The sequence below is a fragment of the Prionailurus bengalensis genome, chromosome B2, assembly GCF_016509475.1.
Source record: "Prionailurus bengalensis isolate Pbe53 chromosome B2, Fcat_Pben_1.1_paternal_pri, whole genome shotgun sequence".
NCBI lineage: Eukaryota > Metazoa > Chordata > Mammalia > Carnivora > Felidae > Prionailurus > Prionailurus bengalensis.
Genome location: NC_057349.1, coordinates 30,301,391 through 30,362,338, shown reverse-complemented (window position 1 = coordinate 30,362,338; position 60,948 = coordinate 30,301,391). Strand labels below are relative to the sequence as shown.

The window sequence follows — 60,948 nt, the reverse complement described above, 5'->3', positions numbered from 1 at the left end:
ACTTCTTACCCAACACATCTCCAAGGCAAGGGAAACAAAAGCAAAAATGAACTACTGGGACCTCTTCAAAATAAAAGCTTCTGCACAGCAAAGGAAACAATCAGCAAAACTAAAAGGCAACCGACAGAATGGGAAAAGATATTTGCAAGTGACATATCAGATAAAGGGTTAGTATTTAAAATCTACAAAGAGCTTATCAAACTCAACACCCAAAAAACAAATAATCCAGTGAAGAAATGGGCAAAAGACATGAATAGACACTTCTCCAAAGAAAATATCCGGATGGCCAACCGATGCATGAAAAAAATGCTCAACATCACTCATCATCAGGCAAATACAAATCAAAACCACCATGAGATACCACCTGACACCTGTCAGAAGGGCTCACATTAACAACTCAGGCAACAACAGATATGTTGGCGAGGATGCAGAGACAGAGGATCTCTTTTGCATTGTTGGTAGCAATGCAAGCTGGTGCAGCTACTCAGCAGCTTGGGGGTTCCTCAAAAAACTAAAAATAGGGGCGCCTGGGTGGCTCAGTCGATTGAGACCCCGAGTTCGGCTCAGGTCATGATCTCGCAGTTTGTGAGTTTGAGCCCCGCGTCAGGCTCTGTGCAGACAGCTCAGAGCCTGCAGCCTGCTTCTGATTCTGTGTCTCCCTCTCTCTCTGCCCCTCCCCCGCTCATGCTCTGTCTCAGAAATAAATAAACATTAAAAAAAATTTTTTTAAACCAAAACTAAACTAAAAACTACCCGACGACCCAGCAATTGCACTACTAGGCATTTAGCCAAGGGTTACAGGTGTGCTGTTTTGAAGGGGCACATGCACCCCAATGTTTATAGCAGCAATAGTGCTATAGCAATAGCCAAAATATGGAAGAGCCCAAATTTCCATCAATGGAAGAATGGGTAAAGACGACATGGTATATATATACAATGGAGTATTACTTGGCAATGAAAAAAGAATGAAATCTTGCCATTTGCAACTCCGTGGATGGAACTGGAGGGTATTATGCTAAGTGAAATTAGTCAGAGAAGGACAAAAATCATATGACTTCACTCATATGAGGACTTTAAGAGAAAAAAAAGATGAACATAAGGGAAGAAAAGCAAAAAATAATAGAAAAAAACAGGGAGAGGGACCAAAGATAAGAGACAAATAAAGAGATCAAACAGAGGGTTGCTGGAGGGGTTGTGGGAGGGGGAATGGGCTAAATGGGTAAGAGACATTAAGGAATCTACCTCTGAAACCATTGTTGCACTATATGCTAACTAAATTGGATGTAAATTTAAAACAATAAAAATAGTATTATTATTAGTTTATATCTTTTGACCCCTTTTACCTACTTTGCCTACTTCTTGCCCCTCACCTTGGCAATCATCTATATCTTCTCTGTATTTATGAGTTTGGGTTATTATGTTGGGGGGGTGGTATTTTGTTTTCTTGTTTTTTGTTTCAGATTCCACATATATGTGAGATAATTTGGTATATGTCTTTCTCTTTCTGATTTATTTCACTTAGCATAATGCCCTCCTGGCTATTATAAATAATGCGGCAATAATACAGGTGTGGAGGTATCTTTATGAGTTTAGTAATTTCACTTACTTTGATTAATACCTAGGAGGGAAATTGCTGGGTGATGATGGTTGCTCTATTTGAGTTTTTTGAGAAAACTTTATATTGTTTTCCATAGTCACTGCACCAATTTACAATCACACCAACAGAGCACATTGTTGCCCTTTCCTCCCCATTTTGGCCAACCTTGTTATTTCTTGTCTTTTTTATTACAGCCATTCTGACAGGTGATAGGTGATATCTCTTTGGGTTTTGATTTGCATTTCTCTAGCGATGAGTGATCTTGAACATCTCTTCCTGTATTTCTTGGCCATCTGTATATCTCCTTTGGAAAAATATCTATTCAGAACTCTGCCCATTTTGTAATTGCTATTTGCTTTTGTGTTATTGAGTTGTATGAGTTCTTTATATATTTTGGATATTAACCCCTCACCGGATATGTAGCTTGCAGATGTTTTCTCCCATTCAGTATGTTGCCTTTTCATTCTGTTGATGATTTCCTTTGGTTGTGCAGACGCTTTTTGGTTTGATGTAGTCCTACTTGTTTGTTTTTGCTTTGTAGCTTTTACTTCTGGTGTCAAATCCAAAAACTCAGTGTCAAGACGGAGATCAAAAACGTTCTGCCCCCAGTTTCATCCAGGAGTTTTATGGTTTTAGCTCTTATGTTTAAGTCTGGAATACATCTTGACTTAGTTTTTGTGTATGGTGTTAGATAGGTGTCCGGTTGCATTCCTTTGCTTGTGGCTGCCCAGTGTTTCCAACACCACCTATTGAGGACACTGCTTTTTGCCCATGTTACATCCTTGGCTCTTTTGTTGTAAATTAACTGGCTACATATGTGTGGGTTTCTTTTTGGGCTTTCTGTTTCTGTTCCATTGATCTAGGTGTCTACTTTTAGACCAATGCCATACTGTTTTGATTACTATAGCTTTGTGATAGAGTTTGAAAGCAGAAAACATGATGTCTCCAGCTTTGTTCTTCCTTCTCAAGATGGCTTTGGCTATTCAGGGCCATTTGTGGTTCTATTCACATTTAAGGAATATTATTTTCACATTCTATTTTTGGACATGTTCTTAAATTTTGATAGGGATTGCACTGAATGTGCACACTGCTTTAAGCACTGTGGGCATTTTGACAATATTAATTCTTGGGATCCATTAGCACAGAACGTCTTTCCACTTATTTCTGCTTCTTGTAATTCGTTCACCAATGAGTTATGGTTTTCGGTGTACAGGTCTTCCATCTTCTTGTTTAAATTTATTCCTAAGTATTTTATTCTTTTTGAGAGACTGTACATTATTTTCTTGATTTCTCTCTCTGCTAGTTTGTTATTCATGTATAGAAATTCAACACATTTTTATGTATTGAATTTCTGTTCTTAAACTTTGCTGAATTCACTTATTAGTTCTAAGAGCATTTTTGTGGGGTTATTTAGGTTTCTATATGGCATATCATGCACTCCTAATAAGTGAAAAGGTAACTGGGAATACAGATGATGTCATCTAACTTGGATGAGAGTACACAGACATATGCAGTGATAGTTTTCAAATTTTCTAAAATCTTTTGTTGTTAATATAATCAAATGAGTCCATAAATATGGTTTGTTTTGATATACTGTTTTCTTTAAACCAGACATATAGAGCTGTGACATAGACCGGTTCTTCCCAACACTTTCCCACCACACACTCTGTGCGTCTTGAGAGATAGCCATCTTGTCTCTTTTTTCTGTCCTGGAACCCAGTGCCTGACTCAACTCTTCAATGAATACTTCTCGAAATAATGCACTTGGGAAGAGGCTTATTTTTTCATAGGTTTCCTGCAAGGCACCCCCCCCCAAAAAAAACACTGAATTTTACAGAAGTGTTTCTGATCTACCTGGAATCCTGTGAGGATGTCTTAATTTTGCATGTGGCTTCCTTTGCAGATAGATCAGACAGCCCAGCAGTATTCCGGCAATGTCTCTTGTGACCACCAGAGGGCAGTGTTTGGCTGCTCTTGACAAGAACACTGCTCCACTTCAACAGAAGATCCAAATTAATCTCCTTCAGGACTTAGTTCACAGTCTTCGCCAGTTGCTTTAAGGACTACTTATTCGCTTTTATGCACTAGTCTCCTTGGGATCTATTGAAAATGCTATGCAAGTAACAACTTAAAGTAATACGCTGACTAGAAGATGTCCCTTCTTACACATACAGACACATAAAATTATGAACGACTGAATGAAGGTGGACATTCACCTAACATAATATAGAAAATGAACCCACAGTGATCAAAGACCTAAATTTAAGAGATAAAACTAAAACTCTGAGAAGAAAGCATAAGAACAAGTCTTTCTGACCTTATTTTGGCATCTGTTTCTTAAGGATGATACCAAAATCAACAAGAGGAAAAACACATATGTGGATAAATGGTCACCAACATGATTGCCTTTCCACTTGGCTCTTCATGTGCTCCAGGCACCAGGCAAGAATCGTACAAATCATTTCTCAAGTGATTCGTCTGACAATCCACTTAGCAACATCAGTTCTTTCTCCATTTCAGAGATGGGGCCATGAGGCTCATAGGAACCCCTGGGGTCACTCAACTACAAAGAGGCTGAGCAGGGGCTAGAACTGCTGTCTCTCTGCCTTTGGAACTTGTGCTCCATCCACACTGCTCCACCCAGGAACCCAGAGGTCTGCAAATCTTCCATATCCAATCTCTAGGCCTGAAGACCTCACTGAACTGAGGGGGCAGTGTTGCCTGCCCTTATGACTGGGGCTTGGCTTGTTGGCCAGGAATGGCAGCCAGCCTTTATCTGAGAAAGAGGAGGTTTCTCCCTGAGCACCAGGAACAAAGGTTCATGTAGCTTCAGGGCTGAGATGTCTCTTCTGCAGCATCTGATTGCAGCCTTCTTGTCAGGTAGGCCCCACAGGGGTGACAAGCACCGAATTCGAATCCTGCCTTCGCCTCTCTGTGGGGCATAGAAGGGGAGAGTTCCCTCAGTCAAAGAGGGACAGCATTTCTACCTTCCTCATGGAATTGTTATGGTGATTTAGTGACATGATTCATGTCCCAAAAAGACACTCAGTAATCCTTAGCTGTACCTGTACATGTTACTCCACTGTGAGCCCACTGCTGCCATGGACTCAACCTCTGCATCCTCTGTCCCCTCTGCCTGGCACGCCCTGCTCCCTCTGAATCAACTGTCCCTCCAGAAAGCCTTTTATCACCTCCAGTGTGGGTGGAGTGTCCCTCAATTGGGCTTCCACAGCACTGTTGCTCACCCATCACACCCAGGCCAGCCCTAGGACTGGACATCACCCACAGCTTGTGTCTCTGGACATAGACAGTCCCAAGTGTTGAGATCTGTGCTCTGGAGTTCCCTGAACTGTCAGCTCCTCTTTGGGCCAAATGTTGTAGTGCTCACTGAAGGAGCTCTTTCCCTCCAAAGCAGCCAAAGCAAGCTGCCCTCAGCCCCATGGCACCTGCCTTCCCCACCCCTTCTGTGCAATCAGTGGTGCACAGCATCTTGGGCCTCATTGGATGCCAGGATCCCAGTGCCTTTTGGTGCTTAGTATTGAAAATATTTTCCGGAGGTGAATTTGGGTTTTGATGGAAACATCAGTAGGATGAAGCCTGGCCACTTCCAACAAACCACCACAGAGCCTGTGCCCCTGACCAATATGGCAGTAACCCAGCTCATGGCAGCCTTTCCACCTTAGTCCTCATGACTCTCCTCTCTTACCTGCTCCCCATTCATTGCTGTTTCTCTCTCTTCCTGCAGGGAGAGCCCCAAGTTTCCTCCTTCTGAGGATCTATCTTCTCTGTCTGGGGAGCCCCATCTTGTGGCAGAGAAGACATAGGTTGCTGCCCATGGCCTCTCTTACTGCTTCAGATCAAGTGGACTCTCCCTGAGTTGACTTTATGGGAGGAGAGGAACCCCCCCTTCTCCTCACATGGTATCTTAAACAGGAAGCACAGCCCCCTCTCTCACAAAAATTGAACTTGAGGGATACCAAGGTTGGGGCTAACAGGTGCAGGGGGTCACTGCCGGAGGAGCCTTAGAGGTGTTAGGGGTATACCCAGTGCCAAAACCCCTGGCTGAGGCTCTGTCTATCCTGCAGCTTCCATGAGCACTGAATGTGATTTGTATAGGTCTCCCTTGCTCACAAAAGTTCAAGTGGTTCTTGCTGTTGCCAATAAAACGACATCTGGATGAATACATTCAACTACATTTCCTACTGATGGTCTATAACTCACTGACCTGACCTGCACTTACAGGTTCTTTCCTGAGAGGAACAGGCCCAGCCAGGGTGGAGGGCCAGCAAACAGACAGCCCTGGCCCAGCTCTACAGACCTGAAAGCAGGGCCCAGCTGCTCCATCCTCCACTGGCCTGAAAGCAGGGCCCAGGTGCTCTACTTAGAAGCTGAGTTATGAAAAAGGAGGGAAGAAGTGGCTGGGGTGCATCACAGGACGGGTCCTGGATGAGGTGTGTTCCAGGGTATAGGACAGGGATGCTGTCAGGGTGGTCACATGAGGGGGATTTGGGCTCTTCCCTGCTCTATGGGTCACTCCTAGGTACTCTCATGGGCTCAATCCTGGCTTGTCCTCCTAATTCTTCAGGTATCCACTCAATCTCTGGGGTCCCTCCTTTCCCAAATAAGGCCCCAACTTAATAAAGAGACTGTAGCAATTGGAAACTGTAACCAATACCTCAAGAAAGTATATAAATTATGTTCCAGGAATTGTGCTTATAGGGATCAGTCCTAAAGAAAGAGAGATTTAGGGGTGCCTGGGTGGCGCAGTCGGTTAAGCGTCCGACTTCAGCCAGGTCACGATCTCGCGGTCCGGGAGTTCGAGCCCCGCGTCGGGCTCTGGGCTGATGGCTCAGAGCCTGGAGCCTGTTTCCGATTCTGTGTCTCCCTCTCTCTCTGCCCCTCCCCCGTTCATGCTGTCTCTCTCTGTCCCAAAAATAAACGTTGAAAAAGAAAAAAAGAGAGATTTATGGCACAGATATACCATTCACTACAATTATGCCAGTCAAAAAACTGGAATTGGCCCAATTATTCAACAGCTGGAGACACTGAATAAATGATGATGTGTGGCCACTGAGAATGCACAAGGGGACAGGAATGACTGTGCCTGTTCACTGTGGAGACATTAGGTAGTATAAGAGCATAGTCCTGGAACCCTCCACGCCCCAACCCAACACACACTCACAGGCACACACACACACACACACACACACGTTACAAAGAGAAAGGTCTGGAAAGAGGGAAACCATTTGTTATGGGCAATTATTTGTTGTTAGGAGTGTGTCTTTTTTCTTCATATTCATTTATTTGTTATATTTTAATGTTTATTTTGAGAGAAAGAGAGAAAGAAAAAGAGTAAACACCAGTGGGGAAAGGGCAGAAAGAGGGAGAGAGAATCCTGTGCAGAGCTCCAAACTGTCAGCACAGACCCTGACTGGGGGCTCAGTCCCATGAACTGTGAGATCATGACCTGAGCCGAAATCGAGAATTGGACACTCAACTGAGTCACCCTGCACCTATCTTCATTACTTAAATTATTATTTTACTAAATAAACAACTCATCTAAAACCTTCAATAATATACTTTATTACCTAAAATATTGGTGATAAATGGGAAGATTTAATATTTTATTGTGGTATTTTTATACTATGTCCAATAGCCTAATTTAAACGTGGCCTGTCCGGGAAAATAAAAGGTTTTACAGGTATTTTACTGGTCCAGACATTTCTCTTGTGGTTTGTGGCTCTCGAGTCAAACTTACTTACAAAAGGTGTCCCTATGCCACATAATGAAGATAGTTCATTTTGGGGCTTCACATAATCTATGTTCTTTGGGGGATATTCCTTTGTAATAAAAATGTTATTTTCATTAAATTTCAAGAATTATTAATCACCGTCATTATATGTAGCCAGACACAAAAGGCCATGTTGAATGATTCCATGCACATGAAAATCCCAGAAGAGGTAAAGCAACAGAAACAGAGAGACCAGTGGTTCCAGGGATTAGGGTGAGGAAATGAGCAGTGACCGATCAGTAGCACAGGTGTCTCTGTGATGGAAGTGTTCTAGCAATACCTAGTGGTCATGGTTGTATAACATTGTCAAACTACCTAATGACACTTCAACATCCAATTTAAAAGGATCAGAGTCAAACTTTACTTGAAGTCAATTTATACTTTACTTATAAAACAAAATACACTAAGCCATTCCATATCTGAATAAAAAAAACAAAAATTTCAAAAAAAAAAAAAAGTAACGACAGGGGAGGGGAAGCCATCCTTTGGGGCTGCAGCCGACACGAGCCACTGCTTGGGAGCTGAGGCTGGTTATTCAGCTGTAGCAAGTGGTTGTTCTAGTCCTTCCGTAACCCCAGTAGCTGGGGCTGGGGCCTGCTCATGCTCCAGGGCTGCCAAAGATGCAGGTGGTTCTTCCAGCTCCTGACAGTGAATCAGAGCTATAACTACCACCTGCACTGGCTCTGACACTGCAGGGAGGGTCACTGCTTTTCCTAATTGCTGAGCTCCAGCAGGAGTGATGGCTTCAGCCACCTCGGGCTCTGAAGCTGCAGCAGGCACCACAGTGGGAGCTGGGGCTAGCTCTTGAGTTGGTTCTGGATCCTGCTCCGGAACGGGTGCTATAGCTTCAAGAAGAGAAAGTATCATCACCATGATTGCCTTTCCATGTCTCTTCCAAATAAAGGAAACCTCTCCCACCAGTCAATGTCTTCTGAGTCCAAGAACCCACCCCCAGGAAGTCTCCCCAGATGGCAGACCATGGGGACAGTTATCTGAGACTACTCACGGCTCCTGATCCAAACACAGCTTAAGGATACTTGTTCTGTGTGGCCTACCCTGTCCCCTCCACATGCTCACATCGCCCACCCTGAGTTCTCCTCACCCTCAACCTCTGGCTCATTGGGCTCCATGTGTCCCAGCTATGAGAGGAAAACAGACGTATGGTGCTCCAGGTGTGAGCCCAGCATGCTAAGCCCCATGTATGCCAGCAGCATCTTCAGGCAGGGAAATTCTGCAGGTTGGAAAAAATCCTCAGGGGAGTGGGCCATCCAGGTGCCCAGAATGGAGAAGATGGCCCTGGAGATACAGAAGTGGGCAGAAGAATCAAGACTGATGTCTCAGGGCACCCAGTGGGAACCTGGGCTCCTATGCCTCCAGCTGTCCAGAGGCTGGTCCTACTCCTTGTCCACCTCTGATTTGGCACTCCTGCTAAGATAGCCCTGGTCACTGAGGAGAGTCTGGCAAAAAGCCATTTTGAATGGGAGCCCTTAACCAATGATGGGGCCATCTCTGTCCTTCTGGGAGAAGGACTCTTTGCTCTGTCTCCCTGCCTACTTCCTGCTGGAATTCAACTCCATGTGGGCAGGGAGGGGTGGTGTCTGGTCGGTTCATTGTCCTCACTGCATACACCAGTGCTCCATGAATATCGGAACAAATAGGAAACAAAGGAACCCGTCTCTCAGCAGGGCTTCTCAGGACCCTCCTAATACCTCAAACTTTACCTCCTCCGCCTACATGTTGCTTTATTCACTTCGCATCCATGTGGGTGTCCCCCCACTGACCCTAATCTCCCACAAGGTGGGGGACATCTGGTCCCTGAGCCCTTACTGGGTCTCCAAAGCACTTGCTGAGCACCCACCGTTGAAGTGCCACCAGATTGGTGAGTGTGATGCTCCCCACACCTTTTTTTCTGGGTCCCAGGATGGGGGTGGAGGCAGGACTGGGAGTGGGAAGGGATGGGGTTGGAATCTCTTAGGAGGTGACTCTGTCCTCTGGCCTCCTCTGCTGTCCCACTGTGCCCACACCTCATCTACGGCTCTCTAGAACCCCTTTCTCCTCTTCCAGGAGAAGCCCTCAGACCTTTGCCCGCTCAGAGGAATCGCAGATGTGTCGGATGCAGGGTCCAGAGCCCTTCCAACTCGCTGCCCCCCCCCCCCTGCTGCCCTCTTGGAGGGGGAAGACCCTCCTGCATTGTCTAAAGCCCACTCACATTTTCTGCTGCTCCAGGGGTCTGCCATCTTCATCCCATTTCAGGAAGGATGCATCCATACCTAGAGGAGGCCAGGAGGGCATCATATGACCTGTCCTGTGTATGCTACCTCTTGTCATACCTAGTGTCACTGACCCCTGTGTAGAATGGAGCCCTAGAGGGCAGGGTGTTGTCTGCTCTGTGCCTTGGATGACAGTCAGCTCCTAAAGAAGTGTCTGCATCTGGTGGAGCTTCCTGTATGTTTGATGAATGAATGGGCCTCAACTAGCACCATCACAGATATCTGAGTGGGCCTGGGGCCACCTGCTCACCCCCAGGGATCCCTGCTCTGGTCTCAGCCAGGATTCAGACCCCCAGATGGAGCCTCAAATCTCCTTTTCAAATGGGAAAATGGCCCAGCTCAAGACCTGGTGACAGTGACAGATGAGGCAGAAACGTCATCATGGGGAAGAGGACAGTAATAACCCAGCACAGCCACAGCCCTGCCAGCAGACCGTTCCACAATGCCAGGTGCACTTTCCCTGCAGGGCCCCACTGGGTCCCTATAATAACTCTGCCCCCATCTGAGGAACAGACTGAGACTTGGGGAGGTTTGGTGACATTCCCAAGACTCAAAGCTTGTAAGTGACCAAATTCAGTGGGGCTGTGGCGAGGCAGGGTGCTCACCTTGGAATCAACAAATCCAGCACCTTTTCAGTAGTGGAAAAGTTCTGTACATGTCCAGGAACATGGAGACATGGGGGTGGGGGGGGGCAGCGGTCTCTGCCCAGGAAGACAGGCACAGGATGCTACACTTGCTTATCCAGCAAGCCTGCCTGGATGGTCCACATCACACTGGTCTCATTCTTATTCACGGTTGAGGCATTTTTACCCTGAGGTGGAACAGAGGAGGGACACAGAGTCAGGCAGCACACTGGCCACCAGGAGGGTTAGGGGACAGAATGCAGAACAAATCCCCAAGCCTTCAGTGGCTTGTGGCAAGACTGAAACATAGGTACCCACAGTAGGAAAAAGGATTTTGGCGTTAAAACTAGAATTTGAGGTGGATAGTGACTGAACATGTGAGTATTTCAGGTCAGATTGTTAGCTGAGTATTGACAGCACCTCCCTGCATCAACAGCCTCATCCGTGTGATTTCTGACAACACAGCCCATTCTAGAGAAGAGAAGGCAGAGGCATTTCCTGGGGCTAGAGGGATTAGGGTAATAGGTCATGTAGGATGTCCAGTGAGCACTGTAACATGGCAACAAAAGGGAATCATGTCAAAGTCCCACATCAGTGAAGAGCTAAATGGGTGTGGTAACCCATCTCCCTTCTGGAATGTTGTATAGCCCAGAGAGGCCCCTACTCCTGACCTGGAGGAGCCTCAGGGATGTGTTCCTTGGCAACCAAACTGCAGAGCAGCAGACAAAATACCATGAGCCCCATGTCCCTTCTGGCAAAAATCTCCCTCCTCATGATGATCATGTGCCAGATTTGGAGAAGGTGTGCAAGGATGGTCAGGCCAACAGGGACACCTGGGAACAGGAGTTAGGAAAATACTTACAACAGTGAAAAAATACTCTAGACCAGATGGGATGTGAAATGACTTCAGGTCTCTTTTCTGATATTCCTACAAATAAGTGGACAGTGACTTTGCATCTGGCCATGGCAGGGGCTGGGCCGTGAAGGCAAACTTGAGGAGGATTTGGGGATCCAGATTCATCTGGGAGCAGAAGTCTACAAGGGGGCTCAGGGGAGTAGCAGTGTGGCTTCTGGGCCCTGGGATCTTTTTGCTACATCTGGGCCCTGGCTGTTGGGTCTCCCTGGTACCTGCACTCCCCCTGAGCCGCTTCGGTCCTGCATCCTGTTGGTGGTGTGGGGCATATTCCTGTCCTTCACGGAAGTTGAGCAGAGGATGTCATCACTCAACTCCTGCCCCATCTCTGGTGTGCAGTTCTGTAAAGACAGTGCAGCAGATAGGCAGGAGGCCTCAGAGTCCTGACTGGCTGCCTTTACTGGCCCTCAGACCCATGTGACTCCATTCCAGACACACTACACCACAGTGTGCACAGACTTCCACCAAGGAGGAAAAAGATACATGCACAAGGACCTTGGATTAACCCTTGCACAGGAAAGAAGCACCTCAGGAATCCCTTTTCCACCCTACCCACCATGACATTGGTGTGGACATGATGGGGCCACCAGGTTATCCACTGCCCTCCAACCTTCCCTAGCCCCAGGCAGGACCTCCTCACATGTCCCTCTTTCCCTGAAACTGAAGAGGAGGGAATGGGGCTGCCCAGGGATGGCTCGAACAGGTGGCCTGAACTGAACTGGCCTTCCCTAGGCTGCTCTGTATTACTTTACGGGGCCTTCAGAAAAACAGCCTGAGGCATTGGGAGCGACATTTGAGCCAACATCCACAGCATCTGAAACATCTTCCCCACTGGGGTCTCTGGAAGCCAGAGCTCCAGAAAGAAAGAACAGCAAGCAAACATTTTTTACTATCAAGTGTCTCCAGCCAAGTGAGCCTGGTGTGGGACTATACTAGAATATGGGCGCCTGGTTATGGGGATTCCAAGTTCTCTTGGGGTCTGTTGTCAAGGCAGTAACTTCACTGCCTAGGATCACCTACCCGAGTCCCCTCCAGGATAACACCTATGCAAATAGAGCCCTGGGCTGCTGGCTTCTCACCCCCTTTCTTCATGAAATGTCTCATCTGCACACAGTTACACCAATGCACTAGTCTCTACAGTCCCCTGGGAAGGTCTGGGTGCATCCGGGTCCTACCTTTGAGACACATCTAGGTTCAGACACAAGTCTTCATTCTTACCTGATTTTGACCCTGGATAAGCCATTGTGCCTCTCAGGGATGGTCTGTGTCCTTCCTGTGCAATGGAGATTATTCTAGCATGTACTTCCTCGGGATGTCCTCAGGCATATTTGGGATGATACCTATGAAATTGGAGGAGTAGTGTCACACATAGGAAATGCTTCCAACCATATTTTCGTCGTCTCTTCACCACCTCTGAACCTGCAGCTCCTCAGATCCCCACCCCCCACCGTCCTTACTGGTGTGTGTGTGTTTGTGTGTGTGTGTGTGTGTGTGTGTGTGTACCAGTGTTCACATTCTGGAGGCCCAGAAGATGGGAAGGATGGGCAAAAGCTTCCCAAGATCTTACGCTAATTTCCAAAGCAAACCAGACAGAATGGATTGGAGCTTTGGCCTAGAAGGTCAGAACCCACCCTTACCTCTAGGCTCTGCCATTCTCTCCCTCTCCACTGGGTGCAATGTGGACAGGGGTGCACTCAGTGGGTTGCCCTGACCTGGGGTCCTCCTCAGACAAGAATGTGCTGGAATGCCCCCTGTCACCCTCCTGTTCACCCTCACCCCCACACCATCTCCATGTCTGTACAGGTACAATAACACAACCTTTTCCAGAGCCCCCTCAGAAAGCCTGGGTGCAGCCAGAACCCCAACTTTAAGGACATGGAGCTAGATTCATGCTTGGTTCTGCCTTTTGACCAGTCCCTGTGATTCTGGAAAAGGCACTGACCCTGTCAGGGTCCTCATCTTTTCCCCTCAGTGGCTCCTTGAGATCCCCACCTCCTGTATACATGTCCTTGTGTAACTCCCTCCTCTGGAGTGTGGCCTAGACTTAGTGATTCACTTCTATTCTACAGAAGATGGCAACAGGACCCAAAGCCCCTTCCAAGGTTTGGTTATAAACTCTCAGTGCCCAGCCACGTGCTCACTCTGACCTGTGTTCTCTCTCAGATCCTCACACTGGGGAACAGGCCTCTATGTTGAGTCATGACACAGACACATGCATGTGGTCTAGCACTGAGAGACAGCAACAGAAGAGAAGAACTCAGGCCTTTGATGTGGACTGAACCCTGCTAACACCCCTAAGTGAGCTCAGGGGTTCTGAGTGAAGCAAGGCCTGCCTCGGTGTTGACAAAAGCCCCAAACTCCTGAGAGACTCTGGTAGGAGCCCCCAGCTGAGTGCTGCTGGATTCCTGGTTCCTGGGACTGTGAGACAGTAAGTGTTTGTGGGTCAAGCCACTAAGTGTTGGGAAATACGGTCATACAGCACTAGTAGCAGAATGCTGAAAATGTCATCCTGTCCCAGGCCCTGGCCCTCCTCCTTCTCCCTCTCTGCTCTCCTCCCCAACTCTCTCCAGCCTTCCTAGCCTCCTTTCTAACCTCCACTCTGACAACACCAACTTCTGCCTCCCAGCATCTGCACTCCTGTGCCCTTTGCCAGGCTGCATATGCTCAGATTTGTGCAGGACTGACTCCTTCCTGTCCTGCTGAAGAAAATATTAATGTCAGCTCAGCACAACCTCATTGGACCCTCACCTGGTGGAGCTCGGGACCCAGTTTAATTAAAAAAAAAAAAAGAAAGAAAGAAAGAAAAGAAAAAGAAAAAAAAGGAATGAAATAAAGCTGAATCTCAAGGGTAGTCAACAAATAATAAAAATACTATAATTAATAGAGAAATCAAGAAACATGATCTAGATATTATTAAAGCCAACAGAGGAGAAAATGGCATAAGTAAAAATAATTAAAACAAAAAGCAGAAAGGGGGAATGAAGCTGCAAAGAGCAGAATGGTGAAGTACAACGGCAAGGTTTCAACATAAGTATACCTGGTTTGTGGCTTCCAGGTGCTGACTGAGAACTAGTTGCATTGAAGGCAAAACAGCTGGCAATATGGTGGGCAGGTCAGATGAGGCTAAGCACTGAGCAGGTCATATTGCCTGGAGACCTGTCACTCACCACCAGGCAGCCTCCTCACTGAACAGCCCTTTAGCATCTTGGGCATGGGTCTCTGAGAATGCCAGGAACTTCTCCCTACTGAGGGACCTCCACTGCACGTGGGGCTTTGGGAGCCACTCCAAGGCTGTGCACTGAAACCCTGTCCCTCTCTGGCCTGGTGAGGTGTACTTTGGGGACAGAGCCCACGCCTGCAAGAGAGAAGTTGGAGAGCACAGGGAGGCCTTCCAGAACCCGGGGATGCCATCAGAGTCTTCCTGTGCATAACTCCAGGGGCAGCATGCATTCTGGGGGCTCCCTAGGGAGCAAAGCAGTGGCCCTGCCATAGAGAACAGAAGGAAGGAGCATGGGGTCCTGCATTGGGCACAGAGGGCAGGGCTCTTCTCTCCAACCATGAGAGTGGCATGTCCATTACCCCTAGTGACAGAAAGAGGAATTTGGTCCCAGGTTACATCCTTCTCTGCTCTTCTCACCTCACACATGCTCCGGGGCATCTGCTACCACCATGGAAAACCCTACCTTCTTCCTGAGCTATCTCCCTAATATCCACATCCCTGGGGGTTAGCTCTGCCAGAATTCCTCACAGATGTTTCAAACTCAAATCCTGAACAAATTCATATTTGGCCCCATCTGTGATAGTCTGATGATGAACATATCCCTAATCCTTCAGCCTCCTTTACATCTATCTCAGCTTCTGCCACATATTTTTAGTGCCTTCACACTCTGCCTCTGGGTTCCATCATGCACCTTGACTCAGCCACTGAGAGTTCAGGGAATGTGACTCTAGCAGAGGCTAGAAACTGCTTGTGCCTTTGCCTTGGCCTCTGACACAGGAAGGACATGCTCAGTCTTGCAAAGCCTTTCCAGATAAAACTCTCCTAGATCAATCAGCCAACAGCCAGCTGAACAACACCCATGGGACGAAACACAACCAAAGTCCACTGTAAGGACAAAAAAAAGGTAAGAAGTTTATTGTCCCTGTTGAAAATAGAGGAAGAAAGTTCCTTCCCATCCTATTACTTACAGCATTTACTTTAGGAAATTTGTGATTTCAGAGGCTTTCTCCCCTCTTTGAAATGTATATAAGTCCTTTGTGAAAACTAGATAGGTCTTTTGCCAGCTTTGAGGTCCAAGAATGTCTTTCTTAAGAACCAGGGAGCCCTCTCTCTGAACTGTTAACATCAAGAAGGACAGCACCCCTCTGTCCCCATTCCTGAGACCCAAATCTCAGTGGGTACCATGATTCCAGTGTAACACCATCTCCTGTCATTAAGATAGGAAACTTGGGGTGGGGGGTTTCTGGATGAAGCCAAGAGTTGGTCACCCCAATTACCAAGCAAACTAGGAATGAACTGTGACAAATATTGCTGTCACATCCACTTACTTGAGGGTTAATACCTGTTTATCCAGAGAACATGTATGTAATGAGTTGTGTCTGCATGGCTATGTAAAAGGGTGAGATTTCTTCTGTCTTTGCAATCCCTTGGTAGATTCTCTGTGATGCACAACACAATCTGGTTAATGCTAATGCAATGATAAAAATGTTTCCTTTCCCTACTATCTTTCTGAAAAGGATTTCCAGGTTGAGAGATTTTGTGTTTAATCATATTTCCCCTACATGACCGAAGATGTATGAGTAAGCCCAGTTAAGATTAGCCAAACACAGGGGCGCCAGGGTGGCTCAGTCGGTTGCGCGTCTGACTTCAGCTCAGTCATGGTCTTGCAGTTTGTGAGTTCAAGTCCCGCGTTGGGCTCTGTGCTAACAAACAGCTCAGAGCCTGGAGGCTGCTTCAGATTCTGTATCTCTCTCTTCCCCCTCCCCTGCTCATGCTCTGCCTCTCTCTGTCTCTCAAAAATAAATAAATGTTAAAAAAAATTAAAAAGAAAAAAGCATCAGCCAAACACAGCCCAGATGAGGTGAACTGCTTTAATGCACAGATTAATTAAATGGTTGTTGCTATATGCCCCTGAGCTTTCTGCGTCAGCTTTCTGAGACAACACACTCACAATAGGCAACTAACACATTGTCACAATAGGCAACTAACACACAGTTATCAATATTTCTACTGCTAAACAACAAACTGCCAAAGAGAAACCTTGGGAGTCTCTGCAGTCCCCTCTTCCCCCTCCAAACTCCTGTCTCCAAAGCTACTCATTCAGTTGGGTCTACTTTCCCAACTTCTCTGACGCTGGAAACCCCTCTTCTATCTCATTGCCCCTACGTGAATTCAGACACCTCCCCACCCCATAACTACATGTTTGTTCCAGGTTTGCTCACCTTGCATATACCCTCCCTTAGAGCAGTCAAAGCAAAACTCCTACCCAAAACACCTCCTTCCACTGCTCTGTTGAAAATTTCCTCAGCTCTGCATCCAAACTCCATGAGACAGAACACAAAGCCTTGGGAGGTCTGCCATTGCCCTCGCAAACCATCTTCTTTAATATTTAGTTACAACTAGCAGTTGGGGGATCACCAGACCTTTCCTACAGCCAGGGCCTCCACCAATAACCATCTGTCCTGATGGAGACACAGCAGGGCTCCCAGAGGCTCTCGCCCACCCAAGGGAGATGCAGGAAGGGGGATGGGGACACACTTACCTGCAGACCCCCCAAAAGGCAACTGGAAGAAGAGAAGCAGGGAGGTGAGACAGGAGAGCAAAGAGCCTCTGCAGCAATCCTCCATTTCCTCAGGGCTGGGGAGACACAGGGCAGGAGGCAGGAGAACACCTACAGAGATGAGGAGGGCCAGCCCACAGCTCTGGGCCTCAGAACAGACAGAAGGGCTCAGGGCTGATAATAATCCCCAGAACAAGAAGAGTTTTTGTTACTAGTCATTATGCTGATGGGGCTGGAGGCCCCCACAACCCTGGTACCGAGAAAGCCCTCCCAGTCCCTCGGAAAGCTTTCGCAGACTGCTCTGCCCATGGGACCAGAACCCTCCTGCCTTAGCACAGGGCCTCCCCCAAGTCTGTATGAGTCACAGACCACCAGAGATGCCCAGGGACACAGGCCCAGACTCAGGCCCCTGCCCATGAAGGACCTGCCAGGTCCTGTGTGCTGTTCTTCTACTGCCCCCTAATAATGACCAGGGAACCACTAAGAAGCATGAGAGTCAGACGACATCCTCCTCAAGGACATTGTGGTTCCCACCACACGCATGCTGTATTGAGGCCCTTTGCTTATTGAGTTCACCCAAATTTCAGCTCCCACCTCCCCCAGCTGTTGCTGCTCAGGACAAAGGATCTGGCCTTACTCCCAACAGAGGGCTCCATCAATTCCCCATGAAAAGTTGATCCTCATCCTCTATATCTCTGAGGAGTTTCTGCCTCAGGACAAAGGAATCCAGGAGGGGGCTGCCTGGGTAGCTTAGTCGGTTAAATATCTGACCCTTAATTCCAGCTCAGGTCTTGATCTCAAGTCATGAGTTCAAGCCCCACGTTGGCACAGGGTGTGAAGCCTACTTAAAAAAAAAAAAAAAAAAGAGGATCCCAGGAGAGAGAGAGCACAGAAACCATAAAATGTGTCCTGGTCAGACAAAAAGGGGCTTCAAACCACCTACTGCTGGGTGGAGTGGGGGTCCGGCAGCAAATAGTACTGAGAAGAACAGATTCTGGAGGTGACTGCTGACTTTCTAGTGGCCAGATTCAGCCACTCTCTAGGCAACCGCCTTTGGCTAGTTTCTTGACCTGTTCTGCCCCAGTTTCCTCAATGTCAAATGGGGATAGTAACGGGATCTCACCCCAACATGCAAGGATGTAGTGCTACACAAATGTCAATAAGTGAATGAAGTGCAGGCATCACTGTATTTGTCCTGGGTCTTCTCAGAGCCTCATTATTACCCAGCACCAACACCCTCACCACAATCTCAGCCACTTCCTCAAAGCCAGCTGCTCCCACCTTTCCTTTTATTGGCCAAAAGCATCCTCAGACCCAACTTACCTGCTTAGAAAGCTGAGACTTCTGGAATGTCTCTAACTCAGTAGTGTGAGATCTCAGCAGACCCCAGATCTGCTCTCAGAGATTGCACCTGCAGTTAGCTGCTCTGAGCCCCAAACCCTGCTTCCAAATCCAACGTTGGGTGCCATAGGGTCTTTTTGCCTGAGAGGCAGGTGGTTCCCAGATGAGTGGGGAAGCAGAACCTGAACAGGTTACAGGGGTCTGAGCCAAAACAGGGTCCTGGGCCCCCACTAAGCACTCCCAGACAGGAGAATCCACCCTTCTCTGGCTCCTGCACCATTTGAAAGTGAAAGCTTACAAAAAACAATCCCAGCAGACTCTGCCCTATCTTCTGGATATGCACCCCCATTATCAGGAATGAAACAGCATGACCAGAACCAGAAATACAGGACAAACCCACCCTGCATGAGGACAAACAGAGGCCCAGATTCAGCAATCCTTTGTTGAAGCACTGCTACTCTCCACTTTGGCTAACTTCTAGACCAAAGCAGGGAGTGTGTGTGGCAGAGCCAAGATTAATACCTATCCCTGTGCATGGGGCTCTCTGTACTGGCTCTTTACTACCCAGATGATTACATGTCTATTTGTGAATCACATGTGGCCAGAGCCATTGAGGAGTCCCAGTGTAGTTGCTATGTGTTTTTTTCACCAGGAGACCACCAAGGTGCTCTCCACAACTTGGCAGCAGAGAGGTTAAGACTGAGCAACAGGAGCTTCCAGAATCAACTCCAGGACCCTGGCCCTGACCAAATGAATGGACATTGACCTATTGCTTCTTAGTATTTTGTTCTCACACATGGCTTTGGTACAACAATTCAGCCCTCTCCCTGCCAGGCCACAGTGTGCACAAAGAAAGGCAGATTCTATGGTCTCTGAAAGAAAACCAGGGAGCACCGGGGCTTCCTCACCAGCCCCTCCCTACCTGCAGGTTCCCATCTCAGTAAAGGATAACTGGGTGAACCCAGTTATCTCTGCCAGAAACTGGAGGGACATTCCACTACACACTCCATTTTCCCACCCAGTCTACCTCCAATGTACCAGAATGTTCAAGACTTTTCTCAAATCCGTATCCATGGCCATTACCTGGCTCCTGACCACCCTCATTCCCCCCTGGCCCAAGAAGGGTGTTCCTGCTTTCCCATGAGTGTCCCCTGCTCACCTCCAGCCTGACCTCCTCAAGTTCATTTTCCTTCCAAGGTCATGATCCTTTCAAATCAGCTTGTGTCAGATCTGCCTCATCTGTTCAAGGAATCCCCCTATCGCCCCTTGTCTATGACCCCCAATCCCAGGCTTCCTCTCTGACCTCTTTCCACACTCTCCCAGTTGCTCCCTCACTGGCTTGGGTGACTCCCTCCAGTTCATGGAGCTTTGCCATCCTCAGGCCTTCTCTCAAGCCACTGGTTGATCCTGCTTGCTCTCTTGTCCCCCAAACCCCTCAACATTCCAGTCTCACCTAAAGTGACCTTCCTCAGAGGGGCCCTCGCCAACCTATTCATCCCCATACATGCCCCATACACACGCTTGTTGGAGTTTAATGACACCCTGCTTTTCACAATAGCCCTGACAAGCATTCTTCTGGGGCATTTCTATGACATTCACAAAGGGAGGCACTGTGTGCCCTGCTCACATGTCCAGCACATAGTAAACACTCAATAAACTTTGTTGAGCTCATTTGCAGAGGACTCACTGCAGCAGCCCATTGGCTACTCAGCCTTATCTAAATTGGGCAAACATTTCTGTCCATTGAGAAACACGAAGACTGTTAAAACGCTGACCTAAACAAGTCAGCCCCTTGGTGGATACAACAACTCCACCATCTTTCCCACTTTTCTTCTTACCCCAAACATAAGTTAGTTCATCACTGAAATGTCCCCAGGATAGAATCGTCAGATTCAACAACCAAACACCTTTGTTTGCTCACTTAAGTCTGCCCAGTTCTCAGGTGTTCACATGTTAAGTGATTGGTGTTAAGACAATAGCTTGGCCTAGAGCCTCCCTGGTCACACTTCTGCCATGTTGTTGTCATTACTGTCTTCATTCTGCACGTGAGGAAACCAAATCTGTCTGAGTTCCACAACCACATACTTGGCAAAGACTCTCTCATCCTGTGTTCACTCTTGATTGTCCTGAATGATCTGCTATATTTGTTTTCATGAAACAAGGACTGCCTGATCCACTGATACACGAGAGTGATTGGCTTCTGCTCAGGGGTCTGGTCTGAGATACTAAAACTCTAAGCACACCTAGGACATCTGGAGAGATCTGAAATATCTGATTTTTTATCCCCAAATGTCCATTTCTTCCAATATCCACTTAGACTTGCGAATGTTGGCAAAATGCAACTTAATGCAAAGTAAACTAATGAGATAAGGACCTATATTAGCCTCCAGATCCATCCACCATGGCCCCCACCAATCCCTGCCCTCAAGTCTGCTTGAGGGAGACTCCTCAAGACCTAAGAGACATTAGGGGAGTTTGATGAAAAGACTGAGGGAAGGAAAACAAATTTGACTGCGCTCCTCCTAAGTGCCAGGAACTGGGCTACACAAGTTGTATTTATGACACTTCATTTTCACACATGCACACAGAGATGAAGGAAGACATGAGCCCTGCCATCTATTAGCCTTTAATCCAGGAACTTCCTAGAGGAGGGAAGGCTGGACCTGCAAGGACACTCCCCCCACCTCCCAGTCCTCAAGCCCAGCCCAGCCCCCAGCTCTACACAACTCTAGGTGAAAAAGGAGCAGGAAGAGGACCTTGGACTCAGCAATGGCTCAGAATGACATGGCCAGAAAGCTTATCTCCTCTGAATTCCAGTCCTTGGATCCCATGTTGGGAGGGAGAAACATGAAGGAATGACAAAGCACAGGGAAGATGTTCCCTAAGGACCCTGGAAGGACACCTGGAGGTACTGCAGGAAGGACACCAAACAGCAAACTTCCCTGCTCTCCCCCAGCTCATCAGGCTCATGTCTCAGCTGCTTTATCAGCAAACATTGCTCATGGCCATTAATGAGTTTTCTTGCTCAGAATATAAATTATTCTGATGCTAATGCGGTTAATATTATACTTTCTTCTTTAGCAGCCATATAATATCTCTTATCTTTCTTCATGTGTGTTTCAAACAGTTTCAGAGAAATACCTAAGCCATGAAAGAAGGGCTAAGGTAAAATGAATTGTGTTTTTATAATGTGCCAGTTGGTGGAAACGATTAAACACGCTTTTTAAAAACCCGTAATAAAGTAAAGCTTAACTTATGTTATTTTAATTTTTTATTAATTTTTTTATTTGAGTATAGTAGACACACTATGTTACATGAGTTTCAGATGTACAACCTAGTGACTCAACAAGTTTAAACATTATGCTAGTTGTGCTCTGTGTTTACAGGTCTGATTCTGCTTTTTTGCTCGCTTGTTTATTCATTTCTCTCTCTCTTTTTTTTTTTTTTTAGATTCCACATAGGAGTTAACTCATATGGCATTTGTCTTTCTCAGTCTGACTTATTTCACTTAGCATAATACCCTCTAGGTCCATTCATATTGTCACAAATAGCACAATCTCATCCTTTTTTATGTCTGGGTAATATTCGATGATGTATATAAACCAACTTTTCCTTATCCATTCCTCAATCAGTGAACTCTGAAGTTGCTTCCATACTTGGCTTTTGTAAATAATGCTACAACAAACATAGGGATGCATACATCACTTCAAATTAGTGTTTTCATTTTCTTTGTGTAAATAACTAATAGTGATATTAATCAATCATTCATTTATTACTATTACTATTTTGCAATACTATTTTTAATTTTTTGAGGAAACTCTATACTGTTTTCCACAGTGGCTGCAACAGGTTGCATTCCTACCAGCAGTGCAAGAAGGTTCCCCTTTCTCCACATCCTCACCAACACTTCTTATTTCTTGTCTTTTTGATTTTAGCCATTCTGACAGGGGTCAAGTAATATCTCATTGTGGTTTTGATTTGCATTTCCCTGATGATGAGTGAGGTCGAGCATCTTTTCATGTGTCTATTGGTGATCTGTATGTCTTCTTTGGAAAAATATCTATTAGGTCCTCTTCCCCTCCCCCATTTTTTTAATGTCTATTTACATTTGAGAGAGAAAGAGACAGAGCATGAGCAGGGAGGGGCAGAGAGAGGGAGACAGAATCTGAAGCAGGCTCCAGGCTCTGAGCTGTCAGCACAGAGCCTGATGTGTGGCTTGAACCCACGAACTGTGAGATCATGACCTGAGCTGAAGTTGGACGCTTAACCCACTGAGCCACTCAGGCACTCCACCTTTGGACTTGGAAGTAATGAGAGGCACTACACAGATTCTGGAAACCATGCTCATAGTCAAAGCTTCTTGAAATTCACCCAGCATCTGAAAATTCTCTTCCTCATTCATATCTTTATTCTGGTAGAAGTTCTCTTCTTTCCAACTGGAGTTGACACACAGGAAGAACCAGATCCTTCTTCTTAATTCCTGAATTAACACAGCACTGGTATTTCACGAATAACAGATATTTCCTAAGGTTGGTAAGATAAGTGTGCTTCCACCATCCCAGAATAGGAGGTATATACAGTAGAATATTAGACTGCTTTCCTCTTGAACATCAATCAGCCATTCATTTCTCCAGAAATTTTTGGATGGCCAATGTCTCTGGTCAGAGTGCACATTTCCCAAAATAGAACTGGTGACCTACTCATAGCCTCTGGGTTCATCTGCACAACTCAAATTGGATAAAATATACACCATTTAATTCTGCAGAGTCATTCAGCCCTCATCTCCTTCATATCCAAGCAGAATAAAGACTGTATGAAATAATTTTCATTACCAAAAGAAGCACTACTTCCAATAGTTAAATTCAGCCTACCCTAAACCAGCTCAGTCAACTATTATCTTCTGTTGCCTTAGCATAAGGCATGAACTGAGTGTTCTCATAGCCATACCCCAGGAGACTGCATCCAGAGCAAGAGTGCAAGACACCAGGTCATCCAGGACTGACCTCAGAGGCTTTTGTCTCAAGGAATGTGAAGCTCCAGAAAGAGCCACCATAAGGAGTCTGGGACAGTGTTGGGGTCCTATGGTCACATAGCCTCAGGGCCATAGGGGAGTAATGGAGAGTCGGCCCCTGGGAGAGCACCATCAACAGCAGAGCCTGAGCTGAACCCATCCCCTGAGAGGCTTACAGGTTCCTCCAAAGAAGAAGGAGGATTGTTAAGGGGCACAGGGGTCTCTGTAGGCACACCCACCACAGAGCAGATGGTCAGGGACACATCTCCTGACTGAATCATGAAGTATGGAAACAGAGTCCCAGTGGAGGAAGTTAGAGGGAAGGAGAAAAGGTGAGATCCATCAGTCATGTTATAGAAGGAGACATCCCCTTCTTTGAGGTCTAAGAAAACACCCACCCTGTGGGGAACTTCATCACAGATTTCCTGACTCTCAGGGAGGACAAGGGCATATAATTTACCTCCGTACCACCTCAGAACCCAGAACCCCACTTCTGGCAACTCTCTGTACCAGCCTTTCCTCACCACATCTCCCCTACAGACCCCCAGACCCCACTCGCCACTGTTTCCATTCTTGATCTCCACCTCCCAGTAGCAGCGCCCTGATGTGATGGCCTCCTGGCCCAAGATGCTACAGGGTCCTCCTGGGTCCTCAGTTGTGTCCTCCAAGGTCACACTAGTCTGTCCACCAGAGACAGCAAGGTGCCGATCTGCAGACGCTGGATCCAGAGTGACAGACACTGCAGAGAGAGTTGCCAATCATGCAAGACCTTCCCCTGCCCCATAACAAGGGCACACAACCACCACCACCACCCTCAGACACCTAGTTGCATATGGGAAGGGCTAAGCCTCCTGAGATGAGAGTCTTGTGACTCAAGTACACAGCTCTCCAAGCAGGAGAAGTAAGCATAAGACTGATCTGAGGGTTAGATGGGTCACAGGGAACTTGAGGACTAGTCTGGACTCAAGGACTTAAGGATATCTATTTGGAATCCAATATCAGCCACATTCACTAAGCTCAGCTATGTGACTTTCACTGCCCCATCCCACTGCACAACCATTGATGGTGCCAGCATTTGTATCACCACAGCAAGCTAAAGGAGACATCAGAGGCCATGGGGCAGCAGTAGGAGTACCCAGAAAGAATGAGAAGTAACTCACAGGCCTGGAACTTCTCCTTCCGCCAGTCTACAAGAGAACCATATTTCACAAATGTGACAACAAATCAGAGATTTGAGGAGACTGTACATATCAGTGTTGATATCTTTTGGAAAAATCGCTGGGAAACATTCAACTGAAGCATTTATTTCTTTTACACACACACACACACACACACACACAGCCATCATGCTACAGCCTTCCCATGAAAGCCCAGCTATAAAACTTAACCACTGAGAGGCTGGATAACAACCTGAAAAGAAAGCTCTAGACCCAGATTTCACCATCATATTATGCTTTCTCAAGAATCCTTAGCCACACATCTATCCTGAAAGCTAGGTTTTTTTGAGAAGAATTGGGGAGATAAAAAATTCTGAGGCCTCCATTTATTTCTAAAGAATTGATTAAACTGAACTTGGAGGTTGAATCTAAGCCATGGTAGAGACCATACAACCTGGCAGAGCTGAACTTGGAAGACAACTACAAGCCCTGGGCGAGGAGAATTCAGGACACAGCATCAGAGAAATTGTCCCTAGTCAGAAGGCAATGGAGAGGTTTCAAGGAAGGGAGAGACAGAAGTTCAAGCAGGAAAGACATACATCTAGGGAAAGGACAGACACTATGAACTTGTTTCCCCTTTTCATGGGTTATTGGGAGGAAAATATCCCTATATGTAAGGGGAAATCAAAAATATCAGGTCTAGTCATCTGCTTCCCCCCTTAACTGCTCAGAGAGATCGAAATCACCAGGAGAAACCCCATGTAGTAGGTACCCAAATATGGTCATGTCCTAGGCCCCCTTATTCATGGCATTGAAAAATTATTTTTCAATTTTTAAATACGATGAGATCAGATATTACTTCACCTCACGCTATGAGCTGACCAATATGCAAATATTGATTCTACTGTAATGGTATCTGTCCTTACAAAATAAAAAGGTATACAAGGTATACATTAAAACACATGCACTTCAATCCATCAGAGAAGGGGGAATGCTAAAAGAAGACTATTTGATCCTTATTTTTAATAAATAAATCCCAGGAATCAGGGAGACTCTCTAAGGGGGTTTCCTCACACATCTAGCCCCAGGTCTCCTGCATCCCTGGCTCCCCCTTCTCTGCTCTCATAGTCCATGTTCATGATCATGAACAAAACAGCTGGGACAAACACCCGCGCGTGCACACACACACATACACACCTCACACAGGTTCAAAGGACCCAGATTCTTAACTCACACCGGTGCTAAGTGGTGTTCTGGATAACTTTCACTGCTTTAGGATCCCCCTCACCACACTCTTGCCCCAACTGCTACTGGAAGGTTGAGATGGTCTCAGATCAGAAGCAAACTCAGTCAGAAAGTACTTCAAAACTGCTCAAAATACTGTAAGTCTTTTCAGAAATCTCTCAAAGAGGTATCAGGGAGTTTATTACTTCTTGTGCACCCAAAAACTTTGCACACCCTCTGTGTACTTTACACTCAAACCACCGTGATTATGATTTGTGGTCTCTCTTCCACCACTCTGAGCTACCCAAAATCTCTCCAAGAGGAATCACAGGATTTCTACTCCCTTCTCATCTCCTCTCTTCCTCACTGCTTTTCTTTCCCTGATTTGTTCCCAACTTTTCTGATAAACAATTTTCACTCCTCTAACTTTCTCCTACCGTATCTTCACACATTGCCCTGATAAATCAAACCAGTAACAAGCCCATCAGGTAAACATGCAATTGTCCTAAAGGAGAGATAATGGTTGTGAACAATTATACGTTACAGTTCTTTCAAAAAAAAATTTTTTTTAACTTCTTCCTCTGTTACACAAACATACACATAAGATTTTGTATATAATTGCAGGTAGCTCTCAGACCCACCACCAGGAGTCCATAAATATCCTGGAAGCTCTGGATCTCAGATTCAGAACAGGCAATTTAAAGCAATTACTTTCACAGCAAGCAGGGAAGTTTAGAGGAAGAAACCCAACTTGGACAAGGAGCATGAGGAAACAAATGATGACCACCATTCCAGGGGACCAAGACAAAAACAGGAAAATCAAAAGTAGATCCGCAAGATGTAGGAATTTCAGGGTAAAATGGATTCAGAACCAAGGATCCCCTTAGGAATACCTGAATCGTAAGCAAGCAAGAATGATATCTGAAATCTTCTAGAGACAGCAATTTCTGGTCTACAAAGCCATTACTGTGTTACAACTGTCCTTATAAATGAGCACTCTTTCGTCACTGCTTCAGCAAAAGCATCAGTTGAACAAGGTGTGTTCAGATGAAGTTGCTAATCCTAAGAGTGACCTACAGTAGAGGACTGGTCAGAATAGAGGCAGATCTGTGTTTCCCAGAAGAGTCCCTGAAGTCTTCACAAGGAAATGACAAACATGACAAGGAGAACAGGGACACCCACCCTGTCCTGGTATGGGGTCCACTGACAGAGAAGGGGGAAGAGTTGAGGCTGAAGGGGTAAGGGCACAGAAAACTGAGTTACTCACCTGCATACAACTGCGCCTTCCTCCAGCCTGAAAAGGGACACACTCTAGTGAAATATGAGCCAGAACAAGAATGCTTAGCATTGATCTACTGGCCTTGCCTCCTCTCTGTACTACAGGTGACACTCCCAACAGAGTAGGGAGGCTGGAGAGGAGATATCCTCCTGTGATGTGCAGACAGCAGGGTATTGGGGGAAATTCCCTGGATCACAGGTCAGAAAGCCTGAATTGCAGGCTGAGTTCCACCCCAGCCTGCTGCAGCTGTGTGACCTTTTGCAAAGCCATTTAGTATCCTGTGCCTTAAAAACCTCAAATATATTTATTCTATCTCCACTCAGTTTTGCTTCTATGAAAATATTTTAGGGAATAAAATATAAATTATTCCATAATTATAAACAGAAATCATTATTACATCCAATGTTTTCCAGCAAAGAGATATTTGGGAAAGAACACAAAAGGGGACATGAATTAAGGACAGGGATTAGGTGGGATCTGGGGTAAAAAGGGCCAAACTTTCTCAGAAAACACATCACAGTTCTGGAGCATTGACAGCTAACCCCACCACATTCCCACCCATGGTCTGCCCAGTCCTCTACCCATACTTTGTGACCAGCACCTCCAGGCACTGGAGAGAAAAGACTCTCCCTGGGTGGTGTTATATGGAGGGGACACACTCCTAAACTTAATGACCCCATTTATTTACATAGCTTCTTTACCAAAATCTCAGAGCATCCAGTTTGAATGAGAACTAGTTGCACTGAAGGCTAAAAAGTTAGCAAGATGGTGGGAAGATGAGCACTGGAATAAACCCAAGATGCGTGACAGACTCCAGGGACCACCATCACCCCAGGTTCCCAAGCACTGGGTGGGAAACAGCACCCCAGATAGGGAAAGTCCATGGAGCAGGGTCCTGCCCCCCACCAACTTCCACTTCTGCCCCAGGGAAGGGTCCGTATGTCTGTGCCTGAAACAAGGAGAAGGGACACCTTAGCTTAGGTAGGACAGGAGACCCAAAGACAACTGGAGAGTCACTCACCACCCAGGTAAATGGATTTCCTCCTGCCTGAAAGACAACACAGGAAACTGGTGAGCTAATAACCAGAGTGTCTCCTACACAGGGGACTCAGAAACTGCTGGGGAAAGAACAGAATTTACCGAGATCTTCTTGGAGTTCATCTGAAAGAGAGTGAAAAATAAGTATGAACTCCCATCCTTAAGAAAGGATGAACCTAGAGAACCCATAAAAGGACTTCTCTGTATCCTAGAAGATCTAACTCCAGACCCGCCTCCACAGCTCCAGCTGTCCTCTCTGGACCTGTTCAGCCACCTGCTTCCAGCCAAGCCCCTTGCTGTCAGCTTGTCCTCTGCACCACCTTCCACACTTGCCTGTCTTGGCTCCTGAGCTGCCTTACCTCTGGCCTTCAACGCCTCCTCCTTTGTCCGCCGGGCCTCCTCCTTGTCCCTGCGCAGTCTCTCCCATTCCTGCATCTCCTGCCTCTTTACAGTATGTTCTGTCTTGATGTAATAGGCAGCCCCAAGGAGTGAGAGCATCAGCACCACGAGGCTCACTATGAAAGCTGGCTTCCAGGGAGAGGCCTGGGGGAAGAAGGGCTCTGTGGCCAGCCAGAGACCCCATCAGCGGCACAGACCAGGGCAGCCCAGCCCAACACTCACAGAAACCCTAGGCCACTCCCTCTGGCCCTGCTGGGAATGGGAAGTAGTGCTGACCTGGGATGAAAATGGCCATCGCCTTCTTCTGGTCCAGGACGGGGTTGAGGACTGAGCAGGTCATGTTCCCTGAAGAGCTGTCCCTCACCACCAGAGCAGACTCCACGCTGAACAGCCCTTCAGTGTCTTGGGCATGGGTCTCAGAGAATGTCAGGAACTTTTCCCCATTAGCAGCTCTCCACTGTATCTGGGGCTTTGGGAACCATCCCGAGGCCGTGCACACCACTCGGACCCCGTCCTCCTCTGGCCCTGTGATGTGCACTTGAGGGACAGAGCCCACACCTGTGAGAGAGAAGCTGGAGAGCACAAGGAGGCCTTCCAGAATCCAGGGATGCCAGCAGAGCCTTCCTCTGCACAACTCTGGTGTAGCATTGCATTCCAGGGCTCCCTGGGGAGTGGTCCCTGCAAGGATTAGAGCAGGGGTCCTGCCACAGGGAACAGAAGGAAGGAGCATGGGGACCTGCAGAGGGCAGGGCTCTTCTCCCATCCATAAAGCTGGGAAGTCCATCACCCAGAGTAACACAAAGGAATTTCATCCCAAGTTCTATCCTTCTCTGCTCTTCTCACCTCACACACTCTCCAGGGCATTGGCTAGCACACTCACTGCCCTGTGGTAAATCATTTCCATCCTTGACAACCCTACCTACTTCCTGAGCTCCCCCCGCTAATATCCACATGTTAGCTCTGCCAGGATTCCTCACAGATGCTTCAAACTCAAACCCTGAACTGATTCATATTTGGCTTCTCTGTGATAGGCTGATGATGAAAATATTCCCAATCCTTAAGCCTGTTTCACATCCAGCTCACCTTCTGCCACATATTTTTAATGCCTTCACACTCTGCTTCCGGGTTCCATCATGGGACTTATCTGGGCCACTGAGAGTTCAGGGAATGTGACTCCAGCAGAGTTGGAAAGTACTTGTGCCATTGCCTTGCCCTCTGCCACAGGACGGACATGCTTGGGCTAGAGCAGTCCTTCCAGCCAAAGCTGTCCTAGATCAGCCAACAGCCCAATGAACTTCACCCATGTGAGTAAACCTAGTCAAGGTCGACTGTCAGGACAAAATATATTAAAAGGCAGAGGCTTCTTGTCCCTGTTGAAGTAAGGTCCCTTCCCATCCTTTTTCTTATGCCATTTACTTGAGGAAATTTGTGATTGTGGGGGCTTTCTCTCCTCTTTGAAATGTATACATGTCCTTTGCGAAAACTACATAGGCCTTTTGTCAGGGTTGTGATCCAGGAATGTGTTTCTAAAGACCATGGGAGCCCTCTTTCTGAACTGTTAACACCAAGGTGGACAGCACCCCTCTCTCCCAGTTACTGGGGGAGTGTAGGAGCCTAACCTCATTGGGGACCAGGGCCCAAGTGCAAAACCACTTCCTGTCATAAAGATGGGAGAAGTTGTAAAAACAAACTATTTTAACTTTTATTTGTCTGGAAAACTCTTCATCTTTCCTTCCATTCTGAATGACAGCCTTGCTGCATGTTTTTTCCTTTCAGTACTCTGAATATATCATGCCACTCCCTCCTGGCCTGACAAGTTTCTGTTGAAATCTCTACTGAGTAACAGGAGGAAGTGTTGAACCACTATATTGCACTATATTGAGCCACTATATAAAACTACATGTTAACTACACTGGAATTTAAAAGCTTTTTTTTAACTTTTAAGATTGGAGAATTTGTTTTCCTTGGGATAAAGCCAATCAGCTAACATAGATGGTCACCACAATTACCAAGTACATTTAGGGTGCACTGCCCATGACAAATGATACTGTCAAGTCCATTTACTTGAGGGCTAGTAACTGTCTATCCAGAGAACATGTATGTAACAAGTTGCGTCTGCATGGCTATGTAAAAAGGTGAGATTACTTCTGTCTTTGAAACCCCTTGGTAGATTCTCTGGGATGCACATCACTTACTGGTTAATGCTAATGCCATAATAAAAATGTTTTCTCTCCCTACTACCTTTGTGAAGACGATTTCTGGATTCGGAGACTTTGTCTTTAATTATATTTCCCCTACACTTAAGATGTATGAGTAAGCACCATTAAGATTTGTCAAACACAGCTCAGGTGAGCTGAACTCCCCTAATGCTCAACAGTAATAAATGGTTGTTACTATGCGCAGCTGAGATTTCTGTCTATGTTGCACAGCATTATGACAGCAATCAACAACTAACACAAAATAGCAATACTTCTAAATACTACTACTAAACAACAAATTGCCAAAAAACACGCAAACAAATAACAATTAAAACAAACAAAAAAAAAAAAACCTTGGGAGTCTCCAGTCCCTTCTCTCCAACCCCCAAACTCTTTGTGTCCCCAAATCCACCCACTCAGTTGGGTCTACTTTCCAAACATCTCTGACACTGAAACCCCTTCTCTTCTCCCACCCCACTGCTCTGACATCAATTCAGGGAACCATCCTCCCCACCCTGTAACTACATGTCTTTCTCCAGTCTTGCTCACCTTCTATGTACCCTCTCTCACAGTGTCAAAGCAAACCTCCTCCCAAAAACACCTCCCTTCACTGCTCTGTTTAAAATTTCTTCAGCTCTTCTTCCCAACTCCGTAATACACCACACAAAGCCTTCTATGGTCTGGCATCGCCCCTAACCTCAAAACCCCTCAACACTTCTTCCCAAGTTCTCCCACCCGGGCCACTCCAGCCCCAGGACTATTTGGTTAACTGTTGAACTGCTCATAACCACAATCACCATGCTCTCTGTGCCCTTCATCAACCACCAGGGCTCTTTGGAACACTTTCTGGATTCACTCAAGTACCTGCACAAGTGTGTACTCCTCATGCACTGTTCAAGATCAATCCCTTCTCTCTGCCCGTGGACCAGGATTGTCACTTCTCAGCAACCTCCCATCCACCTGTCTCACCAACCACATGGCTTCCTTGTCTGCCCAGACACACCAGCCACACTCCAACCTTGGTTGTTTCACATGAGTATTCCTCTGCTTGGAACTCTCACCCCCAGATACCCACTTAGCTAAGTCTCTACTCACCACCATCCAACATCCTCTATAACCCATCTGTCTGTCTATTTACTGTCTTTAACATAAACTCTGCAGGACAGGGATCTCTATTTGGTTCACTGATGTATTCAGGTGCCCAGAAGGGGACCTGGCACTTAGTAGGGATTCTATATATCTTAAAAGGGTATAAAGAATTAAGTGGGTTGGGAATGCAAGCTGGTGCAGCCACTCTGGAAAATACTATGAAGGTTCCTCAAAAAAACTACAAATAGAAGTACCCTATGACCCAGCAATTGAACTACTAGGCATTTATCCAAGGGATACAGTGTGCTGTTTCAAAGGGACACATGCACCCCCATGGTTATAGCAGCACTATCAACAATAGCCAAAGTATGGAAAGAGCCCAACTGTCCATCGATGGATGAATGGATAAAGAAGAGGTGGTATATATATACAATGGAGTATTACTCGGCAATCAAAAAGAATGAAATCTTGCCATCTGCAAGTACGTGGATGGAACTAGAGGGTATTATGCTAAGTGAAATTAGTCAGTCAGAGAAAGACAAAAATCATATGACTTCACTCATATGAGGATTTTAAGAGACAAAACAGATGAACATAAAGGAAGGGAAACAAAAATAATATAAAAACAGGGAGGGGGACAAAACAGAAGAGACTCATAAATATGGACAACAAACTGAGGGTTACTGGAAGGGTGGAGGGAAGGGGATGGGCTAAATGGGTAAGGGGCACTAAAGAATCTACTCCTGAAATCATTGTTGTACTATATGCTAACTAATTTGGATGTAAATTTTTAAAAATTAAAAAAATAATTAATAAATAAATAAATAAATAAATAAAGTACAGGTGTGGGGAAAAAAAGATACTGGTATAGTATATTGTTAGGACAGACAAATTAATGCAAAAATGGGGGTAAGGGGTGTTGAGTAACAGATAATTAGCCAGTCCTTAGAGGAAAAATTTTAAAAGAATGTACTCATGAACTTGCATGCATTGATGACAGAGTTGTAAATCAAAAGAAATATTTCTGATTTACTTTTCATCAATTTAACAAAAATGTGATTTTATACTCGAGTCGTAATACTTTCTTTTATGAAAGAAAACTTAAAAATAAACTGATGTTTGGGGCACCTGGGTGGTTCACTCGGTTGAGCGTCTGACTTCAGCTCACGTCATGATCTCGCAGCTCGTGAGTTCGAGCCCCGTGTCAGGGCTCTTTGCTGACAGCTCAGAGCCTGGAGCCTGCTTCAGATTCTGTGTCTCCCACTCTCTCTGCCCCAACCCACTCGCATTCTGTCTCTGTCTCTCTCAAAAATAAATAAACATTTAAAAAAAGAAATAAACTGATGATTTTTCTAACAACAAAAAAAAGAATTAAGTGAGTGATGGGCATTGAGGAGGTCACCTGTTGGGATGAGCACTGGGTGTTGTATGGAAACGAATTAGACAATAAATTATATAATAAATAAATAAATGAACATTAAAAATAAAAAAAGAATTATAAGGATTCCTATTGAACTAATCAATAAGTGAAAATCACTCCTTTCCTCATCTCTAAAATGAGGGGACTGATTCACTTGGCCCCTGAGGTCGCTCCCAACTCCAACACTCAGGACACTAAATATAGATCAACCACTCACCTGCCACCTTCAGCTCCAAACTGGCCTCTTCATAGAAACTTCCCTTTCTGAAGAAGCAGGTATACAGCCCGTTGTCGGAAGCCTGGACCTTGTGGATACGCACAGTGGCCTCCCCCTGGCTGAGGAAGTCCTTCACCAGCGAGGTCCGCCCTGTGTACTGAGCCAGCTGCTCTTCTTTCTGTTCCTGCTGGTTTTCATAGATGAACACTGCTTCTGAGAACTTGGAGCGGAACCACCGCAGCTCCATGTTTTCCACATCCATGGCTGGGGACACATGACAGGGCAGCGTGACGTTCCCACCCAGCACTGCCACAATGGGGTCCGAGGGGCCAATCACCACAAACTCCTCTGTGGACACAGACACAGGAGTGAGAAAGTGGAGAGACACAGGTAGGGAGGCATGGAACACATACTGTCAGGTGGGGGGCCCAGGCAGGCAGGGGTGAGTAGCAGGTGGGAGGCTCTGACCTGACAGACTGAGCTGTGACCACTCTGAATTGGGACAAGATCATCTTACCACACCTTTGAAACCTGGAAATGATATCAAAGAGACTCCCTCAGCAGCCTGTGTTCCTGGTTTCCAGCCCTCCATGAAGGACTCTCTAACTCAGGGGTTCTAACCTTCCACAAGCATTACAATCACCAGGAAGGCTTGTAAAACACTGACAGCTGGGCTCCACCCCCAGAGCTTCTGGCTCAGTACATCTGGGGTGGATCCAACGATGCACATTTCTAAGGGGTTCCCAGGGATGCTGAGACTGATGTTCCAGGGACCATACTCTGAGATCACAGCTCCAGCTTGGCTCCTCTTAGAACAGGACTGAAAACTGGTTGAAGTTTATTATTTCTGCCCATGTGTTTCTCCTCTGCTGAATTACATGTGCATTAAAAACTAGAGCCCACAGTTATTTCCATTAAAACCTGCCCTCACTCCATCACACAAGCACCCAAATCACCACCACCTTTCACAGGCCTTGGTTTTCTGAGATGTGGTGGACACGTCATGACATGACACTTCTGCAGAAAGAACCCTGTTGCATCTACAAAGAGTGACTTCTCATCTCCTGTGCTACTCCACTTTGGCTGAGTCACTATCTGTCTCACCTGAGGAATGACAGTGACTAGTCTCCCTGGGACTATCCTCTTCCCAGCCCCATTTGTGTGACCCTTTTAACCTGTAAGTAAAACCAGGTCCCCTCTCTATCCAAGCCCTCCAATGCCTCTCTGGTTCCCGAAGTGACCTGCAAGCCCAATAAGGATGATCCCTCAGTGCTCTCTGACATCCAACTCTTGTTTCTCTTTCTTGCTCACTCTGTTCCACCCAACACGTGCCTCCTCTGCTCCTTCAACACCCAGGCACACTGCCTGCTTTGCTCTGGCTGCTCCCCACTCTGGAAACCCTCTTTCCATGGGGATCCGGACAGGATGGTACTCCACATCTTCATTCCCATCTCACTGCCTACACCGACCACCTTATGGAGACTACTGCCTGCCCACACACCCTCCTGCACCGCTGACTGCCCACCCTGCTCTACTTCCTTCTCCCATACTGTCCACTCCTCTAACAGACATAGATTCCATGGAGTTGAGGTAGTTAGTACTAACTGTCTCCTGCCAGAATGTAAGCTCTGTGGAGACAGGGACTCTGGTTTGTACATAGATCAGCACCTTACACAAACTTCATACCCTGTAAATATTTAAGGAATGTAATGAATTAATAACCGAATAACTACTTAGATACCAATAGAGCCAGCAAACAAAAAATAAAAGGAAATTTATTTTCACACTTTTCATAGTGAAATTCACATTTTTTTTTACTTTGTAAGACATAAACTCCTCATTGGACAACTGTCTTGGTCCCCTTCCCTTATTTTATGGTCCTGGGACTCTTCCTTTTTTTTTTTAATTTATTTTATTTACATTCAAATTAGTTAACATACAGTGTAGGATTGGTTTCAAGAGTAGGACCCAGTGATTCATCACTTGCATATGACACCCAGTGCTCATCCCAACAAGTGCCCTCCTTAATGCCCAACACACATTTAGCCCATCCCCTACCCGCCTCTCCTCTAGCAGTCCTCAGTTTGTTCTCTGTATTTAAGAGTCTCTAATGGTTTGCCTCCCTCTCTGTTTTTATCTTACTTTTCCTTCCCCTCTGCTGTTTTGTTTCTTAAATTCTACAGATGAGTGAAATCATATGGTATTTGTCTCTCTCTGACTCATCTCGCTTAGCATAACACCCTCAAGTTCCATCCACATTGTTGCAAATGGCAAGATTTCATTCTTTTTGCTCACCGAGTAGTATTCCATTGTACATCTATACTGTTTCTTATTTATCTATTAATCAGTCAATGGACATTTGGGCTCTTTCCAATACTTTGGCTATTGTTGATAGTGCTGTTATAAACATTGGGATGTGTGTGCCCCTTTTAATCAGTACATTGGTTTCCTTTGGATAAATACTTAGTAGTGCAATTGCTGAGTTGTAGGGTGGTTTTATTGTTAATGTTTTGAGGAACCTCCATACTGTCTTCTAGAGTGGTTGCATTTGGTTCTGGGACTCTTCTTAAATATTTAATTATACCTAGTGGTTGGGGGACCACCAGACCTTTCCTACAGCCAGGGCCTCCACCAATAACCATCTGTCCTGATGGAGACACAGCAGGGCTCCCAGAGGCTCTCGCCCACCCAAGGGAGATGCAGGAAGGGGGATGGGGACACACTTACCTGCAGACCCCCCAGCAGGCAACTGGAAGAAGAGAAGCAGGGAGGTGAGACAGGAGAGCAAAGAGCCTCTGCGGCAATCCTCCATTTCCTCGGGGCTGGGAGGACACACGGCAAGAGGCAGGAGAACACCTACAGAAATGAGGAGGGCCAGCTCACAGCTCTGGGCCTCAGAACAGACAGAAGGGCTCAAGGCTGATAATAATCCCCAGAACAAGAAGAGTTTTTGCTACTAGTCATTATGCTGATGGGGCTGGGGGCCCAGGACAAAGGCTGCTCAGGACAAAGCAACTGGCCTTACTCCCAACAGAGGGCTCCATCAATTCCCCATGAAAAGTTGACCCTCATCCTCTATATCTCTGAGGACTTTCTGACCCAAGAGAAAGGAATCCAGGAGGGGGCTGCCTGGGTAGCTTAGTCGGTTAAATATCTGACCCTTAATTCCAGCTCAGGTCTTGATCTCAAGTCATGAGTTCAAGCCCCACGTTGGCACAGTATGTGAAGCCTACTTAAAAAAAAAAAAAATAAGAGGATCCCAGAAGAGACAGAGCACAGAAATGATAAAATGTGTCCTGGTCAGACAAAAAAGAGCTTCAAACCACCTACTGCTGGTGGAGTGGGGGTCCGGCAGCAAATAGTAATGAGAAGAACAGATGCTGGAGGTGACTACTGACTTCTCCAGATTCAGCCACTCTCTAGGCAACCACCTTAGGCTAGTTTCTTGACCTTTTCTGCCCCAGCTTCCTCAATGTCAAATGGGGATAGTAACGGGATCTCACCCCAAGATACAAGGATGTAGTGCTACACAAATGTCAGTAAGTGAATGAAGTGCAGGCATCACTGTATTTGTCCTGGGTCTTCTCAGAGCCTCATTATAACCCAGCACCACCACCCTCACCACAATCTCAGCCACTTCCTCAAAGCCAGCTGCTCCCACCTTTCCTTTTATTGGCCAAAAGCATCCTCAGACCCAACTTACCTGCTTAGAAAGCTGAGACTTCTGGAATGTCTCTAACTCAGTAGTGTGAGATCTCAGCAGACCCCAAATCTGCTCTCAGAGATTGCACTTGCAGTCAGCTGCTCTGAGCCCCAAACCCTGCTTCCAAATCCAACGTTGGGTGCCATAGGGTCTTCTTGCCTGAGAGGCAGGTGGTTCCCAGATGAGTGGGGAAGCAGAACCTGAACAGGTTATAGGAGTCTGAGCCAAAACAGGGTCCTGGGCCCCCACTAAGCACTCCCAAACAGGAGAATCCACCCTTCTCTGACTCCTGCACCATTTGAAAGTGAAAGCTTACAAAAAACAATCCCAGCAGACTCTGCCCTGCCCTCTGGATGGTGCACCCCAGTTATCAGTAAGGAAGCAACGTGATCAGAGCCACAGAAACAGGGCAGGTACAGGTACACTGACCCACCCTGCAGGGAGTCACACAGAGGGACAGACTCAGCAATAGTTTGATGAACAACTGCTACTCTCCAGGTTGGCTAACTTCTAAACCATAAGCAGAGAGTGTGTATGGCACAGCCAAGACTAATACCTAGCCCTATGCATGGCTGTTCACTACTGAGACTACTCATGACAGTTGGTGAATACCATCAGGCAAGAGTCTTTGAAAAGCCCCTGGTGTAGCTGCTTTGCTTTTCTTCACCCTGAGACCACATAGGTGTGGCAACAGAGAGGTTACTACTGGGCATCAGGAGCTTCCAGGACCAGTTCCAGGACTCTGGCCCTGCCCAAGCTGAATGGACAGCACCCTGTGGCTTGTTAGTATTTTACAAGTATGCATGGCCTGCATACACCATTCGGTCCCCTCCCTGCCAGGCTGCAGTGTGCTCTAGGAAAGATGGATGTTATGGTCTCTGAAGGAAAACCCTGGAGCACTGGAGCTTCCTCCAGCCCCTCCCTACCTGTATGTTCCCATCTCAGCAGGACACCTTGGTTCACTCAGTTACATCTGCCAGAAACTGGAGGGTCATTCCACTACACAGTCCATGTTCCCACCCAGTCTACCTCCAATGCACCAGAAATGTTCAAGACTTTTCTCAAATCCATATCCATGGCCAGTATCTAGTTCCTGGCCACCCCCATTTCTCCCCTGGCCCAAGCAGGGTGTCCCTGCTTCCCCATGAGTGTCCCCGGCCCACCTCCAGCCTGACCTCCTCAAGTTCATTTTCCTTCCAAGGTCATGATCCTCTCAAGTCAGATCTGCCTTATCTGTTCAAGGGATCCCCCTATAAACCTCTTGTCTGTGATTCCCAGGGCACAGCTTCCTCTCTGACCTCTTTCCATCACTCTGCCAGTTGTCCCTCACTGGCCTGAGTTAGTTCCTCCAGTGAGTTCCTCCGTTCCGAAGCCTCGGGCCTTCTCACAAGTCATTGTATCATCTTGCTCTCTCATTCTCTCTCTCATTCTCTCTCTGTCTCTCTCTCTCTCTCTCTCTCTCTCTCTCATCCCCCAAACTCCTTAACGTCTCAGTCTTGCCTAATGTGACCTTCCTCAGAGGAACCCTCGCCCACCTGCTCATCCCCATACGTGCCCCATACACGTACTTGTTGGAGTTTTACCGGCACCCTGTCCTCCAGCACAGCTCTGACATTGGTTCTTCTGTGGAATGTCTGTGGCATCCACAAAGGGAGGCACTGTCTGCCCTGCTCACATGCCCAGGACACAGTAAACAATAAACTTTGCTTGAGCTCATTTGCAGAGGACTCACTGCAGCAGCCCATTGGCTACTCAGCCTTGTCCAAATTTGGAGAACATTTCATTCCACTGAGAAACACAAAGACGGTTAACTCTGACCTAAACAAGTCATCCCAGCCCCTCGGTGGTACAACCCCACCATCTTTCCTGCTCCTTTTTCCTTCCTGCCCCAAATATATATGCTTCACTGAAACATCCCCAGGCTAGAAACTCAGATTCAACCACCTTTGCTTACTCCCTCAAGCCTGCCCAGTGCTCGGGTGTTCATGAGTTAAGTGACTGGTGTTAAGACACTAGCTTGGGCTACAGCTTCCCTGGTCACATTTCTGCCAGGTTGTTGTCATTTATCTTCATTCTACAGGAGAGGAAACCAAATCTCTCAGAGTTTTGCAACCACACACCCAGCAAAGCCTCACCCAGCCTGCATTCACTCTTGATTGTTCTGAATAATTCACTGGATTTGTTTTCATGAAACAAGGCCTGACTGGCTCATGGTGCATGGGCTTGATAGTTTTCTGCCTAGATGTCTGGTCTGAGATATTAAAACTCTGCACAAATCCAAGACCTCTGGGTATATCTGAACACATCCCAGGTTGTCATCCACAAAGGTCTATTCTGCCAATATACACTTAGACTTGGGACTATTGGGAAAATGTACCTTAACGGAAAAATAACAAATGAGGGGACGCTGGGTGACTCAGTCCATTAAGTATTTGACTCTTGATTTTGGCTCAGGTCACGATCTCACAGTTTGTGGGATCAAGTCCCTTGTCGGGCTCTGTGCTGAGAGAGGAACCTGCTTGGGATTCTTTCTCTCCTTCTCTTTTTGACCTATGCTCCCTCACGTGGGTGCACACACTCACTGTCTCTCAAAAATAAATAAACTTTTTAAAAAGTCAATATTTTTTCAAAAAAAAGAAAGAAAAATAACAAATGAGATAAGGACCAATATCAGCTTCCAGGTCCACCCCCCCATCCATGCCACCACCAATCCCTGCCCAACGGGGAGACTCCTCAATGCCTAAGAGACATTAGGGGAATTTGATGAAAAGACTGTGCGAAGAATTTGACTGAGTTCCTACTAAGTGCCAGGAACTGGGCTTCACAAGTTGTATTTATGACACTTCATTTTCACACATGCACACAGAGATGAAGGAAGACATGAGCCCTGCCCTCTATTAACCTTTAATCCAGGAACTTCCTAGAGGAGGGAAGGCTGGACCTGCAAGGTGCACCCCTCCTTACTGCCCCACATGACCCAGTCCACGAGCCCAGCCCAGCCCCTAGCTCCACACAGCTCTGGGTGAAAGAGGAGCAGGAAGAGGACCTTGAACTCAGCAACGGACCAGGATGATATGGCCAGAAAGCTTATCTCCCTTGAAGGCCAGTCCTTCGATCCCAGGATGCGAGGAAGGGGAGAGGAAGGAATGACAAAGCACAGGGAAGATGTTCCTGAAGGACACTGGAAGGACACCTGGGGACACTGCAGGAAGGACACCACACAGCAAACTTCACCGTCCTCCCCCAGCTCTCAGACTCATGTTCCAGCTGTTCATCAACAAATACTGTCCACTGGCCATGAATGATTTTTCTTGCTCAATAAAAGTGATCCCGATGCTAGTGTGTTAATATTATACTTTCTCCTTTAACAGCCGTGTAATGTCTCTTATCTTTAGTTGTTTCAAGTACTTTTGAAACACTTTTCAGATAAATACTGAAGCCATAAATCAATGGCTAATATAAAAAAGAAGTGTAATTTTAAAATGTGACATTTGGTGGAAAGGCTTAAACCTCATCTTTAAAAATCTGCAATCTGGTGAATCTGAATTTACTTTGACGCTGTGAAGGTGAAGGTTCACTGGGTTATCTTCCACTGCAGGAAAAAAGTTTATACAAGTGTTTCCTGCTTGTTTGGTATCTGGAAAAACTGAAAAATAACAGGAAACACACACACACATACACACATGCGCGTATACACACATAAGGCGATAGTTTCCGTGTAGATTCAAAATGTTCCTTCCTTTTCTAACCAGCATGACCCTGCTGGTGGGTTGAGCTCTGCCCTGGGAGTCTGCTGAGGACAAGACCAAGGGCTCAGTGGGGATGATCAGTATCCCCTGAGACTGCACACCTGCCCCTCTGATGAGCACAGACCTTCCTAATGGAGGCTGTCTTCCCATATCTGAACTATCCAACCAAAGATGCCTCAGAAAATTCCTTAGACCCTTACTCATTCCCAGGAGTGGGGCCTGCCCAGGCCTCTCACAGGTCGACGGCAAAGCCCAACTGGCCAGGGCACCTGCCACGGCACCCTCTGAATGGGCAAGTCCCTTTGCTTCCAAAGTCTGAGATTCCTGGGGACATGAAGAGGCATCACTCCCACCCCTCTGAGCTATATAAAGGCAAAGGACTGAGACCAGGGAGAAAGACATTCTTATAGAAATTTTAATAAATTTTATTATGCCATCAATTAGCAAAAGATAAATAAGAAATTGAAAGAAAGCCAAGAGAAAAATGGTGTAAGAATGGAAAGAACAGGGGAAAAAAAGAATGGAAAGAGCAAGAAGAAAGAAGTGAAGGAGGGAGAGGAAAAGGGAGAACAGAATGACGGAGGGAGGGAAGGGCAAGCAGGGAGGAAAGGAAAGGGAAAAGAGAAGGTGCAAGCCCCACCTTGCATTCAGCCCTGATATATCTGGGGACAAGACACCTGAATGGGACACAGGTATGCCCACAGTGTCTCAAGTACATTCACTAGTCACTGAGATGTCAGTGAATGTTTTCAGTGAGTGAATACAAGTACCGCCCACATATAGGTGACCCAGTCATAACCTGGGAAGCATTTACTCACTCTCCCAATCCCATGTAGGTCAGGCCCATCCACAGTCAAGGCTGAAACAGTTAAGTCCTTGTAGGAGGGTGAGTGCCAAGTTATGGGAAAAGGGCCTGGAGATCTGCTACTTTAGCCTCTGACCTTGAAAGAATCAGAGGAGAGAGGCCCGAGGCAGAAAAGTCAGGAGGGGCCCTGGCCAAGCTTGAGAGGCTGATTCTAACAGTCCCCAGCATGCCCAACACCCTGTTCCTCCATGTCAGGGAGACTTGCCTCCACAGGCTGAGCTGTAGGCTGAAGCCCTGAGGCCAGGCCCCAGCTCACTACTGACTTTCACCAAATACTCAGGCCCACCATTTATCTAGTGCTATTTCACTCTGGTCATTATGTACTTTGTTTCAATAAATGACTTACTCTAATCCTCAGAGGAGAGTCTTTCCTCATGTTAAAGCTGAGAGACAGAAGCTGAAGAATACACGGGGACACAGGGACCTGCCCAGGGCCAAACCCTACTTGAGGCAGGTCCACCCCAAAACTCAGGTGAGCCCTAAACAGAGGGCACCAGATTGGAGGCCCTGGGCCCAGAAATCCTCTCTAAAGCAGCAGGTCTCAGAGACGGAAGCAGGAGGACTATGCTGCAGCAGCTGCCTGGGAGGCAACCAGACAGAGGGTGCTGTGAGGGGAGAGCAACCCTGGAGACCCTACCAAGTCTCCCAGATTGCATCAGGCTCTGCTGCCCCCTTGTGGCCAGCACGCACAGCACCGAAGGAGCGCTTCCCTGCGGGAGGACAGAGGGACAGAATACAATCTCATAAATGTGGATGGGAGCACAGGAAACCAGGCACAAAAGACCGAGGGCTACAGGACTCCTGATAGATGAAATTAGAGAATAGGCAAAACGGAAGGCTAAACGGACCGCGGTGGCAGAAGGCCGATGTCCTCATCGGGGGTAGAGGGTTCCGGGGCACTGAGGGGTAGTTAGGACAGGAAAGGACACCACATAGTTATCCTGGGGTGGTAGGGCTTAACTGATACTTATCGACTTACTGAAGTTAGCTTGTTCATTTTATTTATTATTTTTATTTTATGTATTTATTGTAATTAAATATTATTCATTTTTAAAGAACAAAACTGAGTTCCCACAGGAAAGTGCTGGGACACATGTCAGCATCTCTGTCCAACCAAGTCTCCACACATTGGTTTGGCTCCTCATTCTCACTGTTCCTCTAAAGCCTGGTAGGGTGAGGATCCCCCTTCACAGACACCCCCATACATACACACACACACACACACACACACACACATCACTGCATCCTGTCTTTGCAAAAGGTCCACACTGCCAGGCCTTGGCTCTGCCATTTCCCCCAAACCAAAAGCTATCTTCTCCACCTGCCCCCTCCCTTCCACCCCTCACTGTGCTCCTAGTGAAAGGTCATAGGACACAATCTCTACATTCACTTGTTCAGTGGGCATCTATTGACAGCTGGCTTCAAGCATCTGGGGGAGACAAAGAAAGTCCCTTGCCCCAGACATTCTCACAACCTGGCCACTTAATATGACACATGGCAAAGCAGAGAAACCGCAAGGCAATGTGAGCAAGAAGTGTGGACCCTCAGATACACTAAAGATACGATACACCTAAGGGAGGCCCTGGGCAGACTTGCTGGAGAAGTGCCCTAGGTTTGCATGTTGACTCCCCTTGAGAAACTCCAAATTCCCTGGAACAAAGCTGGAAGTGGCTAGTCCAAGTGTGACACCTCTGAGAAGACAGCTTCCTTGCTGAGGAGACACTGACTCAGAGTTGGAACCAGAGATTCAAGGTAGAGGGAGGGACTTAAAGACTGAATCCCAAGAGGGTGAGCGATGGAAAGGAAGCTGAAGATTCTGCCTTACAGTTTGTGGTGAGAAAAGCACAGCACTGAGTGAGGAGAGCGTGTCTCCCCCCACATGGAAACTCAGTTCTTAGCCAGCCCACCTGAGGCCAGAGTGTGAGAGAAGAGAGGTGGAGGGCCCCAGAAGGAAGCAGAATTCCATTAGATGGTTCAATTACAAAGTTGTAAAGAAGTAATTTATCTGGGGATGGGTGGGACAAGGGAGAAGCAGGGGCTTCTGAGGCACCTGAGAGCCTTTCTTCCCCCTCCCAGCCTTAAAGGGACAGGGAAGAGGAGCCCAGATACTGGCAGGGAGGGAGGGAGAATACCCCACCTACTCTCCCTCCACCAAAGCCTCCCTCTAGTGCCTCCCATTGACTGTACCCGGAGAGAAGCCACCAGCAAGTCCCTAAGCCCTCGCTCCCTGTGATCAGTCCAGGGAGTCAGTGTCCCCAGTTACAGAGTGAGGCAGGGAAAGGTGAGAAAAGACAAGGAAGAGGGGGCAGACAGGGAGTAACACCACAAAGGACAAAGGGACCCAGGGGAAGAGGTTAACATGAGAACCCCCACCTGATCCATCTCTGCCACAAGCACCTTCCCAAGTGATCTAACTACTGCTTCTGCCAGATGACAACCCTCCCCCCAACAAAGATAAGGACACCAGTGACAAGCCCAGTGAGTGGGGAATCTGGGTGCATATAGAGGTGGGAGAGGTAGGGAGGCCTGCCAGGCAGCTCTGGAGTGGACAAAACACAATTCTTGATGTCTCCAGGCCCAAAGTCATAGCCCAGACTAGGAACGGTGGGGAGCCTCCCAGCAGGTGTTTACAAAGACCTGAGGACTAGGTTCTATGTAGGTTCACCCCCAGGAGCCTTCCCCAGGGACAGCCCCCATCCACTTCTGCCACCATCACCACCACAGAGGCCAGGAAGAATCACCCCCTGCATCCTTTTAGTTCACACTCAAAAGGTAGAGATTCATTTTTAGAGAACTTTGCATAGGAAATGCAAAAGGAAACATAAGGACACAGAAAAGAAGGATTGTCAACATACAAGGCTCTCACAGGCCTATACAATGACAGCTGGCCAGGAGGCCAAGCACAGTAGCTGAGTGGGACCAGCCTCAGGCTATTCCAGAACCACCTCCTCTCCCCAAATCTCTCACCCCATTGAGCTCTGAGGCTGTTCCCCAAGCCCCAGATTTACTCTGCAGATGTCTCTCCATCCCCTCAGGACTCTCCTGTCACACCTGTCTGCTCTGGGAAGCCCAGTGCCTTAACCCCATGATCCCAGCTCCCCCTCTCCCGCCTTGCCTTCCTGCACTCACCAGCCCTATTCTCGTGCACCACCCTCACCCACACAGACTAGCTTCTGTGGGCAACAACCATCCTCAATTTCCTTTGACCGGCCCCTCCAAGTCTTCCCTGCCACTCAGTTCTTCTCAGTCCCTCCTCAAATTACTCACTGCCATCAGGTGTCAGATAGGAGACCCAAAGGAGCCCTGGAAACTTCTAGTTCAAACCCTTGGGTTCAAATTATCCACTGACCTTGCTCACCATTTCCCACTCTATCTTCTCTACCTCTAAAGTGATACCTTCTCCTTGGCTAAAAATACAGATGGGCAGAGGGAGTGGCTCCCAATGATTGTGGCTGGCTGCCTCTCCCTGAGGCAACCTGGCCTTCCCTGGCCCTGGGCCTTCCCCCATTGCAGGGTAAGAGTCCTGTCATGCCCTAGACCTGCACCCAGCACATGTACACTGTCCCTCTTCCAGAGTGCCAAGCCTGGCCACTGGCTTCTGAAGAGGTCTGCAGGGCACAAGCCACATCAGCACCTGCTGGGAGACAGGGGTCAGCCTGCTCCTCGCCCTTTCCACAGCCAAGAGATGGACACCCTCAGTGGGCAGAAGCCCAGCACCCACGCTTCAAGGAGGCCTTCTCCCCAGGGAGCATGTGACAGGTCACATGCACCAAAGGATATGCTTTGGGGGTATGGGGTGAAAAGTCTTCCAGAAGCTTCCTAAGGGCCTCCGCTTTTCCCAAGTCCCAGAGGTCACAGAAGGGGAGAGTCTTCAGGCCTCAACTGCACCCAAGGAGCTCCTGTGCCCAGAAGGACAGAATCCACAGTGCCTCTGCCCACATCCAGCCCAGAGCGCTCCATTTCAGGGAAGGGAATCAAGAATTTGGGGTTATATGTGTTTCTGTTGACTTTTTTGTTAGACATCTTGGTGGGGAGTGGAAGACACAGTTGAACATGTAGGTCTTAAGCCCAAGAAAAGTTCTGGAGCGCCTGGGTGGCTCAGTCAGTTGAGCATCCGACTTTGACTAAGGTCATGATCTTGCAGTTTGTGAGTTCAAAGCCTGCATCGGGCTCTGTGCTGACAGCTCAGAGCCTGGAGCCTGCTTTGATTCTGTGTCTCCCTCTCTCTCTGCCCATCCCCTGCTCATGCTCTCTCTCTCTCTCTCTCTCTCTCTCTCTCTCAAAAAATAAATAAGCATTATTAAAAAAAAGAAAAGTTCTGGGCTGGAAACATCCTTTGTGTGGCTACAGGACCATTTGATGGTAGTCAGAGCTGTGGGGATGGAGAACAGCTGGCTTCTCTCTGAGCTTCCACAGGGGATGTTCATACCACCTCCCTTCACATCCACAGTTTTACTTATTATAACTGTCTGGGTGTCCCGCATAGTTTGGGAACCTCTGGAGGGCAGTGGAAGGTCAAAGATCCTTTAGTGTAGACAGATCCTCCCAACACCTAAAGCTGGGTCAGGCCCAGAGAACCCATGAGGAAGGTACCATGCTGGGCAGCTCTTGCCCCGTGACTGTGCCAGGCTGGGGACCAGGACCCAGGAGAGCCACTCCCAGCCTTTCCATCAACATGGGCCATGGACCAGAGACTTTACCTCTTGTCCCAAACACCCAGGGAGGGTGGGTTGTGAGTAGACCAGAGCAGCCCACGCAGGTAGCTAGCTGCCAATCTCAACACCTCTGGCTGTCTTCGCTGCACGATAACCTCCCTGCCCCCACATCATGCATCTTGGGACCCTCTGCATCCTCACTGAGTCTTCCCTCTAAACAGTTCCCCCCAGGACAAGTCCTAAAGCCCCAGCCTGCTGCCCCCACCCCAGTCACACTCCACCCCCATTACCTCCCCAACTCCACTCTCCCCATCCTAACCTCAACTCTCCCACCCCACCCCCACCCCAGCCATGTCCCCTGCCCACTCCAGACCCTCCACCACCCCACTCCCAGCCACTGCCTAAGGGCTTCTTCCTCCTACCACTGAGAAAGCACTACCCTTCCACTGAAAACACATCCAACAGTCCTCTCTCTTCACCAAGAATTCAGTAAACTTTGGCAAAAGAGGTAGAAAAAAAAAGGAGAAAACACACAGATTCACAAACCCTTTGGGTCCCTGGGGCTTAGGACGTAGAGACATTTACTAGAGGTCAAGTAGTAGTTTTGCTTCTCTTACTTATCCTGCCAATTGTTTAAATACTTATCAACTTGTGGACTTAAATTTCCTTAATATTTAAATAAATTTGTTCCTCATACTAGGCCCCAGTACAAGACTGCTTCTCTTCAGGAAAAGAATAAATAAGTCGTTGTGCTATCTTTAACTTTTGTCTGCTTATGCAATAGTTTGTAATTTTAAAATGGAGAATTTTCTGAATCAGTCTATGATCATGTGTGTCCAGTAAAAATGTTAGTCTATTTTACGGGTTTAATTGCCAATCTTTCTGGCAAAAGGATAACCCGTAATGTTGCACCACCCAGCAGCTCTAGTTTAGGGTCTTCTAGGACAGTATCTGACTGGTCAAGTACCCATGAACCTCCCTGTGCACCTCCCATGCTCTGAATCCAGCACCTACTGACTGACCCACACTAGCCCCAACCTCCCCGGCCAAGGTCTGAGTGCCCAGGGCCAGTAGTGTGCTGAGGAAAAGGGACAGGCACAGTTCACTGACTTAGGAAGAACACACTTTGTGCTATGTCAGGTGCCGCTTTCAGCTCCTTCTGGATCTCAGACCTAGAGAGGCAACCATTTCCCCAGCCCACCCCTCCTCCCAGGTCAGACCTTCCAGAAGGTACTACTTTGGGCTCTCACATCATGAAAGGATGTCAGCATCTTCAGGGTCAGCTTCAGAGCCACTGTCCAGAAGCCCCAAGGGCCCTATCTATACCTTCCATGAGCACAGAGCAGTCACTCGATGTAATTAATTCTCCAGAATATCCAAGAACCAAGAACCGCATAATGGTCATCCATGGGGAGAGGGCCAGGGCAGCTGAGAGATGCATGTGGGGAGAGCGGTCCCTATAAGAAAGGCAATTAGCCTGATTCACAAGATCCCAGGATCCAGGAAATGGAAAAGCTTCTCTGAACCTGGAAGGAGGTCATTTAGGAAATACTGAAAAATTTTAAGTATCCCACACTGTGCTCAACACCTCCTGTTTTTGCAAGTCACTCTTCTGCCCCACCCCTATAATTTGTCCTCTTCCCAGACTTCCAACCGCTTCTGCCCGATTTTAACAATATCCCACTTAGATTTCCAGACCCATTGTTATAACTACCTTGCACACTCAACTCCCATTTTCCGCATTCTCTCCATCATACCACCCTGGAAAAATCCAGCTTTGCCTAAATCCAACTTCCCACCTACTCCATGTCTAAATACAAGCAGCTAAGTGATTGGATAAAAATACTCAAACATGCCTATGGAATATTTATAATCACAAACTTCAAGCTCGTCGATAAAAGGACACAGAATTTTCCCGTTTACTCACTCACAAACTTTCAAGGCAATTATTTCACATTTTCTTCTTAATTACACACCCTCCCTCCCCTCCACTTTCAACTGATAACCAACTCCTCCACTTGGTCACTGAACCCCAGCCCCTCCCACCTATTCAAGGACATTCCTCCTGCAACCCTTCCTCTTCTGCAATGCTGCCTTTCCCTCTGAAAATCACACCCACAAGAAAACATACATGGTATACTTCCTATCCTAAAAAGCAAATGGCAGGGAGCCAAGATGGAAGAACAGCATGGAAGGTTTTTTTTGTGTCTTGCATCCATGAAATACATCCAGTTCCACACTAAACCATCCTGCATACCTAGAAAACTGATCTGAGGATTAACCAACAATCTGCATAACCTGAACCACAAAATTCAGCAGGTACATGGCATGGAGAGGTGAACTGGGGGAGACAGAAGCCACAGAGGGCAAGGAGTTGTTTTTGCGTGCAGAGAAAGGATGGAGACAGGGGAGCGGGGAGAATATGGAAAAGCACCCCCCCAAACCAGCTGGAGAGAAAGGGGAAAAGTGGAAACAGTCACAGGGATTAAACTAAAAAGGGAGAAAGGAGAAAGGAGAGGGTTTAAATTCCATTAAAACTCTATAAACAGGGGGAGCACAGAGTCTGAAACTCCACAGCCCGATACCTGGTGGTGCTCTGGTGGGAAGGGTGAATCCCCAGGAGCAGAGTGAAGTCAGGGGATCTTCAGGCCACACGGGGAGAGGAGGTTCCCCTGCTGGGAGGACATCTGGTAGAAGCTGTGTGGCCCCCCCCTAAGGCAAAGGCCCCAGTGGATAAGGAAGAACAATCATATTTACTGGTGCTGGAACAAGTTGTTGGGGGTGAAGCCTGGTGCCAGATGCATGTTTGAGTTGCCATAATCCCTGACACAGTGCTACTACACCATCCTGTGAACTCTTTCTGGAGCAGGCTGGCACCCAGCCATAGTCTCTGGGCATTGGCAGCGGCACAGTCCCACGAACGTTTCTGGGTGTAGCCGGCACCTGTCCTTTGCTCTGTGAGACCCTCCCACAGAGGGACAGAATGGGTCAAAGAAACAGGCCCTCAGAATTGAGGGGTCAGAAACACAGCTGCATCTGATATGAAACTCAGGAGGGAGGAGCTGCCTGGGCCTTGGTCATGGACAGTGTAAAACCGGGGAGTGGACAGAAGTCAAAAACAAAGGATGGGTGAGTGATTGCTGATAGGGGAAAACAGGGTTCCGATACTAGAGACTGGGTAGCTGGGTAACACCACTTTCATCACTCTGGCGCATCCACATACACCCCTACAAGCGCCACAACAATCCACCCCAGAAAGCGAAGCAGCGCCATCTAGTGGAGAACAAGGCCTTTACATTAAGTCCCACCCACCTGGGCCAACTTCACTCTTCAGGAACACAAGTCTCTCTGCCTGCTTAGTTTACAGACTATAAAGCACTTCATAGTTTGACCTCGAGGGGAAAATGAACTAATTTCAATCATATTTCAGTCTGTTTGCTGGTCCATCCGTTCAATTTTCTTTCTTTTTCCTTTTTATTTTTACTCTTTTCGTTTCTTTTCTTTTTCTTGAATGCACAAAGAGAAAAATTATTTTTATTTTCAATTTTAATTAAAAATATTTTTAATTTTTTTCTACTATATTTTTTACTTTTGGGTAAATTTTTTCAAATTCTATTTTACTTCCATCATTTCATTTTATTCTCTTTCAGTGTATTCATGTTTTCAAATTTTCAAATGATTTCTTTTTTTTCTTTCCCTTTTTTCTCTAATCTATCATGTCCCTTTCAACACGCAGACCAAAACACAGCTTAGATCTAGCATCATTTATTTGACTTTTTGTGTGTGTGTGCTGTTTTTAGTTCCTTAATTTTAAGTTTTTTTAATTTCAATTAAAAAAAATTTTTCCCCTCATTAATTCCTTTTCTCCCTTCAAGATGATGAAATGAAGGAATTCACACAAAAAGAAAGAACAGGAAGTAAAAACAGCCAGGGACTTAACTAACACAGATACAAACAAGATGTCAGAACCAGAATTTAGAATTATGATAATAAGAATACTAGCTAGGGTCGAAAATAGATTAGAATCCTTTTCTGCAGAGATAAAAGAAGTAAAAGCTAGTCAGAATGAAATAAAAAATGCTATCACTGAACTGCAATCTTAAATGGATGTTCAGCGGCAAGGATGGATGAGGCACAGCAGAGAATCAGTGATATAGAGGACAAACGTATAGAGAATAATGAAGCAGAAAAAAAGAGGGAGACTGAGGTAAAAGAGCACAATTTAAGAATTAGAGAAATCAGTGACTCATTAAAAAGGAACAACATCAGAATCATAGGGGTCCCAGAAGAGGAAGAGAGAGAAATAGGGGTAGAAGGGTTATGTCAGCAAATCATAGCGGAAAACTTTCCTCACCTGGGGGGAGACACAGACATCAAAATCCAGGAAGCACAGAGGACTCCCATTAGATTCACCAGAAACCAACCATCAACAAGGCATATTATAGTCAAACTCACAAAATACTCAGGCAAGGAGAGAATCATGAAAGCAGCAAGGGAAAAAACAGTCTTCAACCTACAAGGGAAGACACATCAGGTGTGCAGCAGACCTAGCCACAGAAACTTGGCAGGCCAGAAAGGAGTGGCAGGATATATTCAGTGTGCTGAATCAGAAAAATATGCAGCCAAGAATTCTTTATCCAGCAAGGCTGTCATTCAAAATACAAGGAGAGATAAAAAGTTCCTCAGACAAAAATTAAAGGAGTTCATGCCACTAAACCTGTCCTGCAAGAAATTTTAAGGGGGACTCGGTAAGGGAGAAAAGCCAAAAAAATAAGACAAAAAGCAATAAAGACTAGAAAAGACCGGAGAACACTACCAGAAACTCCAACTCTACAAGAAACATAATGGCAATAAATTCATATCTTTCAGTACTCACTCTAAACGTCAATGGACTCAAAGCTCCAATCCAAAGACATTGGGTAACAGAATGGATAAGAAAACAAGATCCATCTATATGCTGCTTACAAGAGACCCACTTTAGACCAAAAGACACCTTCAGATTGAAAGTGAGGGGACGGAGAACCATCTACCATGCTAATGGTCGACAAAAGAAAGCCGGAGTAACCATACTTATCTCAGACAATCTAGACTTCAAAATAAAGACTGTAACAAGTGATGAAGAAGGGCATTATATCATAATTAAGGGGTCTATCCACCACGAAGAACCTAACAATGGTAAACATTTATGCTCCGTTATGCTCCAAATGTGGCGGCACCCAAATATATAAATCAATCAATCACAAACATAAAGAAACTCATTAATAACAATACCATAATAGTAGGGGACTTCAACACCCTACTTACAGCAATGGGCAGATCACCTAATCAGAAAATCAACAAGGAAACAATGGCTTTGAAGGACACACTGGACCAGATGGACTTAACAGATGATTTCAGAACATTTCATCCTAAAGCAGCAGAATATACATTCTCCTCCAGTGCACATGGAACGTTCTCCACAATAGACCATATACTGAAACACAAATCAGCCCTAAGTAAGTACAAAAAGATCGAGATCATACCGTGCATATTTTCAGACCAACACACTATGAAACTCAAAGTCAACCACAAGAAAAAGTTTGGAAAGGTAACAGATACTTGGAGACTGAAAAACATCCTACTAAAGAATGAATGGGCTAACCAAGCAGTTAAAGAGGACATTAAAAAGTACATGGAAACCAATGAAAATGAGAACACCACAACCAAAACCTCTGGGATGCAGCAAAGGCAATTATAAGAGGAAAGTATATAGCAATCCAAGCCTTCCTAAAGAAGGAAGAGAGATCTCCGATACACAACCTAACCTTACAACATAAAGAGCTAGAAAAGGAACAGCAACTAAATCACCAACACAGCAGAAGACAGGAACTAATAAAGATTAGAGCAGAAATTAATGCTATCAAAACCAAGAACACAGTAGAACAGATCAATGAAACCAGAAGCAGGTTCTTTGAAAGAATTAACAAAATCGATAAACCCCTAGCCAGTTTGATCAAAAAGAAAAAGGAAAGGACCCAAATAAATAAAATCAAGAATGAAAGAGGAGAGATCACAACCAACACAGAAGAAATAAAAACAATAATAAGAGAATATTATGAGCAGTTATATGCCAATAAAATGGGCAAACTGGAAGAAATGGACAAATTCCTAGAAACATATACACTACCAAAACTGAAACAGGAAGAAATAGAAAATTTGAACAGACCCATAACCAGTAAGGAAATCGAATTAGTAATCAAAGTCTCTCAAAAAACAAGAGTCCAGGGCCAGATGGATTTTCAGGGGAATTCTACCAAACATTTAAGGAAGAGTGAACACCTATTCTCTTAACACTGTTCCAAAAAATAGAAATGGAAGGAAAACTTCAAAACTCTTTCTATGAAGCCAGCATTACCTTGATTCCAAAACCAGACAGAGACCCCACTAAAAAGGAGAGCTATAGACCAGTTTCCCTGATGAACATGGATGCAAAAATCCTCAACAAGATATTAGCCAACCAGATCCAACAATACATTAAAAAAATTATTCACCACGACCAAGAGGGATTTATACCTGGGATGCAGGGCTGGTTCGATATCCACAATTGATTCATCACATCAATAAAAGAAAGGACAAGAATCATATGATCCTCTCAATAGATGCAGAGAAAGCATTTGACAAGATACAGCATCCTTTCTTGATAAAAACCCTCAAGAAAGCAGGGATGGAAGGAGCCTACCTTGAGATCATACAGGCCATATAGGAACAACCCAACGCTAATATCATCCTCAATGGGGAAAAACTGAGAGCTTTCCCCCTAAGGTCAGGAACAAGACAGCGATGTCCACTCTCGCCACTGATACTCAACATAGCATTGGAAGTCTTAGCCTCTGCAATCAGACAACACAAAGAAATAAAAGCATCCAAATTGGCCAGGAGGAGGTCAAACTTCCACTTTTCGCAGATGACTTGATACTCTATATGGAAAACCCAAAAGATCCCATCAAATCACTGTTAGAATTGATTCATGAACTCAGCAAAGTGGCAGGATATAAAATCAATGCACAGAAATCGGTTGCATTCCTATACACCAACAATGAAGCGACAGAAAGAGAAATCAAGGACTTGATCCCATTTACAGTTGCACAAAAAACCATAAAATACCTAGGAATAAATCTAGCCAAAGAGGTGAAAAATCTATACACTGAAAACTATAGAAAGCTGATGAAAGAAATTGAAGAAGACACAAAAAAATGGAAGAAGATTCCATGCTCCTGGATAGGAAGAACAAATATTGTTAAAATGTCGATACTACCCAAAGCAATCTACATATTCAATGCAATCAAAGTAACACCAGCATTCTTCACAGAGCTAGAACAAATAATCCTAAAACGTGCATGGAACCAGAAAAGACCCTGGATAGCCGAAGCAATCAATGGAAGAATGGATAAAGAAGATGTGATATATATATATATATATATATATATATATATATATATACAATGGAGTATTACTCGGCAAAGCAATGAAATCTTGCCATGTGCAACTACCTGGATGGAACTGGAGGGTATTATGCTAAGTGAAATTAGTCAGTCAGAGAAAGACAAAAACCATATGACTTCACTCATATGAGGACTTTAAGAGACAAAACAGATGAACATAAGGGAAGGGAAACAAAAATAACATAAAAACAGGGAGGGGGGCAAAACAGAAGAGACTCTATGGAGAACCAACTGAGGGTTACAGGAGGGGCGGTGGGAGGGGAGATGGACTAAATGGGTAAGGGGCACTAAGGAATCTACTCCTGAACTCATTGTGGCACTATATGCTAACTAATTTGGATGTAAATTTAAAAAAATAAAAAATCAGAGTGCCTGGGTGGCTCAGTCGGTTAAGTGTCCGATTCGCCTCAGGTCATGATCTCACAATCTGTGAGTGTGAGCCCTGCGTAGGGCTCTGTGCTGACAGCTCAGAGAGTGGAGCCCGTTTCAGATTCTGTGTCTCCCTCTCTCTCTGCCCCTCCCCTGTTCATGCTCTGTCTCTCTCTGTCTCAAAAATAAATAAACGTTAAAAAAATTAAATTAAATTAAATTAAATTAATAAATAAAAATAAATAACAAGCAATAAATAAATAAATAAATGTATGTCTCAATTTTTACCTGGGGTAGAAAAAGGAAAAAAAAAAAAAAAAAAGAAGCTGAGTGAATCCCAAAGAGCATATTTCCATGTGTTTATTAGCCATTGGTACATCTTCTTGGGGGAAAAGGCTATTCAAATATTTTGCCCATTTCTGAGTCTCAAAATTGGCTTATGAATTTTTCATATATTCTGGATACAAGTCCCCTATCTGATATATGATTTGCAAATATTTGCTCTCATTCTGTTGCTTGTCTTTTCATTTTCTTAAGGCTCCTTTCAGAGCACAAAAATTTTTAATTTTGATTAAGTCCAATTTATCAAAATTTTATTTTGTTGCCTATGCATCGGTATCACATGTTAAAACCATTGTCCAATCCAAAATCATGATATTCACTCTTAGGGTTTCTTTTAACATTTTTATACTTTAGCTATTATGTTTAGGTCTATGATTGATTTTGAGTTAAATTTTGTGTATTTTGTGAGATAAGTGTCCAAACTCATTCTTTGTATGTAGAGAACCAATCGTCCCAGTACTATTTGGTGTTTCTTTGTTTGTTTGTTTTTAAATTTTTTTTAACATTTTTTCATTTTTGAGAGTGAGAGAGACAGAGCAAGACCGGGGGAGGGGCAGAAAGAGAGGTAGACACAAAATGTGAGGCAGGCCCCAGGCTCTGAGCTGTAAGCACAGGGCCTGATGGGGGGCTTGAACTCACAAAGTGAGAGATTATGACCTGAGCCGAAGTCGGACACTTAACTGACTGAGCCACCCAGGCGCCCCGATTTGGTTGTGGGTTTTCTTAATGTTAACATATTTATTTTATGACAGAGAGTGCGTAAGACAGAGGGGCAGAGAGAGACAGAGACAGAGAGACAGAGTCAGAGAGAATTCCAAGCAGGCTCCACATTCAGCGCTCGATGCAGGACTTGATCTCATAACTATGAGATCATGACCTGAGCCAAGATCAAGAGTCTGCTGCTTAACTGACCAAGCCACCCAGGTGCCCCCCACTACCATTTGTTGAAAACACTTTTCTTCCTCCCTCTGAATTGTCTCGGCACCTTGGTTGAAAATCAATTGACCATAAATCAATTCTATCGCATTGAGCTTAATGTCTAAACTTATGTCCATACCACACTGCCTTGATTACCATAGCTTTGTCATAACTTTTGAAATTGGGAAATATAAATCTATTGTTTTGGCTATTCTGAGTCCTTCATATTTCCTATGAATTTTATGAAAGTTTTTTGAGTTGAGGGAGCAAGCCATACGGGTAGCTGGGGGGAAAAGCAGTCCAGGGAGTGGGAAGAACAAGTACAAAGGTCCTCAGGTGTGAATGTGCCTGTTTACAGAACAGTTAGGAGGACAGTGTGGCACAGTGGAGGGGAGGAGTAATAAGAGATGACGTCAGAGAGGTAAACAAGGCAGGAGAGGAAAGGAGCCAATATGTAGGGCCGTGCCTGCCCTTTAAGAAATTTGGCTTTACTATGAGTGAATACAGAAGTGATTGGAGAGTTTTGGGCATAGGAGCGACATGGTCTGACTCATATTTTAGCAGATTCACTGTGACTACTGTATAGACAAATAGCCAAGGGAGCAATGACAACAGCAAGGAGGCAAGTTAGGAGATGCAAGAGATGATGGTGGTTTGGACTAGGGTGCTACCAGTGGGGATGAGAAGAGATGAGAAGTGGTCAGATTCTGGAAAGATTGTGAATGTAGGCCAGTAGGATTTAAGACAGATTGGATATGCAGTATGAGAGAGAGGAGTCAGCAATGTCTCCAAGGATCTGGGCCTGAACAGACTAAAAGAATAGGCAAAGGCCAAGTCCATTGAGAGGAAGGAGAAGGTTTGGAGAGGAAGATCGCATCAGTCCTGGACATGACCAGTCTGAAGTACTCATGAGACCCTGGAAGTATACATTAAGAGTTTAAGAGAGTAGTCTGATCTAGAAACACTAATTTGGGAGTCATCAACACAAAGGTAGTCTTCCTAGGTGATATTTAAATCTGGCAAAGACATGAGACTGGATGGGATCACTCAGGGACAGATGAAAAATAGAAGAGGCCCAGAGATTGCACCATGGACACCACTGTGGTACAAAGTTGAGGAGACGAGAAGTCACCAGCAGGGAAGGGAGGTCTGAGGGAACAAGAGAGGCTCCAAGTCTCCTGAACTATATAATCACAAGTAATCTCTCAGGGTGGGCCAACTGTTGTGCATTTCTACATCTACCATGAGCATCTTCTCTGTGTTTGGTCACATTATCAAGGCCCAGCTCAGAGATGGATCCTATCTTAAAGTCAAAAGTCCCCAGGACTAAAGTGTGAATGATTGACAAGTTTATTCTCCTCAGGGGATATACAATATAAGAAGAGTCAGTTGAGTAAAACAAACCTCTATTTGATGGGATGTTGTAAGGAATGAGGTCACTTTACACCAGAAAGAACTTTCTGTGTCTCCTGGGACAGAGAAACAAGCTCTTAGGAAAGCATCAATACTCTTTTGGATGGTAAGATCCTAAAGGCCAGGGAGAGTATCTGTGACCCAAGCACAGCTCATAACACCTGAACAGGTGCATGCTGTCTTCCTTAGGCAGGGATAAGGCAAGAAGTGGGCTGTGCACTTTCTTGACAATGTCTTCTTTTTTAATGTTTATTTATTTTTGAGAGAGAATGACACACAGAGTGCAAGTGGGGGAGAGGCAGAGAGAGCGGGAGACACAGAACCCAAAGAAGGCTCCAGGCTCCGAGCTGTAAGCACAGAGCCCAACTCAGGGCTCGAACTCACGAACCACAAGATCATGACCTGAGCCAAAGTCGGGTGCTCAACTGACTGAGCCACCCAGGTGCCCCATCTTTTTTTTATGTTTATTTATTTGTGTGTGTGTGTGTGTGTGTGTGTGTGTGTGAGAGAGAGAGAGAGAGAGAGAGAGAGAGAGAGAGCAGGGGAGGGGCAGAGAGAGAAGGAGACAGAGAATCCCAAGCAGGCTTCAAGCCACCAGTGCAGAGCCCGACACAGTACTTGGGCTCATGAACCACGAGATCATGACCTGAGCTGAAATCAAGATTTGGACACTTAACTAACTGAGCCACCCATACACCCCACTGACACTGTCTTTAAACTCAGCTTCTGCCCTATCACACCCCAGGTCCCCCTTCTACCCAACCACTCCCTTTCTGTCTCTGTTATCCTTTCATTGTCTCAAGCTGAAGCCTAGTGCACTAGCCTCCTTTTCCACACACACACAAAAAAAATGTGGGGTCAAGAATATGGAAGAAATGGAGAGTTTCATTTTTTCCACTCAGGTCTTCATAGTTCCGCGAGAAGCGTAGTATCCCTTCTTATTTTCCTTTCCCTTCTCACAAACATCAAATCTCACCCCGTCCACCAGTCAACAAACCAGAAGGTACCAGAAGGAGAGACTTTTCACACTAGGTTTCTTCTGCCCAAGACTCCATCCTCAGAGCTGCCACCAACTAACAAAGATGATGGGAAAGTGGCAATGACATAAACAGGACAACGGGACAGAAACACACACAGGAAATTCACGAAGAAGAAACAAGAATAGCCACTAAATAGATGAAAATAATGTCAGCTCTCCAACAAGCACAACTGAAAACAATGAGACACCATTTCACCTGTCAAAGTGGTAGGTATTCCGATTCTGATCAGCAGGGTCGGCGAGAATAAGGGCATGCACAGACACTACGGCCCAGGTGCGGTCCTGTGCTGCTTTCTGGAGAATGACTCGGCAACACTTAGATACCAAAAGCTTTCCAAATAAGCCTATCCTTTGACGCTTTGACTCAGTGGTTTCACTTCTAGGAATTCGGCCTATGGAATCACTTAGGCAACCATGCAAATATGTATGTTCAAGAATATTTACTGCAGCATGCCTTACCGTAATTTTAAGGATTGAGATCCAACTAAATGCCCCCACAATGGGAAACTGGATTCAATGAACGAGGGTTCATCAAGCAGTGGGATACTTGCCAACCATTAAGAATGATGTTAGCCCGTGTGTCTTCTGGTGTGCTGCGTTGAGAAGGCTATAGCCTCACGTTGGTGGTATTCCTGGCCCAAAATGAGTAAACTGAACAAACATCAGACATACCTAAATTTAGAAACAACCTACAAAATAGCTGACCTGTATTCTTCAAACCTGTTAATATAATAAAAGGCAAAGTTCGTCTAAGGAATTCTATCCATACTAAAGGATACTGAAAAGACATGATGATTAAGTGCAAGGCATGATCCTGGACCAAGAAAAAAAAATTCAGTATGAAGGACATTATGGGGCAATTGGCAGATTTGGAACATGGACAGTAGATTAGATAATACTATTGTATCAACTTAAGTTTCCCAATTTTGATAGTTGTACTGTAGTTATATAAAACATGTTCTTGTTCTTAAGACATTCATACCCGTGTTTTTATAAGTAAAGGAATACCTTGTGTACAACTTACTCTCAAGTGGTTCAGAAAAAAATACTGTCTATTTAGAGAAATAATGATAAAGCACATGTGGTCATGATGCCAGTTGGTGAATCTGAGTGAAGAGTATCCTAGAATTATATTCTTGCCCCTTTGCTGTGAGCTTTAAATTATTTCCAAATAAAAAAGAGTTTTATTTTTTTAATATATGAATTTTATTATCAAATTGGTTTCCATACAACACCCAGTGCTCATCCCAAAAGATGCCCTCTTCAATGCCCATCACCTACCCTTCCCTCCCTCCCACCACCCCCCCCATCAACCCTCAGTTTGTTCTCAGTTTTTAAGAGTCTCTTATGCTAATAAAAAAGAGTTTTAAAAAGGGAAGGTACTCCGGGCACACCAGGCTGCAGCTTTGGGTACCACAGTGCTGGGGCTGTGCATGGCTATTGATAACACCTCCAGCCACCCCAGACTCTCAGCTCTCTGTGCTACTAAGGAAACTCAGTGTGTGACTGACCCTGGAGCTGTCCTGGGTTGACTTGAAAAAGGTAGGATGAGTCAGGGAAATGAATTCTCTTTTGTCGTTTTATTTACTCCAATTATGAACTCAGAAACTGACATTCCGTACATCTCAGAGATCTCTGTGGTAGAGAAAGGGAAGGGAACCTACCTAAATATAGAGTTTGCGCTGGATAATCCAGACTGCACATTTCAGTACCGACAACGTTCATTTATCATTGATATTGGTTTTATACGTTTCCCAACAAAGGAAGGCCAAGATTTCCCCCAGAACCAGCCCAGTATCTTGCCCATTCCCCCAAAGGAGAAAACTAAGTCCCCAGCAAGGGCCAAGGTAATGGCTAGGAGTGCCCTGCATTCCCACTGCCAAGGTTAGTGGTTTCGACTTATAGAAAGTTGCAGATTGTCCAAGAAGCACGGATACTAACCTGGAACAGAAGATGCCTCAGCACCCCACACCTCTGTTCCAGGCCCTGACCCTCCCAGGGCAAGGGTAAGGCACCTTGTCATTCTCATCTCTAGAAAGGGGAGACCACACAACAATAGAAGAGCTGGGACTGAACCCAGAACCTCCCCTCCCAGCCCGGTGCTCCCGTCCTGTTCACCTGCCACACCATCCCACTCCCCCTCTCCCCAGGGGTTGTCAGGGACAGAAGGCCCCTCCCTCATCCCCCTCAATGTTGTTCCACTCCTCCCCCTCCCATCACTAGGGTGTCCAGGACATTGTGTGACTCAGGAAACAGCTCAGACGTAAGGCTTGCAGTGGGCAGAGGAGGAGGAAGGGGCCGTGGGAGCAGAGGAGGTGGCTCCTGCCTCGGTGAGGGCTCTGAGGGTCCTTGCCTGAGGAGGCAGAGGATCTGGGTGTGGGGCGGTGCTCTGGAATGCAGCCCCCTTCACTGCTGCTGCTGCTGCTGCTGTGTCACTCAGTCGTCAAGACCAGAGGTGAGGCATGGGGTAGGAGAGGTGACGGGACCCATCTTCCTTAAGAGGGTGTTGATGGGTTGGGGGCGGAGGGCCAAGCCCCATGCTTTGAGAGGACACTGGGTGGAAGAGAATCTCACCACCATCACCCCCCAAACGCAGGGAGAGAAGACTCTGCTGCTGCAGCTGCACAAACCAAGGCTTTGGGGCCTGTGCCAGGGGCGGTGACTGTCTGGGGAATGGGTGGGAGGGTGCCCGCCTCAGGGAGAACCCAGTTGGCCTTAGTGCTGGCGGACAGCAGGCTCTTGCAATCACATTTAGGAGGTAAAGAGGGAAAAAGACTGGCCACCTGCTAGGGAAGGCGATGAGAAAAAAGCAGGAGATGGAGACATGGGAAGGTCAAGGGCTGACCAAGTCCCTTTCCAGGCCCAGCTGTCCCCACCCCCCGGATGGCTCAATGCTGGGCCCTTCCGGGAGGAAATCCCTTCAATGTCTCAGCCATTCACCTTCCAGGAGTCCCCTGGGCCCCCCTCCTGAGCCCTGTTGTCTCCATTCCAAGGGATGGAGCCTGAGGCTGGATAATAAACAGGAAAGGGGGTGGGGATTAGGAACTGAGAGGATCCCTAGGCCTGG

At 46.2% G+C, this 60,948-nt stretch overlaps 2 protein-coding genes across 2 annotated transcripts in view; one reads left to right on the top strand and one right to left on the bottom strand.

The window, feature by feature from the left end:
• Window positions 1-22,703: 22,703 nt before the first annotated feature.
• On the bottom strand, window positions 22,704-36,178 carry LOC122489352 (butyrophilin-like protein 1). Its single transcript, XM_043591073.1, has 9 exons — window positions 36,075-36,178; window positions 33,348-33,695; window positions 28,700-28,981; window positions 28,384-28,584; window positions 28,127-28,147; window positions 28,008-28,034; window positions 26,975-27,001; window positions 24,487-24,513; window positions 22,704-24,065 (listed from the first exon to the last, which is right to left on the bottom strand). The coding sequence occupies exons 1-9, from the start codon at window positions 36,157-36,159 to the stop codon at window positions 23,401-23,403; spliced, it is 1,683 nt and encodes a 560-aa protein (XP_043447008.1). The 5' UTR covers window positions 36,160-36,178; the 3' UTR covers window positions 22,704-23,400.
• A 23,975-nt stretch (window positions 36,179-60,153) lies between these two features.
• The window catches only part of LOC122489347 (neurogenic locus notch homolog protein 4-like), an 11,816-nt gene continuing 11,021 nt past the window's right edge, over window positions 60,154-60,948 (top strand). The window contains 1 exon segment of the mRNA XM_043591054.1: window positions 60,154-60,336. Within this exon segment, the coding sequence (XP_043446989.1) occupies window positions 60,276-60,336 (61 nt within the window). The 5' untranslated portion in view covers window positions 60,154-60,275.

Excerpts from the sequence above, each read along its gene's own strand:
- LOC122489352 (XM_043591073.1), bottom strand. The coding sequence starts at position 36,159 with ATGGAGGATTGCCGCAGAGGCTCTTTGCTCTCCTGTCTCACCTCCCTG. Across the intron at positions 28,982-33,347 it reads TTTGGAGCTGAAGGTGGCAG|GTGTGGGCTCTGTCCCTCAA; the intron begins GTGAGTGGTTGA and ends TCTCTCTCACAG. Across the intron at positions 24,514-26,974 it reads GAAGGCGCAGTTGTATGCAG|ACTGGCGGAAGGAGAAGTTC; the intron begins GTGAGTAACTCA and ends GTTCTCTTGTAG.